Raw genomic sequence first — 72,089 nt, 5'->3', positions numbered from 1 at the left:
ATGAGAGTTCTGGGCAAGCAGTTTTACAGAAAAGCTACATTGGCTGTCATTGGATTGGACACCTACACAAGGTGAGTGCGAGCTCCTGGTTTTATTGCTAGCATTTGCCATTTCAGCCGTACACCAGAGTAAATTTGGTGATCAGAAATGTCGAGAACCTCTTTGCAACTTGTTCGTCTTCCCCTTGCATGATTGGTGTGATAAAGGTTGATGATGTCGTCTGTTTTCCCCTCCGGTGGATGGAAACATTACCACACCCCATTGATTCATGTAAGTATCTACGTTGGAACTCTAAAGGTTTGGGGCTTTTCGTAATACCATGGCAAAAAGGAGGGAACCATTGTTCTATTTTTAGTTCATTTCAAAGGGCGGTGTTCAATCGCACATTGCAAGTGAAAAACTTTGAATTGGTACAGATAACTGCATTTAACTTTGAACTTCTCAAACAATCCTTTTCCATGGAAAAAGTTATTTTCACCATGTTTTGCAGACTGATTTTATTTTGAAGACATCAAGCACATTGATGCTAAAACCACCGCTGGTATCAATTTCCATGCTAATTGTACATATTCATTGCTTTGGTTCTTTACATAGAAAGGTAATTGTTTCCTTAAATCATATAGGGAGAAAGGGCTTTACAGTCCAGTGAAACGACAGCTGAATCCAGAAAACAACAGTGATGAAGATTCAGAGTCATGGGTTAGCAAAGAGCTTGGCTTGACCTGTGCAGATTTGGATGAGGTCTGTGTTGCTTTTCTCTATTAGTTGGTTTCTCAGCGCCTCAAACTTGGTTGATAATTCACTTTGAGGGATAAGGCCAATAATTTGGGCAAAAGGCACAAGTGGGAGAACGAAGAAGGTTCCCATCCTGAAACATCACCTATCCGTGTGCTCCAGAAATGCTGCCTGGCCCGCTGAGTTACTCCAGCACTTTGTCCCTTTCCGCTCTTAGATTTACTGACTGGCTGAATCAACCAGTGCCTTCAAAACAGACCTGGATAAGCCTATGGGGAACGAGACTGACAAGATCGGTCTGGTAAAAGTGACGCAGGCTCATTTGGTTGAACGGCCTCCAGTTTGTGCCTTAACAATTCTAAGGGGTAGATTTATATTCTGCAGTAAGAAAGATTGCAGATGCAAAATACTGGAGTAACTCAGCGGATCAGGCCACCTCTCTGGAGGAAAGGAATAGGTGTCATATCAGGTCGAGACGCTTCTCATACCTCTAGTCCCCGTCCCCGTCCCCCACCGACTCTCAGTCTGATGGGAAGGGTCTCGACCCGAAACGTCACCTATTCCTTTTCTCCGGAGATGTTGCCTGACCCGCTGAGTAACTCCTACATTTTGCGTCTATCTTTTATATTCTGAAGGCCTTGCTACTTAAATGGATCAGTCCACCTGAAGTAAATAGAGGCGTTTTACATTTGCAAAGCATGTGTAATTTCCCTGTGCATGTTACTTGTAGATAGAATGGGGAAACGCTAGCAGGCTGTACTGTCTTACTCTGGCTCGGGCTCACTTCTTGCTGCTTTGTGTCCAGGTCCAGGTCGCGTTACAACTGCAGACACACACAACAGTTTGGTTCCTGGAGAACTGGCAACAGTTTGCTGATCACATTGCAACTCTTACAAAGGCAATAGCTCGATCCCCATTCAAGTAAGTCAAACTGCAGTGCATACCCATGCAGCAGAAAAATTAACCTTTAAAAATCGATCCAGAAAGGTTTTTTTCCCCTGTCGGGTACAAATTAAAACCTGATAGGGTATTTTTTTTTAGCAAATGACTGCTACAACTCATTTTCATTTATGGGGTGATTTATGGGGTAAGGTTTATCTCCAAAGCCATGGATTGGTTAGATAGCCATCAATTCACTGTTTCAGAGTTGGCTCTAGTGGTTTTATTTTTTTAGAAGGCCTTACTACAATGACATCACGTGTCTTTAGTGGAATCTTTAGTCTGACTGCAATACTCTAAGGGAGGAAATGTACACACACCAGTCTTACACATGCAACGTAAACCCTTGTTTGGTTTATATCGATACATTAATCCTGATTTACTTCCATAACATTCTGCAGTTGATTGGGTAAAATATTCCCCCTGACAACCGTTAATGCAACAACGCAACCAATTCAGTTTTCCTACATGACAGGATTGGTGGGATTTCATCTTGCATGTGTTCAGCTGAGTGAACCATTGTCTTCCATGGTCACAATACATTGTGTTCGTGGCTTGACATTATTTCAATTCTTCATACAAGGTACTTACTTATACTATTTATTCGTGGTGCACAGCATTTGACATTGACCTTTGCATGTCTAAGACGGTGGTTAAAGGAATGTGTTTACAAAGCCCCCCCACCCACCCACCCAAAAAGAACCTTCTTTTGACAAGACGTTCTTGTGAAAATAATTCTGTTTAGAAAGCAAAGTGAGAGAATGACCTTCTCCTTCTGCCCTGATGGAACATGGTCCACTGGTGTGAAAGTGGATAAGGATGGAAAGGGGCTCCTGAAATTGTGGAAAAAACAGCTCCAGCAACTCAACAGGATCACCCAGCCAGTGGCCATGGCAATAGCACAAGCCTACCCCACTCCACAGCACCTCCAGCGGGTAATGGCAGCGATCTGTACACATCTGCCATTTGTTCTCATTCACATCTACGCTAACACTTTCCATCCATCTTAATAGACTCCACTATTCATCATTAATAAACCGTGAAACCTTGATTATCTGTAGTCTTTATCACCTGCCACGGTTTCCATGGAGAGTCTCCAGCAAGACTTGTAGCAAAAACATTCAGTTAAAAAAAACAACTGGTTGTTTCTTGGTCATCTGAGTTCTTCCTTCAGCCAGTTTAATAGCTGTTAATTTTCCATGCTTCTCCTGTGTTTAACTTTAGATTAAAAACTAACACGGAATTGGCAGGAAGCAAATACTTTAGAATGTATCATAAAAAAAAGTGAAGTGTTGACATCTGAACATACTAGAGAGTGGATAAGATGAAAAAAGATCAATCATAAAATAGAAATTAAGCAGGGGGTAAGGGGACTTGATTCTATTTGCATTTTAATTGTTTCTCAAGGATTAGTTAACAGTTCAACTATTATCACAATGCATCTCAAGAGTGAAGAGTGTTTAACTGTCATGAGTCCCAGACAGAACAATTAAATTAAGCATAACAGAATATGTAAACATGGTACTCTGTAAATATAATGAGAAAAGGTATATATATATATTTATTTAAAACAATATATATAATATATACACACACACAAATAAACAAACAATAATAGTGCAAAAAGACAAAACCAATGTCCCCAATTCTATGTAATTCAGAGCTTATTTGGAGGTTGTAGTGTTTAATAGTGGGATGGTTGTAGGGAAGAAGCTGTTCTTGAACCAACATGTTAGTTTTCAGGCTCTTGCACCTTCTTCCCGATGGCAGGAGTGAAATGAGTGAGTGGCCATGGTGGTGTGGGATTGATTAGAGAAAGGGATGTGGGCAGCCGTGGCATTTTTCCCTGTAGATATTCCCTCATTCATTTGAGACATTGTCTTTTTAGGGGGTTAATCGAGGTTCTACTGTGTTTGCTTTGCAGACTTCAATAACAATGCTCCAAAAAAGCACTCATCCAAATCTCTTGCCTCTTACTTCAAATGCACAGGAAATTCTGTTTGCCCATTTTCTCTTTGCTGGCTTTTCTAGCTTTGAGTTAAGAAATACCCTGTTTTACAACTTTCATCCTTACTTTAAATCTCCTTAATTTTCTTCCTCTTTACCTCAATTTTCAGATATCTTTATGTAACTCTCATATCAATGCTGCTCTGCTTCTGGGTTCTATCGTCTGTAACCACTTATTTTGAGTGTAGTTTAGTTTATTGTCACGTGTACAGAGGTACAGCAAACAGCTTTTTTGTTTTGTCCTATCTGAGCCGGCAGAGACACTTTACATGGTTACAATCAAGCCGTCCACAGACTACAGCTACAGGAAGGAATAACATTTAGTGCAAGATAAAGTCCAGTAAAGTTCGATTAAATATAGTCCAAGAATCTCCACTGATGGTAGTTCAGGATTGCTCTCTGGTTGGTGATAGGATGGTTCACTTGCATGATAACAAAACTGTCCCAGAATCTGGAGCTATGTTCTCACACATCTGTACTCTTGACTGATGGGAGAAGAGGGAGTGACCAGGATGACTGTCTTTGATTATGCTGCTGGCCTTGCCGAGGCAGCGTGAAGTGCAGATGGAGTCAATGGAAGGGAGGTTGGTTTGCATGATGGTCTAGGCTGCATCCACAATTCTCTGCAATTTCTTGCAGTCTTGGGTGTAGCTATTACCAATCCATGCTATGAAGCATCCCAATAACTTCCTTGGTAGCTTTGTCTTCAGCTACCTATGTCTGAAGATTAGGAATTCCCTTCTATTTCTTTAACTTCACTTTCCTCAATGACTTTGCTTATAAAATGTCTTTTAATTTCTCCTTACATACCTCATTTTAATTTAATTTTTTTACTGCTACTGTGAAATGTTTTAGGATGTTTTGTGATAGTGAAGATGTGTAAATGGAATTAGCGGTTCAGTTTTACAATACAAGCATTTTAATACCTTGTTTTACTTTGTCAGTGCATCAGATGTAGTGGGAGAAGATGACCCATTAGCACAGAAAGGAACCCCTTTACTGCAGGGAGGGGGGAAGGGAGGGGAGGGGAGGAAGACATACCTTTCCTGCCATTCAACCCACTGAATCTGTACAAGTTCTCGGAGGGAAATACCAACTGAATCCCACTCCCTATTTTCTTCTCTCATTATTTCTTGTAAGGGATACCGTGTATAACAATTTACTGCAATGATAAACAAAATATCCCAATCTTGCTCATTACATTTATGAAAATGCCTTATGCTCTGCCCAACCAAAAGTGATCTCTCAAAACCTATCTCACAACTTTCAATTTGATCCTTAAACTGCTCCAGGAGTAAGATTTTTGGAGAAAAAGAATAGGTGACATTTCAGGTCGGAACCTATCTGAAGTTCTGAATCACATATTTTTATGCAGCTTTCCCTCAATGTATGTTGTGTACACAGTCTCACCCATTCTAAATGTCAAACTGATCAAAGGAAATCTGCTCTTTGCTTCATTTTTCAAAGCAATACAAAACACAAAACATAAACAGGAAATTATCAAATAAATCATTAATTCATATCGCCAGTAGCTTGAACTCTTAGTCCCCAAACCTATCGAATGCTCGAGGTCCATGATAAAGTACACAATCAGAGAACGTCAAAGAAATGAAACAGAAAAATCAGAACCAATTTCAGGGTAAAGGCTACTGGAAAATTCACCCAACCTCCTATAAAGAGTTAGAGTTCCACATCCTCACACCACTGATCTCAAGCCACTTTCTTCAAAAACCTACTTGCTTTTTTTTGTTGTTATAATTATAGCCATAATTGGGAACTTACGGCATTGTCTTTGAAATACTTCCAGTGAATCTGTTCCGACTGAAAATTTGTTCCAAATCTTTATTGATCCTTTTTAGCACACTTTAAAGAATATTTACTTGCATTGAGAATAATTAGGATTCGCTCATTTGTTTGGTGGCATCTAATTTTAGTTCACACATTGAATGTTTCCAATTAAAAAATGAGCAAGGCCATTTATCTAGTCACATTCTTGGCTGTTTCAATGCTCAAGTCAAACACGTCTAGAATAAGGAGAAACAGTGGTGTTAAACGAAAAGCAAATATTTGAAGATAGCAAAGTCAAAGTCAAAGTCAGTGGACAGGTAACATTCCATCACATTTAGCTGCATCCATTAACTCATTAGATAGCTAGTCACCCATTATTTTAGTCTTGCTGTTTCTTAATTCCACTCGCCCACCCCACTTTGCTTGCCTCTCTCTTGCATCCCTTTCCTCTGTATGCAATAGAATAACAGTCCCCCTGTTTCTTCCCCTAAGCATCTAAACTGTTTGTTTTACGATCACTTCTGTGACCCATCATTTTCAATCGTAGCGTGTGAATAAAGCTGTAAAGCAGCTATTACTGCTGGCCAAAAAGCAAAAATTCACAGCCGTGCCTTAACATTGTGCATTTTAAGGCTTATAGACATTGTACCACAGAGTGGGAGAAGCAGAATCTGCTATCAGAGGTGAAAGTAGAAGCTGGAGGAAAACGTGTGGATCGGCGCGTTGGACCAGACATATCGCGCAGGTTGTATATTTTCATGACTTCAGAAAATGCTGACATAGTCTTGGATAAAAGTGGGTAAATAGATCAGATGAAAACTTGCTACATTTTACCATTTGCCTTTATGATTTAAAAAAACCCAACACACATGAACAAAGTTTGGCTGTATTTGAAACATAGCTCAGTTGGAGGTGCTGTTACAGTTTGTGTGAGCTCGGAACTGTGTTATTAAACCAGAATTAGTTTTAATGCACTATTTCTTGTAATGGGTTAACAAATATGAGCAGGATATCAACACTAGCCCAGTTTTTAAAACAATCAAGGTTTTCCTGCTCATTTTATATTCCAAACACAAATGCCCACATGCGAGATTATATCATGGAAAGAAAATACTTTGCATTTTAAAGTAAGTTACAACTCTCGAATAATATAGTAAACCCTCGTTATAACTGACCATGGGGAGGGCAGGGTGGTGTCCGTTACTGACGATTGTCCGCTATAACAGAGTAAAGGATTACCGAGTAATAGAGTATCATTGCACAAGTAGTAGAAACAAAAAACTGCAGATGCTGGTCAATAGACAAAAGGACACAAAGCGCTGGAATAACTCAGCAGGTCAGGCAGCATCTCTAGAGAACATGGATAGGTGATGTTTCAGGTCGAGACCCTTGTTCAGACTCTCTCTCTCAGTCTGGAACTGGGCCTGGAATCCAGGTGAGCTGGCGGCCAAGGGAGAGGCGAGGATCAGCGACGAGTGGGCTGCCGGAGTGCAGGTGAGGGTCGGCAGCGACAGTCGTGGCCTGGGAGCGGCCGAGGAAGCCAAGTGGGCCGGCAGTAGGTCCATAAATGTAAGGGCGTCAGTAGGTCCAGCCTGGGCAGGGCCGTCTTTACAGCATTATGGGCCCCGGGCAAAGCAGTGTACTGGGGCCCCTACGACAACTCTCCTCCTCCTACCCCGTCGCCCCCACCGTTACTCTCCCCCACTCCCCTTTCCCTACCAGCCCCCCGTCGTGCCGGCGAAAAGCACTTACCGAAAAGCACTTAGCGATGGACTTAGGGTGCTACATTGTTGCGAAAAGCACTTACAGATCGCTGTGAGAAGCACTTAGGGATGGAAAAGCAAAGCACTTAGGGAGCCAATTGTTGCGAAACAGATCGCTGTGAGAAGCACTTAGGGATGGAAAATGTTGCGAAAAAAACACTTAGGGACCAAAAATGTTGCGAAAAAAGCACTTATTGAACCTACATTTTTAAAGTAGTATTTATTTATTGCAAGTCACTTAACATACACAGATCAGCATGGGGCCCCTATGCTCGTGGGGCCCCAGGCAAGTGCCCATCAGGCCCATGCGTTAAGACGGCCCTGGGCCTGGGAAGCGGCGGGGAGGCAGTGCGGGCCGGGTTTGGCTCTGCAGTCCAGCCTGGCTGTGAAGGTTGGTGGGACTGGTCTGGAAGCAGCTGGGGTGGGGGCGAGGTTCGGCGCCAGCTTTGGTGGTCCTGGCCTCAGAGACCAGGTGAATGTCGGCACTGCATCTCCCAATGCCGCTGCAGGTCTTGGGTCTTGCAGCAGTCAGGCGCGCGGCGCAATCCTGCAATGGGCTCCGATCTGAAACGTCACCTATCCATATTCTCCAGAGATGCCTGGCCCGCTGAATGACTCCAGCACTTTGTGTCCTTCATCACTGCACTTGTGCAATTGCCCGTCAATTTCAATGCCCTCCAGCAGTGTAACCAGCAACCCGTGTTCTTGAAGAGACAGCGGTGTCTGATTACTGTGGAGACGAGCCGACCACAGAAACTGAAACCCATTATGAAGAGGTCTGCAATAACAAGGGTTTACTGTATTTTCACAACGTTTAGGTTCAGCAGAATGTGATAAGGATACATGAAATGCCAATTAAATGATTCGAAAAGTCAAACTTTATGGTAGTTAAATAGAATACCATAGAAACACTGATCAAAAGATTCTTTAATAGGAAATGAGCAGAATGGTGAGATGATGCAGCCAAGCGGTGCAGTTTGATCGAATGGGCAGAACATCGTCTATAAATTAGTCGGCGCACATTGAAGGTTGAGATTGTCGAGGTAAATTATTCCAGGCTCACAATATCAATGTTCCTTAGATCAGTGTCTTGGTCCAGCCATCTTCAGCTGCTCATCTTTTCCATCATAGGGTCGGAAGTGGGGACATTCACCAATGCTTACACGCTGTTCATTTTTATTTGCAACTCTTCACCTTCAGCCACTGACGCATTTCCAGATTATGTGCAGTTTAAACATAGAAAATAGGTGCAGGAGGAAGCCATTTGGCCCTTTGAGCCATTCATCGTGATCATGGATGATTATCCACAATCAGTAACCTGTGCCTGCCTTCTCCCCATATCCCGAATCCGCAAGCCCTTAGACCTCTATCTAACTCAGTTAACTGAGGTAACATTCAGCTATGGGATTAATAATGGCAAGTAGCATTCACATTCGGCAATGACTACCTCCAACAAGAGTCTACCCACTTACTCTTGACATTCAATGCCACAAAGAGTGCCAAGTTCCCCTAACATTTGAAGCAATGGGGGAGGGAAGGGGGGTCATCATAAAGTCATTTGAATAAGCTAAACTGAATAAGGATGTGCTGGCATTGGAGAGGGTCCAGAGGTGGTTTATGAGAATGATTCTGGTGATGGTTGGCTTGACATATGGTGGATAGTTGATGGCTCTGGGCAAATACTTGGAGTTTAGAAGGAGGGGGAAGATAACACTGAAACTTACCAAATAGTGAAAAGCCTGGATAGAGCGGATGTTACCACTGGTGGGAGTCGAGGAGCAGAGGGCACAACCTCAGAATAGAAAGGACATACCTTTAGAAAGGAGAACAGGAGGAATTTCTTTAGCCAGACAGTGGTGAATCTGTGGAATTCATTGCCACAGGTAGCTGTGGAGGCCATTGGGTATTTTTGAAGTGGAGATTGACAAGTTCTTGATTAGTAAGGGCATCAAAGGCTACAGGGAGAAGGCAGGAGAATGGGGTTGAGAGGGAAAGATAGATGAGCCATGATTGAATGGCAGAGTATACTCGATGGGCTGAAATGCCCAATTCTGCTCCTATGACTTATGAATAAGTAATATGGCTACCAGGGCATGTCAGAAGCTGGTATAGAAAGAGTCTGAAAGGTTGATGAAAACCAGGTGACCTAGGTATAAATACCATGGCTATGAGGCTGGGTATCCTACAGAAGCAATTCACCTTGTGACACCACAAAGCCTTCCTATGGAGCACAAGTCAGTAGGGTGACATCATTTTGCCATCTGTCTAGAGGAGTGCAACAACAGAAACACAATCATCTCCACACCATCCACAACACAGCAATCTGGAATGTCAGTAGCCAACTCCAACACCCCAAACATTCATTTTTTCCACATTTAACACCAAATACACTCCAGTCACTCGCCCAGGCTACTGCCAAATGTACAACCTTTACCTTTGCAGGCAAAAGGTTTCAGGTGTGTGGAAAATTCCTGAGAGATCAAAGTCACATACAATCCCAACATGGGAGACATCACTGTTCCTTTAAGTCTGGAACTCACTCCCTGTAGTGCCATGGAAGTACCCTTACTAGGATTGCATCAGTTCAGGGCAACAGCTCACTAACCTGAACATGAGACACAGCCAGGTTAACCTTGCTAATCCATCATGCAAAGTATATATTCAGTAGCTGATTATCAACAAATAGGACCTATGAGCAAAACACAGAGTGCTGGAGTAACTCAGCGAATCAGGCAGCATTTGTGGAGGGAATGGATTGGCAAAGTTTCAGATCGGGACCCTTCTTCAGATTGATTATGGCGGTGGGGGGGGGGGGGGGGGGGAGCTGGAAAAGAGGGGTGGGGCAGGATTAAGCCTGGGAAGTATTAGATGGATTTGCTTTGCAGATGAGATTTATGCTTACGAAACATGTAAGGAATCATTAGGTGGCATCTTTGAATTTTTTCAAGTCATAGTACACAAGGAATTTGCTGTATTACCACTCAATAGAGCACATGGTAGGGGAAAGCTAATGAACTATCAATTGTATGTCACTAGCAGGTAGCAAAAATATCAAAGAATCATCACAAAGTTAATAACTGGAGGTCATGAGAGATACATGGACAATACTTTTCAGTTAAAACACTTTAATCCTCCATGGAAATTATACGACACCATGTTAAAAACTTAAACTAAGCACTTCTGTGAAAAACCCTCAAAGGTAATTGACAAATGTGTATTTTTAAACAGAATTTTAATCTCGTAGTCCACTGGTTCAGACGGAGTGAAAAATCACTTCAATTGCAATGGTGCAGTGTCCACAGTTTGCACATTCAAGTCTGAAAAACTAGATAGCACGAATTGTTGGGCCAGAGGAAGTAGTGCAAGTAACAAGAGGCACAGAGAGGTTTAACAAATTCAGCCAATTTTAAAAATCAGTGAGCACTGAGATTAAGTGTTGGGTTTTGTTTTGAGTTTAAAATATGAATATTAATTTATATAATACAAGTTAATATTATTAAATTATGAGTCTGCTTACAATGTAATGACATGAATATTAAAATACCAGCATGTTTGACACATTTATCCTTCAAATGATTTAAAATTGTAAATACTCTTATATGGTCACCATCGAGTGTTGGTACATTAACCTGCTTAATGAGAGCTTGCAGTAAAGACATCACTGCTCCAGTTAGGGACAGATGATTTTGTTACCTCTCATCACCCCAGGAATATCACCCGCAAAAGTGAATGGTATTCTGGAGCCGAGGCAATAATAAATGCATGAAGTGGATAAAATGATAGTTGAAAAATCTATTGTGTAGTCGACAATATTACCATGGCTTCCATTGTCCTCAGATTTACAGATAAACAGGAAATAAAGTAAAAGTTTAAAAAAGATGAGGAAACTAAATAAACAAATGAATCTGAGAACAACTTGATTGAACACATTTGTCTGTGGAATAACAATTGGGTCAAATGGCCTACTTCTACTCCACTGATTTTATTAACTAAATTGCTGTCCAAATACTTCAGTTAGGCTTGGAAAACCAATTTGGATAAGGATTAAAAAATAAGGATTAAATGTGATGGAGGTGAATCAGCCTGGAATTGTTAGGAAGGAAGAGTTTAATAGTTACCACGATATTCAGCGATGTAATCATTTTCATTCCAACAAAGGAGACTAGATGTCAAAAGACAATTCAGGTTCCAGTTGATTGGTAGTTTGTCCATATTATAGACAAAGATGTGCTAACAATTGTTATAAATTATGGTTTTAAAATTGACCTGCTTACTGTGGGGTGTTAATAGATAGCTACAGGTTATAAATGGACCAGGATCGCATATATACACAGGCAATGTAATGAGAGAAAAATAAACCATTTTAAAGTGTTAAAAGCAGTGGAAAGGGTGTTCCAGAAATTGTTATGGAAGCTAAGAATGATGTTAACACCATACTGATGTTTTAAGTTTAGATTTACCCGGGTTTAAAATTAACTCTGATCCATAACAAACACAGCCACAGTCAATGAATTTGACTTCATTTTTTGTCTGCTCTATCAACTTGACCTGAACATAAGACATAATCTGAAGCAGGCCTGGTTAAGTAGCCAGTCTCAATTCTTGGGATTCATGAAACATTGGAGTCCAGGGAAGGAATGATAATAGCCGAGAAGGTTATAAATAAAATTCAAGTGAAGAATCCAGTTCCATATGATTTAAAGCATGAACTGGAGGGAACGATAAAGACTGAAAGTGGAAACTTCATGAAGTACAACAAATCCCACTGATATTAATTGAACAAATTTACCTTTAAAGATTATTCCAAGAAAAATAGATAGCTTGAAGAAAAGTGAACGATTAAAGAAAAAATGAGGAAAGCCTCATCTTTAAAGGCGCCAGATTTCTTGGAGGGTAAAATGTTCAGGTTTCCTGAATTTCCTTCAGCCTCCATCTATAATTTACTCTGACCTTAACAAATTACAAGAATGGTTTAATACTAAAATTATCACAGACATACCCTAGAACTAGTAGAAGCAAAACGTAAAAAGGTTTGCTAATAGTATAGGAAATTTTGACTGGTGTTAATAAACTGCAATTTAGTGACATGATATCATATTTTAAATATTGTGTGATATTTCTATGAAATGTATCTGTTATTTTATTTAACATTTGACCAGTTAGTATTTGTATGCATAACAATCAAATATGTGTGTGATGAGTCGATGAACTGATTTAGAATAGTCAAGGTGAAATCGAGTTAAAGATATTTCGCAACATGTGCTAGAAGAATGCCCACTGGGGGAAAAAAAAGAGGATTTCTAGCAATTGTAGCAAATCTTATACTTAAGAGTATTTTGTTTGATATTAGTACCAGAAAGAGGTAATGGAAACTTGATAGTGAAATAATACAAATCAAGGAGAATAAAATCAATTTTTGTCTCAGAAAAAAATTTGTAATTTGGGACAATAAAAAGTAACTTATACATTCAACTAAAGATGGACAGATTAGATTACCACTAAATTAGAACTACCAATTCAAGACTAAAGGGCCTGACCCATTTAGGCGATTTTTTAGGCGACTGTCAAAGTCGTAGCAGATTGCCGAATTTTTTTCCCGAAGACAATGACCACGACAATGCCGAGTCAGGTCGAGATTACACCGTCTTCAGAAACATCACGAAATTCCCACGCTGTCAATGCTTCTCTGGCGTCCTAATTTTCACTGAAATCACTGACAAGTCGGTAATTACGAGAGTTTTGAAATATAACATCTTGCCCGGGTTACTTGAAAACCAAGCTTCATGGTAACAAGGCATAAACTGGATTGACTTCCAGTTTACTAATTGCAGTATTAAGAAATTTAATTTTAAAAGTGGTTAAATGGATTTTTGTGTACGGGAGATGCATATCTGGTTTCTGGGTTGCATATCTGGGTTGGAAGCCTACTTTAAATGTAATCGCAGATGGCCATAAACATCACGAAAATTCCCACGCTTACCTGACCGTCAAACTGTCGCCCCCAATCTACCTGTCAAATGTCCTGACGGTAAATAAATTGGTTAAACACAAGTATTTTATGGTATCTTCAAATGACTTTACTTAATTTAATATTATGTGCTTCTAAATGCATCTAAGACAACCTAGCAAACCTGGGGACAGCATGCGACAGCGCAAGCAATAAGCAACGATACCTGGCGACAAGCCAACTGTCACCGAGAAATTTCACTCCGGTTGATTTCTCAGCGTCACGCTGAGATCCACTACGATTCTTGGAAGACTCCTCACGATCATGCCCGCCCGCGACACCCCGGCGACAGCCTAGTCGCTGGCAGTCGCCTTAAAATCGCCTAAGTGGGACAGGCCCTTAAAAGGCATTATTATATACCTTTAATTATTATTCTAACTTGGATTATAAAAAGACCATATTGAGCATTCAGCTTTGATAAAATATTACACACTGGACTTAAAGTTGGAGTATAAATTTTAGGCTAAGCACAAGGAAGAATTGAGTGTCACACAGCAGTACAGATAAAAGTGATGAAAGCACATTACAAACAAGCTTGAGAAGCACAAATCACAGTCTAAGGCATTACACAGAATGCTTTTACATGGTTAACAACTAAAATCCTTCCAAGAGCACAAAATGGTTATCGCTCTGTACTGACAAAAGTTTGTAATCATTGTAAACTTGAAAAATGAGACTAGATTTGTGACAGCTTGACAAAATGTATTATCTTTGTATTATTGGATGTGGTCAAATAAATAGTTATGTGTGATGTGCAATGTGTTGCATCAATTCAAATATTATAAAGGGATCAGGTACAAAACAAGGTTTGAGTTGCCACATAATGCCATGTTTGGCTCATTGCTATGCCAGAATCTCTATGGATATCACAGCCTGACCGTTAAGATAATACCGCAGTAGTTATATTTACAGTGCACATACAGTGGTGCATCTGGTAAAGCTGCTGCCTCACAGCGCCAGAGATCCAGGCTTAATCCTGACCACGGGTGCTGTTTGCATGTTCTCCTGTGACTGGCTGGGTTTCCTTCGGGTGCTCCAGTTTCCTCCCACATCCTAACAACGTGCGGGTTTGTAGGTTAATTGGCATCTGTAAATTGCTCTTATTGTTTCCTGTGTCCTATTGTGGATGCAAAAATAACAGAACTAGTGGGAATAGATGATGGGTGGTTGGCGTGGACTTAGTGGGCCAAAGGGCCTGTTCTCATGCTGTATCTTTCAATCAAGCAATCAAAGATCTCACTTTTAAGCAAGTCATAATTGTAAAACACAAGGACAGTATGCTAAACTGTCAGACGCAGAGGGAGATTATAAAGCTAGGAGACAAAATTACTTAAATTAATTTGTTCAGAAAAAATAGAATATGGCACAACTTCTGAAGCATAGATTTTAACATACATGTCATTTTTCTTGCTAATATCAAAATCCCATCTTTGGACGTTTTTGTCTGGGGATCTTTACCATCCATATAACGTTTACCAGAGGCCAGATATCACATTTGCTCCGGTGACTTGCTGCTCATTTTGAAAAACTTAAAAGTTGACAAAGCACAGCTACAAGAGGCAAAATAAAAAAACTCAGCAGTAATTACATTACAACAGCATTCAAAACTAGGTGTACCACATGGAGAAAGGTTTAAATGCAACTTTGCATTTACTGCTCAAATCTGAAATAAAATAGAAAAAACTATTTGTTGTGCTAAAAATTCCAGTTTGAAATGTGGAATATTAGAATTAGTATTGCACATTGTTTTCACGTGATCAAAAAAGTCCAGGCTTAATTGTTGCTGCCATAATTACACACGCACACAGAAACAATTAAATTACCATTCAAACCATCTTGTACCAGAATGGCAGAACAGACAATTTATCGGGAAACATTACATACTCGTGTTCCTAGCACACACAGAATGGATATTGGAATATGAAGAAAATGTGCATCCTTCCTGATTAGTTTTTACATATTAATGGGGATAAAGTAGAGCAGATTGTGCAATAGGTGTGTTAATTTCCATTTTAGGCTAATAACCAAATAACCCACTAAAGCCAAAGCTTCCATCATCTGCAGTTCCTTGTGTCGAAAAGTGAACGATTAAAGAAAAAATGAGGAAAGCCTCATCTTTAAAGGCGCCAGATTTCTTGGAGGGTAAAATGTTCAGGTTTCCTGAATTTCCTTCAGCCTCCATCTATAATTTACTCTGACCTTAACAAATTACAAGAATGGTTTAATACTAAAATTATCACAGACATACCCTAGAACTAGTAGAAGCAAAACGTAAAAAGGTTTGCTAATAGTATAGGAAATTTTGACTGGTGTTAATAAACTGCAATTTAGTGACATGATATCATATTTTAAATATTGTGTGATATTTCTATGAAATGTATCTGTTATTTTATTTAACATTTGACCAGTTAGTATTTGTATGCATAACAATCAAATATGTGTGTGATGAGTCGATGAACTGATTTAGAATAGTCAAGGTGAAATCGAGTTAAAGATATTTCGCAACATGTGCTAGAAGAATGCCCACTGGGGGAAAAAAAAGAGGATTTCTAGCAATTGTAGCAAATCTTATACTTAAGAGTATTTTGTTTGATATTAGTACCAGAAAGAGGTAATGGAAACTTGATAGTGAAATAATACAAATCAAGGAGAATAAAATCAATTTTTGTCTCAGAAAAAAATTTGTAATTTGGGACAATAAAAAGTAACTTATACATTCAACTAAAGATGGACAGATTAGATTACCACTAAATTAGAACTACCAATTCAAGACTAAAGGGCCTGACCCATTTAGGCGATTTTTTAGGCGACTGTCAAAGTCGTAGCAGATTGCCGAATTTTTTTCCCGAAGACAATGACCACGACAATGCCGAGTCAGGTCGAGATTACACCGTCTTCAGAAACATCACGAAATTCCCACGCTGTCAATGCTTCTCTGGCGTCCTAATTTTCACTGAAATCACTGACAAGTCGGTAATTACGAGAGTTTTGAAATATAACATCTTGCCCGGGTTACTTGAAAACCAAGCTTCATGGTAACAAGGCATAAACTGGATTGACTTCCAGTTTACTAATTGCAGTATTAAGAAATTTAATTTTAAAAGTGGTTAAATGGATTTTTGTGTACGGGAGATGCATATCTGGTTTCTGGGTTGCATATCTGGGTTGGAAGCCTACTTTAAATGTAATCGCAGATGGCCATAAACATCACGAAAATTCCCACGCTTACCTGACCGTCAAACTGTCGCCCCCAATCTACCTGTCAAATGTCCTGACGGTAAATAAATTGGTTAAACACAAGTATTTTATGGTATCTTCAAATGACTTTACTTAATTTAATATTATGTGCTTCTAAATGCATCTAAGACAACCTAGCAAACCTGGGGACAGCATGCGACAGCGCAAGCAATAAGCAACGATACCTGGCGACAAGCCAACTGTCACCGAGAAATTTCACTCCGGTTGATTTCTCAGCGTCACGCTGAGATCCACTACGATTCTTGGAAGACTCCTCACGATCATGCCCGCCCGCGACACCCCGGCGACAGCCTAGTCGCTGGCAGTCGCCTTAAAATCGCCTAAGTGGGACAGGCCCTTAAAAGGCATTATTATATACCTTTAATTATTATTCTAACTTGGATTATAAAAAGACCATATTGAGCATTCAGCTTTGATAAAATATTACACACTGGACTTAAAGTTGGAGTATAAATTTTAGGCTAAGCACAAGGAAGAATTGAGTGTCACACAGCAGTACAGATAAAAGTGATGAAAGCACATTACAAACAAGCTTGAGAAGCACAAATCACAGTCTAAGGCATTACACAGAATGCTTTTACATGGTTAACAACTAAAATCCTTCCAAGAGCACAAAATGGTTATCGCTCTGTACTGACAAAAGTTTGTAATCATTGTAAACTTGAAAAATGAGACTAGATTTGTGACAGCTTGACAAAATGTATTATCTTTGTATTATTGGATGTGGTCAAATAAATAGTTATGTGTGATGTGCAATGTGTTGCATCAATTCAAATATTATAAAGGGATCAGGTACAAAACAAGGTTTGAGTTGCCACATAATGCCATGTTTGGCTCATTGCTATGCCAGAATCTCTATGGATATCACAGCCTGACCGTTAAGATAATACCGCAGTAGTTATATTTACAGTGCACATACAGTGGTGCATCTGGTAAAGCTGCTGCCTCACAGCGCCAGAGATCCAGGCTTAATCCTGACCACGGGTGCTGTTTGCATGTTCTCCTGTGACTGGCTGGGTTTCCTTCGGGTGCTCCAGTTTCCTCCCACATCCTAACAACGTGCGGGTTTGTAGGTTAATTGGCATCTGTAAATTGCTCTTATTGTTTCCTGTGTCCTATTGTGGATGCAAAAATAACAGAACTAGTGGGAATAGATGATGGGTGGTTGGCGTGGACTTAGTGGGCCAAAGGGCCTGTTCTCATGCTGTATCTTTCAATCAAGCAATCAAAGATCTCACTTTTAAGCAAGTCATAATTGTAAAACACAAGGACAGTATGCTAAACTGTCAGACGCAGAGGGAGATTATAAAGCTAGGAGACAAAATTACTTAAATTAATTTGTTCAGAAAAAATAGAATATGGCACAACTTCTGAAGCATAGATTTTAACATACATGTCATTTTTCTTGCTAATATCAAAATCCCATCTTTGGACGTTTTTGTCTGGGGATCTTTACCATCCATATAACGTTTACCAGAGGCCAGATATCACATTTGCTCCGGTGACTTGCTGCTCATTTTGAAAAACTTAAAAGTTGACAAAGCACAGCTACAAGAGGCAAAATAAAAAAACTCAGCAGTAATTACATTACAACAGCATTCAAAACTAGGTGTACCACATGGAGAAAGGTTTAAATGCAACTTTGCATTTACTGCTCAAATCTGAAATAAAATAGAAAAAACTATTTGTTGTGCTAAAAATTCCAGTTTGAAATGTGGAATATTAGAATTAGTATTGCACATTGTTTTCACGTGATCAAAAAAGTCCAGGCTTAATTGTTGCTGCCATAATTACACACGCACACAGAAACAATTAAATTACCATTCAAACCATCTTGTACCAGAATGGCAGAACAGACAATTTATCGGGAAACATTACATACTCGTGTTCCTAGCACACACAGAATGGATATTGGAATATGAAGAAAATGTGCATCCTTCCTGATTAGTTTTTACATATTAATGGGGATAAAGTAGAGCAGATTGTGCAATAGGTGTGTTAATTTCCATTTTAGGCTAATAACCAAATAACCCACTAAAGCCAAAGCTTCCATCATCTGCAGTTCCTTGTGTCTCCAAAGCCAAATGTATAGTGATGTCGGGATATGATTCAAAGGAACAATTCAGAATGCAAGGCCAACCACCCTAAAGGAACTGGAGGTTGCCAGCACTTACTTGCATTATTATATCTTTAGAAACCACTAACTCTTATCAAGTATGTCACACAGTTGACAAGCATTCTGAATGTAAATTTAGCAGAATGAAATACCAACTAACAGAAATCTGCCCAAAGATAGACACAAAATGCTGGAGTAGCTCAGCAGGTCAGGCAGCAACTCTGGAGAAAAGGAATAGGTGACGTTTTGGGTCGTGACCCTTCTTCAGACTGAGCAGCGAGAGAGGGTGTTGCAGAACTTAGAGGGGAGAACTTCTTCAAAATAGGCATACCTTGAGGAGATTTTGCAGTGGAGCAGACAAAATGCGTAGGAAGGAACTGTAGATGCTGGTTTACACTGAAGATATCCCTATTGCCTGTAATAGGAAAAGCTCTTGGGTTTATAAATGTTAAATCTCACATGAAAGCCATTAACATACTTGTTTACTCAATTAATGATTTTAGATTGCTTGGATAGTAGACACATCTATTGCACGCATCAACAAACAACACATTAACAACATAATACAAAAAACAGGTTTAGATCAGATCTAAAATTGACATTGACAACTATTTTCATTAGTCAGACACCTACTAATATAACATTTACAATAGCATCCATTTCACCTCATCCTCTCCTGAAGAGTCAATTTCAGAAGAATACGACTTACTTCAGATCATCTATGTTATAACAAGTGCAAGCCCAAACTACTGTTGTTTGTCCAACAACTTGCTGACAAAAAGACCTGATACTCACCTATTTACATATATTTTAAGCATTACTCCATTATTGCAAATGATAATCAGTGCATTTTTCCCCTTGTCTGACACCAGTTTAACATGATTGACAGAGCATGCTTTGCCCAAGCCAAAAACTAGTAGCACAGAAGCAACTCAACCAAATGATCTGCCTGGTCTACTTGGATAAAGACTCAACCAACGAGGTAGAATTTGCTCAAGTTTTTAAAAAAGAAATAAGATAGACATGCGAGAAATATTTTAGACAAGTTGATCATTTAATATTTTTAAGTGAAAGCACTAAATCCCCTACAAAAAGAGTGCAGATTGAGGAAAACAAAATTATTTGTACACGGGTAACTTTATTGAGAAGAACAGCATCTTAAACCATCATCTTACACTTCTGCCAATCTGAGTTCACAAGTAACATAGTCCTCGTTAGTTTGCTGCAAGGAGTTAGAACAATTGAAAATGAAGTTGTGAGCTTCACTCAGTTTGCGCTCATCACATGTATAGCAGCAATGGTCCATGTGCATACTAAATAAAATTTGAACTGCCATACTATACTATAGGAATCAAACCAGAAGTGTTAAGTCCATCGACATCTTTTCCATTGGCGAGTTTCTGAGTCTGCTGTGGGAGAGCTGTCAGAATTGCTGCCCGAAGAGTTGTTTGTAGCCTCACTGCCACTGCTTTCTTGATTCATGGAGAGGACCCAACCCAACCGATTATGGAGCATGCGCTTCAGACCTGGGGGTAGCGGAAGAACCTCCAATTTGTCAATGTGTTCAGGCACGAGCTGTTGGAGCCGCAGACAGCAAAGATACTGGAGAGAAGTCGGGGAGAAACATGAACGTATCACCTTCATACTACTTCTTGCTGCAGTTGAACAAACCATCGGAAAGAACTTTTTGTTTTGCAGTTTGGTGGCTGCCACTCCTTTATAAAGAAAAAAACCCAATTTATTAATGCCAGCTAAGTGCACATATACTATTATTATACAATATTTAACAATACATCAAATATTTGAGATTATTGAAAGTGCAAGTTGGATTCAAATAGTCATTGAAATGCTCTCAAGATTTTGCCAGGAAGTCTCCAAATTTAAAAAAATGCAAATATTGCCAAATTCATAATTTTCTCCTAAAACCATAAACAATCAGGCAGTTCGTCACATATAAAACTTTGAAAGGATGAAGATTTCCAACTGAATAAAGAAATAATATAAACGATCAAAAAAATCTCAAAATTAAAAAAATCTGCAAGTAAAACTGAACTCCCAAGACCTGAAAAAAACTATCGTCCTTTGCATAATGCATACATTTAGAAAACTGAATTTATTTAAAAAAAATATGGAGAGCTGCACTTTTGGAAGTGTCAAAAATGGTACCACCAATTTATTTTGTTTTCAACATACATTAAATTTTAAAGTGCAGGCGTCAACACTGTTCAGTTGGTTTGTTTTCACATGTGGACCCGATAAGAAGAAGCAATACAAGGGATTTTATGTGAACATTTAAGCTTTTGCAAGTGAACTCCAGTTCATCATATGCAAGGAAAAACTGCAGATGGCTGGTTTAAAATTGAAGGTAGACACAAAAAGCTGGAGTAACTCAGCTGGCAGGCAACATCTCTGGAGAGAAGGAATGGGTGACGTTTCAGGTCAAGACCCTTCTTCAGACTGATGTCATAATTTCATCAGTTCATCAGAGTTATCCAGGCCGCTTGGGTTGTATAATATTACAGAAGAGAAAAAGTACCAAAACCTACCACATTCCTGTTACCTTTGGCGAGTACAGTGTTTAAAAGTATATAATTTAAATCTCTCATGGCAAGTACTCTATTATTTTATATTTTACATTTTTGAATCAAAATTGATGTTTTTGATCAACTTCATTCCTACGGTTTGTAACAATAGGTCAGCATCATAGAGCACTGATAATAACAATAGATAACACCAGTATTTATTAGTCAGTATTTATCAGTCTGAAGGGTCTCGACCTGAAATGTCACCCATTCCTACTCTCCAGAGATGCTGCCTGACCCGCTGAGTTACTCCAGCATTTTGTGTCTACCTTCAATTTAAACCAGCATCTGCAGTTCTTTCCTACACCAGTATTTATTGTTTCATTTAAAATTCAGGCCATGTAAAATTGAGTTACATAAAGCTAGGTCATACCTATGCATTTCCTGTTTTTGAAGAACGTCAAGACACCATGCCAAGTATCCAGATGAATACCTATGATGGAGCCCTGTCCGAATCTTGTTGAGAAGTGACTCTTGGCACCTTTGTGATGTAGAACACCTACAAAACAAATGCACATGTTTTAAAAAAAAGTCCAAGAAGATTAGATATTTTTCAACATAATCAAACACAAGATGGTTAGATAAATATTACATGTAATACTTTGCAATGGTTATTCGCCGCATTTAAAAAATGTGGATTGCCCCATGTTCTTAACTATGCTCAAAATGTGGAGGTTTAAGATTTCCTTTAGTGTGGGATCAATACTAGAAAATTAGGTCCTTTTCTCAAGGATATTTAAGAGCTACCAGAGAATGGGTACATACATATTTTGGGCAGACAATTTATCCTCTAAGTGCAGGATTCCAATTTATTCATTGTAATCTCAAATGCAAATTTTGTCAAAAGAGCAAATTTCACTTTTTTCTCCTGTACTGCCATTATTTTTCCATCATTAGTCTTCTAAATGCATGTTTATTATGCAAAACATTCTTAGAATATAGCTTTATCAGCACTCAGTTGATTCCTTTCACAGTCGGACTCAAGAGTGCGGCTGACAGTGGAAACAATTTGCACAAGAAGATTGCAACAGATTAGTCAAGTGAATGAAAAGCAACAAATGGAATTCAACCTGAAGAAAAGGCACCTGGTTAGGGCAAGCACGTTGAAAGAATACATAGCAAGTCATTTGAAACGGAGACTTATAAAGGGACTGAAAGCAGTAGATGTACATGTAGGCCAATGGATGACTGATGGTTTCAGGCAAGTAACAGGATGCTTTATCAAAAGGGACATGGGAATAAGTGTTGGGAGGTCACTTTGTTACCGAATAAAGCACTATTTTACTTAATTACATTGGCTTTGATTATAATATCACAAACAGAGTTAGTGGTTGCAAGATACATTCGAGGATGTTGGCAAATTTGAAAAGCATTTAGTCTAACCTGGTGTTCATTATTTACAATAATCAAGGCATAAGATGATGTGGCCAATATGATGTGACTAGCGAGGATCTTTTCCCCCACAGATGAGTAATGGTGGCATGGTGGTGCAGCGGTAGAGCTGCTGCCATACAGTACCAGAGACCCGAGTTTGATCCTGTCTACGGATGCTGTCTGTACACAGTTTACATGTTCTCCCTGTGACTGCGTGAGTTTTCTCTGGGTGCTACAGCTTCCACCCACACTCCACAGACGCACAGGTAAGTAGGTTAATTGGCTTTGGAAAAATTATAAATTGTCCCTAGTATGTAGGATAGCGCTAGTGTATAGGGTAGGAAAATAACTGCAGATGCTGGTACAAATCAAAGGTATTTATTCACAAAATGCTGGTGTAACTCAGCAGGTCAGGCAGCACCTCAGGAGAGAAGGAATGGGTGACGTTTCGGGTCAACACCCTTCTTCAGACTAGTGTATAGGGTGATCGCTGGTCAGCGCGGACATGGTGGGCTGAAACACTTGTTTTCACGTCGCCTCTCTAAAGTCTAAAGGGCAGTTAGTGAATCACTAAAGGATAGCCTGAGTGAATCACTACTCATTGATGAGAAATAGCTCCATGCTAATTATCCCATGTTGCCCATCCATAGTTTATATAATCATTAGAAGGAATAGTGCAAATTGATTTTTCTTAATATATTAAAAATATTAATAATAAAAATATTATTAAAAGTGGTAGGTTATGGACAATTCTACCTGAAAGGGTCATCACAATTAAATGACACCTGCTTAAGCACTGGAAGAGCAATAACCTATATGGCTTTGACAGTAGGCACAGGTAAGAGTTAACATGTCAATGAGTCAACGCCAGTGTGTGCTCTAATTCTCCAAAGATACGCCATCTTAAATTTAAAGTGGGTGACTGGTATTCTCCATTTGAAAACTGACAAATAGATCTCCATAATAGTAGGTAGACACAAAATGCTAGAGTAACTCATCTCTGGAGAGAAGGAATGGGTGATGTTTCGGGTCGAGACCCTGCTTCAGACTGATCATAATAGTACCTGTATAGGAGAGACCCCAACTATTTTCATCCTTTCCCAGTAAGCTGCAAAAGGTGTGGCAAAATTTGTCCAGTTTGACATCAGTTGTTCCTATTCCTACCATCTAAATGGTGCACAAAATCGAAAGGTTAGGCAAACTAACAAATATTCAAGTTGCTATGGTTGGAGGTGCATAAATATACTCAAATAATGTAATTGAAAACATTGTCATAGCAATCATAAAAACATATTTTTCCTGCATCTTTCTTTAACAGAAACCATAATTTATTTGATGCAATAACAATTGCAACCAAATTTATTGCAACCAAATATTACAATCTTAACACACTAAAACACAATGTTGCTGCATTTGACAATATTAAAATTTGACCAAACGCTTGATCAGAGGAGGTAGACTTTATCGAACAATTTAGGGTGGAAAAACTAAAATGCAGCTACTTTGAGTCAGGATAGAAGAGGGGAAATTCAGACAAATGACAGACAAGAACAGGGATGAACAGCTGGAAATTCCTTTAAAACTGCTTATGTGCAAAGGCTTAATAAAAACTTAAAGGCAGCCAAAAGATCAAGAGACTAATATTAACATCAATGGAACTTTAGATTAACCTTTTCTTAAATTAACATTTTATTGAATCTCAAAGATCCAAGTTGAGTCACTCAATATCAAAAACATTCAAACTTGATGTTAGTTTTCTACAAATGTTAAATAATAACTTGATATCTCGCACTGCTTAGAATGATATTAAATTATTTGAATAGATTCCAGACTTGGGTTCAAATTACTGGATTGTTTTATTTGACCAAATATGTATTACTGGGCAGCCAAAGCCCTTTCAACACTAATTCAGTGTTAAGTTCAGTTCTGATAAATCTTGGACTGAAGGTAGAATATTATAACCTTCTGATGTTGATAAATTGGCCATGCAATATAGAATTTTTGCTTACAAGTTGAAATTGAAAAATTGAACATTCATTTTGACTATATTATAACTGTCAAGACGGATGCAAATTTTATTACAATTTGATAAAAAATATTTATATACACACACACATACAGTAAACCCTCACAATAACAGGAAAGAGAGAAGAGGATGGTGTATGTTATTGCTGATTGTGAGCTACAACCGAGGGGGGGAAAGTTTAACACAAGGCCGGGAGGAAAGAAACACGACGTAGTGGGTGGGGTTTAAACAAGCAGGAATTCAAAGGCATGGGAGCTGCAGAGCCCGTATGCAGTGTTCCAGGGATGGGTCCGTTACTCACGCTGCCTTCATGCTGCTCGCTCTCTCCGTTCCGGCAACAGGAAGTATGCCACGTGATGCCAACTCATTGGGTAACTGGGGGGGAGCGGTGCAACAGGAGCCCAGTCACTATAGCCAAAATCCGCTATATAGAGGTCCGTTATAGAGAAGCGTTTATACACATGCATACACCTCATCCCATTATAGCCATTTTACTACACCTACCATGTCTGTACCATATACTGGAGAGGTCATTTTTATTTCCCAAAAGTGTTGTCCCTCACTCATTTCCTTGTCTCCACGAACAGCTGCAGTTCCACAACTGTAATCCATGTGGAAATTCACTTCTCTGTTATCACAGCCCAACAGTGTGGCTGAAGACTTGGTTGAATCATCCCACATCCATTCAAAATCTGCAGGGAAGACATGTTTTTGAACTTAGGATAACCAATAAGAGTCATATTTTACAGGAGCTGACATTACGCAGCAAATCAGACCTGTTTGCCTGCATTTGCCTTTGTTAAAATACACACAAAAAGGTTCAGCGAGATCTATTAATGATTTGATTATACTCATGAATAACCTGTTAAAAGCCAAATAGATGTGACGCATGTTGTTCCCCACAGCTAGAAAATAATCGGTTATTTTAGTTTAGGTTAGAGATGCAGCATGGAAAGAGTCCCTTCGGCCCATCGAGTTCACGCCAACCATCAATCACCCGTACACTAGTTCTATGATGTCCCACTTTCGCATTCTACCCACTAGGAGCAATTTACAGAAGCCAATAAACCTGCAAACCTGTACGTCTTTGGAATGAGGGAAGAAACTGGTACAGCTGGAGAAAACACACACGTGGTCACAGGGAGAATGCACAAACTGCATCATGACTGAACCCACGTCTGATGCCATGAGACAGCATTTTCTACTGCTGTGCCATTTAGGGTGGCGCAGATAAAAGAACAACATTTAAGTTACCACCCAATTCTTTATTTACTTTCTTTTGATTTAGATATGAAAAACGACAGTGGCTATATGACAATTATTGCAGGAGTAACTCAGCGGGTCAGGCAGCACCTCTGGAGAACATGAATAGGTGACGTTTTGGGTCAGGACCCTTCTTCAGACCTGCTGAGTTACTCCAGCACCATGCTGCCTGACCCGCTGAGTTTCTCCAGCACTTTCTGCCATTTTGTGCAAACCAGCATTTTCAATTTATTCACAAAATGCTGGAGTAACTCAGCAGGTCAGGCAGCATCTCAGGAAAGAAGGAATGGGTGACGTTTCGGGTTGAGACCCTTCTTCAGACTGAAGATTTTCAATTTCTTGTTTCTACAATTTAGCTTGTAAATTATTGCAGGTTCTTCAGTTTGAGTGCAATTAAGGTATAAGAAGATTATACAGATCTTATAAATGGCTAATAAAGTGAACAGAGCACAAAATAACACCAGCTTGCAGAGCAAAAAGACATGGTTTCAAGGTCAGTTTATTGTCACATGCGTGAAATTCGATTTACCATACAGCCATACTAAAAAAGGCAACAGAACACACAACGACAAAAAAGTTAACATAAACATCCACCACAGCGGATTCCCTACATTCCTCACTGTAATGGAAGGCAATAAAGTCCAATCTTCTTCTTTATTCTCCTGTGGTCGGGGCAGTCGAACCATCCACAGTCTGGGCGATTGAACCCCATGTCAGGGCGATCGAAGCCCCTGCGGCTTGGAGCTCCCGGTTGGTCTCTAACCAGGGACCATGAGCTCCACGATGTTAAGTCCGCAGGGCTCCCACGGTTGGAGCTCCATAGTTGATCCCCGCCAGGGATCGCGAGCTCCACGATGGTAAGTCCCGGAGGTTCCCGCGGTTAGAACTCCTGAAGTCGGTCTCCAGCAAAGGCCGCCAACTCCTCGATGTTAGGCTGCAGTGCGGACGGATACGAAGCCGTTAAAAAAACCAAAAGAAAAAACCCCCCAAAAAAACACAACTCCATTGATGCAAGAGATTTTAAAAAAGTTGCCGCAACCACCACCCCCACATAAAACAAGCTAAAGAACACTAAAACATACATTTAACACATACAAACAAACAAGAAGGAAGGGACAGACAGACTGTTGGCGAGGCAGCCACATTGCTGGCGCCACCCGGTGGAAGATCCAAACCAGCATCAGAGTCCTTTTAAAACTTTATGATATGATATGATAATGTCTGCAGTGTAACCTTTCAAAAGAATATCATCATTAGCCAAAGACAAATTCAGGTTATTTGTTATCAGCTTTATTATTAACAATAGCAAAATGAAATTTAAAGTGTATCCTAGGGTTTATGTTTATTAATGTCGCGTGTACTGAGGTGCAGTGAAAAGCTTTGCATGCTATCCAAGTAAATCAGATGATACTATACAAAAATATAACCAAGCCAAAATCAAGTACAATTGATAGAGTGAAGTAAAAAATAGAGTCTGATGGAACAACACATCTCTCTCTGCAGGTATCTTCTGTTGTGAATAGTTCTTGGGGATGGAAGCATGTGGTATCCTGGGAGGACCTGTAGTGCAAAGAATCTGCTAGTCGAGCACCGAAAACCCTGAAGTGCTGGATTGTCAGATTTTGCTATGCAGCTTAAGTAATCTGCAATCCAACAAAAGAGTAGACAGCAACTGAAACTTACATTCATCTTTTTCTCCACATTGACAATCTTTCATACGATGAAAACTGCGCATGCTCCCACAGTATCTGGTGTCATTTTGGCTTACACAGTCACAGTACGATTCCCCTGTCACCGGTAATGCTGTTGGTATTGATGGTGGCAAGTGCAATTCTGGCTCAGAATCAGAATCACTATGCTTTAAGAGATGAAAATAAAAATCCACTTTAAACAACATTGTAAAACAAAATGAACTGTTCACCTGCAAAAACAACAAAAGCCCAGCATCAAAGGAGTAGAATCAAGAGGGTAACTGAAAAATCATTTTTTGACCAAGAATATACATTTTGAAAAATACAACAGCCCAGGCTTCTCAGTGTTGTTCTACAATACAGAAATGAACAACTTGTATATTACTGCGATGATCATCTCTTGTGCATTTGCTGCGCATTAATCTACAGACTGATCTTGTCTAAACTAATGTTCAAAAGATGGGCACAAAAGAAAAAAGGTATAAAAATATTAAATATAGATTGAATGAAATAATTTAAACTATGCTTTTCATTGCTCCAGTTGACAAATAACACACCTCTTAATTACACCCATTACAGAAATATCTAAAATTTGCAAAGGGCAAAAATTATATTTTAATTGTATGTGTTGCACTGTGATTAAATATTCTAACCAAATTTGGTACCATAAAACCAAAATTAGCTTAGAGATTAAAATGATGATATTTAATACTAAACTATTTCCGGTCAAGGTACACATGTCATTTTAGTTTCTTCTGAACCAGAATACTATGCTTTCTTTCTCCCCATCGATTGCTTGTTGTGTTGAGAATCTCCAGCATTTTGCTGCTATTTCAGATTTCCAACATCTGCTGTACACTGATGGGAAATGGGGAACAAGATTGTATTTTATTGACCTACCTGACCATCTGAGTCATAGCCAGGGTTAGGACCTGCCAAACCATTGGGCAATACCACTGCCACAGCATCAGCTTCTCGAACACCACTGTACACATATCTCCAGGCACGATTATTTCTGGTACTCCGTGACATGTTTTCCTAAAATCTGCTCTGTCATGAGAAGTGTACAATAGATTAGCCAAGTGCTGGACAGTTTTTATGCATTTCAAAAAAAGATTTTTTTTTAAAGTCAAGGTAAACAACCATCCAATTGTGGTCACAAGATGCTGGAAAAACTCAGCAGGTCAGACAGCATCTCTGGAGAATATGGATAGGCGACTTTTCAGATCGGGACTATTCAGACTGATTGTAAGGGGGGTACCCGAAATGTCACCTGTCTATGTTTGCCAAAAATGCTGCCTGACCCGCTGAGTTACTTCAGTACTTTGTGTCCCTTTTTGTAAACCAGCAAGTGCAGTTTCTTGTTTCTAAAACCATCCAATTGTGCTGCTTTGATGAAATACTTTCCGTGGCCACTGTACACGGAGCAGACGTTAGGGTACAATTACATCTCAAAGTCTGAAGAATTGTCAAATGAAGTATTTGGTTACTTATATGCCAGATTTCAGTTGCATTGGACATTAAATCATCTTTTCTGTTTTTAATCGTAAACCTTTCCCACTTGATTCAAGGCAGGAGAGTGAGGCTCAAGTGTCTGTTGGAACCAAGTTTATTTTTACACAAAGTGCTGTAGGAACTCAAGAGTGCAAGGCAGCATCCCTGGAGGACATGGATAGGTGACGCTTCAGGGCGGGACCATTCTTCAGACTAATGGGATAGAGAAAGCTGGAAAATAGGTGGGGGTGGGACAAAGCATGGCAAATGATGGGTGGAAACAGGTGAGGTTTTTTTAGATTGACAGATGGGTAGGCAAAGACTGGAGATGAAAGGGAGACAAAAGGGTGATTATGGGCTGTTTCAACATCAGTCTTGGCAGCACTCAATATTTATAGTCTTTAGTGAGCATCGAAATGAAAGCATCCTTTGTTCAGCAAACAAATATACATTTTATTTATATATTATTAAATATTATTTCTTGTCCATAACACAGGCAGTGATACATTTTTAGTGACCAACACTGCATTCTCACTTTTAATATTCTGCATATTTTTCTAATACTGAAAAATTGAGTCATACACAATACATGCAATTGATAATATTTAATTTTTTATAGTTTAATTGGTGAACGAAAGGTGCCGACTCACTTCAGAAAGAAGGTTGAGGGCTCAAATATGATTCCCGAAAAGCATTAAAATAACTAGGGACACCATTCAGTGCAATACTACGCTTACAGCAAGTTCCACTGATGTGTTACCTTTCGGATCAGACATTGGCATCTTTTACATTCGCCCAAAAAGATTCAGAGGATTAGAATGTAGAATGAGAGATTTATTCCTACCCTGGGTCAGAAATACATTGCCACATTAACTGTCTCTGGATCTAGATTATGACGTTCTTACCGCACAACACAGTGGAAGCAAAAGCACCAGAAAAACTACAGGTTAAGGTTCCAACACCAATCTCCACATCTAAAAGATTTAGTGTTGAGCAAAGAAAAAGCCTTATCCTAACAACCTTATCCTATCAATGAATGAAGTCCCAGCCAATATTTATTCATTCCACAACCACTATTTAAGCTTAGTTTTCTCTGGGTGCTGTTGCTTATAAACTGGCTACTGCATTTTTTTTACCTCATGGCCATGGTATCACATCAAAAAGTACTTCTCTGACCAAATAATTTGGGATGACACAAGGTGGTAAAATATATCACGCAAATAAGATTTTCTTCCTGCCTGCAATATACATATTTTAATTTATGTTTTATCTTTCATTGACTTAGAAGTTTAATGATTTTACTGCATTTTATTGAATTGGAATACAAAGATGAATAAATGATGCATTATTAATCTGATGTGCAATGCTATAAAGTGAGGAGTTTATCTTGATTGTTAAATTAATGACATTTGTTCCAAATAGTACTGAATGGTAAAACACATGCATATTAAACTAATCGGTGTATTCATATTGCAAGAATATAGACAGCCGCTAAGTGCCATCATATTACTACAAACAGTAAATCTGCCTTGAAGAGTGGGAAGCTAAATGTCTAGGCACATGTGACTGTAAATTCTATTCTTAATGAGCAAATATGGTAAATGTTTAAGGCTGCAATAATCAAGTCCTTGCTGAATAATATTAAAAAATTAACAAAACAGAAGTCAGACTTCGGTGCGATCAAATATTAAAAACCAAAACATAGTATGGAAATTTGTGTTTAGAACATAGAACAGTACAGCACAGGAGGAGGCTCTTTGACCCACAATATCTGTGCCAAACACTATATCAAATTAAACTGTGTAGGAAAGAACTGCAGATGCTGGTTTGAACCGAAGATAGACACAAAAAGCTGTTCTAACCAAGTGGGACAGGCAGCATCTCTGGAGATTAAACCACTCTCCTCTGCCTCCACTTGATCCATATCCCTCTATACCCTACGATAACACCTTTCCACCATTACATGGGTAGACCAATTCAGAAACCAAACTACCAAATTACTGTCCATCCCAATGCATCTTAATCTTCTGGATTGGCTTACCACGAGGGACTTCATCAAATGCCTTACTAAAATCCACATGTACAACATTCACTGCCCATCAATCACTCTCTTCTCCTCCTGAAAATCCACAATTAAGTCAGTAAGGCAAGGCTTGCCTTGGACAAAGCCATGCTGGCTGATCATAATTATCCTATTTTCTCCAAAATGCAAGTAAATCCCATCTCGCTCTCCATAGCCTCCCTGTCGCTGTCACGAGGTTTACCAGCCTATAATTTCCCATATTATCTCTACATCCCTTAAACAAATAAATATTGGTTATTGTTCAGGACCTCACCTGTGGCTAGAGGTTACAAAGATCTTTTTAGTGCCCCCTCACTCTCCTTTATTGCCTCTCTCAAAACCTGGGATAGATCCCATTAGGGTCAGATCCCAAAACAAGGTCAAAGCATTTCACCAAGTAATAGCAAATAGTTTAAAACATTGTTTAGATTTTGAATAAAAGTTAAATGAAAGAACAAAATACTAGCCTTCTTATGTAACAACTTGCCTTCATAATGCATTGCATATCTTATTTGTGTCTTTAAGATCGTATGACAAGATCATCCTTTCATGGTATTTCAATGATAAATAAAACTATGTAAACAAGCTGATATCAGTACATCAAAAGATTAAGGTTAACAATATCCACCAATGTATCCTGACATTAAAATTGACATCTTGAGTATCCAGTTAACTGATGCCACTAAGCCTTAAACCGCATGTAACGGTATGTTTAAAGTTACTACCTACTTGTGTTTTGGGGATGAAGTTTAGATTTGGGAGGAACATGAAACAAGACAGGGATAAGCCAAGACATTATGGGCCAGTTAGTCCTCAATTGCTACTGGAACTTCTAGAATTCCTTTCCAAGTCCAAAGAAGTGTCCCGACACAAAACGTCATCTATCCATGTTTTCTAGAGATGCTGCCAGACCTGCTTAATTACTCCTTTTAGAATTTAATATAGAATGAAAATATTAAATAAATGCTGGGTTGCAAGTTTAAACATTCGAGTTTGAGTTTAGTTTACTGTCACTTGTACCAAGGTAGAGTGAATAGCTTTTGCTGCGTGCTAACCAGTCAGCGGAAAGACAATACGATTACAATTGAGCCATCCACAGTGTACAGATACATTGAGGGAAATAAAGGACAGACACTCTGGCCATAATCTTCCTTACATCTGCAGATTCAGTGGTAGTGTTTCAGGACTGGAAATCTGGCAAAAACATAAGAGTTTAGGGATGAACTTTTAACTACATATCAGCAAGTTTGCCTATAGTGGTGGGAAAAGCTCTTGAACCAATAGTCAGGGACAGAATTAAAGGTCACTTTAACCATGTGTGGATTCATTGGAGATGCCAGCATAGATATGTCAATGGAACATTTATTCATGCAAGGGATGTGGGAGTTGCAGGCTGAGCTGGCTTTTCATTGTATATCCCTAATTGCCCCCGAGAAAGTGGTGGCGAGCTGCCTTTTTGAACCATTGCAGTCCTTCAGCTGTGAGTATACCCAATTGCTGTTGAGGAGGGAGCTCCAAGGCAAAATTTACCTAGTGACAAATGAATTTAGTGTATCCTGTAGATGATACAAATTGTTATGACTAAGCATCAGCAGTCAGGTGAGCGAATGGTTGTGGACAGAGTGCCTTTTTCAAGCAGCTTCCATGTTCTGTATATTGTCAAGCTTCTTGTGTTGTTGAGGCTGAACTCATCCAGGCAATTGGAGAGTATACAATACAATATCCTTTATTGTCATTGTACAAGTACAACGAGATTTTGATTGTCGCTTCCATATCGATGCTATCAAATCACATATTTCATCTCACTTTAATTTTATTTTTAATGCAGTTACAATGAGTTAATGAGAGAAATGCAGATTGTGTATGGACTTCCAAAAGGCATTTTGATAAAGGCGACACAAAATGAAGTTGACTTCAAGATCTAATGTGTTGGAATAAAAGGATTAAACACATAGGTCAAATACATGGAATATTAGGATTGTATCATCAGACTAGATAGAAATTCAGTATAGTTACCCTGGGACTCAGAACACAAGAAATAGTAGGCATTTTGCCCCTCACACCTGTTCCATCATTCAACAAAATCAAAGCTGATGTTTAACTCGCCACTACTTTTGCCTTATCTGCAAATCTCTTGGTTCTATCCATATCTAAAAACTTGTTTTGAAAATACTCAGCAACTGAGACTTTGCAGCCCCCGCGGGGAAATTTTTCCCAAGATTCACCACCCACTGGGTGAAGAAATTTTTTCACAGTTCAGAATTCAGACTCATAATTTGTGAAAGTGACCTTGGATCTTGATGACCTTCCCTTGGGAAACATTGCCCCTACATCTATCCTGTAAAACATCTGTGCACATTTGACAGTTTTATTAAAATGTCCAATTCTTGGGAAGCAACGAAGACCATTCCATCTGCTCTCTCAACACATGACAAACCCACCCTTCCAGCAATCCCAGGAATTAATCTGTGTAGGAAAATAACTGCAGATGCTGGTACAAATCGAAGGTATCACAAAATAATCAGTCTGAAGAAGGGTCTCAACCCGAAACATCACCCATTCCTTCTCTCCAAGATGCTGCCTGACCTGCTGAGTTACTCCAACATTTTGTGATACCAGGAATTAATCTGATGTATTTCACTGTAAGCAAGTATACACTTAGTTTAGATAGGTAGATTATTCAGTATTCCAAATGTGGTCTTACCAGATCTCTTAAAGTTTGAGTAAGAAGACTCTACTTCTGTACTCGCATCTTCTTGAAATAAGGGCAATACACTGTTTAGACTTCCTAAAAACGTTCTGTATCTAAACGTTCATGGGTAGTCTGAAGAAGGGTCCCAATCAGAGTCGTCATCCATCTTTTTTTCTCCAGAGATGCTTGCCTGACCTGCTGAGTTACTCCAGAACTTTGTATCCTTCTTTGGTACAAACCAGCATATACAGATCCTTTCCACACGTTACCCTTCAGTGTCTTGTGTACAGCAAAACTTTTCAAACACTCACCATTTAAAAATACTTGCATATCTATTTTGTCCTTCCAAAATGACTGACCTTAATATTCCAAATCATAACCTCTCCCATTCCTTTAAGCCATCTACATGCCTTGAAGCTGCTCTGCATTTCCTTCACAGCCCACACTGCCATTAGTTTTGTACCAACAACAATGTTGGATATATTACATTTGACCTCTGCATCGCAATCACTGAAACACATTGTGAACAGATGAGGGCCCAGCATCAAGCCCTGCAACACCCTATTAATCACAGCCAATCTAAAAATATCACATTAGTCCAAATGTCCTTTAACTAATCCTCAACCCACAATTTATAGAACACCATGACAATGTGCAGTCTGACCCATTACCTGTAGCAACTTGTTGAAGATCTAACTTTTTAAAGGCCCACAAGTCCAAATACCCCATATTAACATCCAATCATTTAATTATTGTCATGGTAACTTCTACAATTTTAATAGATTGCAGCAATTTCCCACTACAGGTGCCAGGCCCACAGAAGAAATACAAGGCCCTTTGCGACTGTTCTGAAATTCATTACAGTGAGATGTCTAATACAATAGTCAAATATTCAATAATACAGGCAGGCCAAGTACAAGCTGAGAAGAGGAATCAGAGCTGCCAAGGAAAGGTACTCTGAGAAGTTGAGGAGCAAGTTCTCAGCTAATGACTCTTCTTCAGTGTGAAAGGGTTTGCAAGAAATCATCCCCCCCCCCCCCCATAGACAGAAACATAACCCTAGTACCCCCTCCCTCCCTCCAATCACCACTTCACACCTATTTACAGCCTGACTCCAGCCTGCAAAAACTGGACCCTTCCCCACCTACTCCTCCCCAATCACTACTTCACACCCACTTACAGACCCTCATCCACTAACCCCCCCCCCCCCCCCCCGCCCAACATCAGTCTGGCCACTTCTCCATCACGAACAATAGCAATTGAGGAGGTGGAAAAACTATTAAGGAGACAGAAAAGCCGAAATCTCCAGGACCAGACAATGTTTCCTCCGCTACCCTCAAGCTCTGTCCTGAACAACTGACACCAGTCTGGACAGACATTTTCAATCGGTCCCTGCAAACCTGCACTGTCCCTGTCTGCTTCAAAGTCTGCACTATTGTTCCTGTACCCAAAAAGCCAAGGATTACTGGTCTTAATGACTACAGGCCTGTCGCACTGACCTCTGTAATCATGTCCCTTGAAAGACTTGTGCTAGCCCACCTGAAAAATATCACAAACCCCCTGCTGGACCCCCTGTAGTTTGTATACCGGGCAAATAGATCAGTGGATGATGCAGCCAACCTAGGCCTGCACTTCATCCTCCAGCACCTAGACCACCAGGGGACCTATGCAAGGATTTTGTTTGTGGATTTTAGCTCTGCATGCAACACCATTGTGCCAGAGCTAATACACTCCAAACTCTGTGCCTGAACCCCCCTGTCAGTGGATCATCAACTTCCTGACAGACAGGAAGCAGCGTGTGGGGCCGGGAAAGCACATCTCAGACCCGCTGACCATCAGAATAGGAGCACCGCAAGGCTGCGTACTCTCCCCTCTCCTTTACTCTCTCTACACCAAAGACTGCACCTCTACTGACTCCTCTGACACGCTTCTCAAGTTGGAGGACGACACAACCCTGATTGTACTGATCCAGGATGGGGAGGAACAAGTAGTATAAGAAGATAACTGCAGATGGGGAGGAATCTGCCTAGACAGGAAGTGGATTTATTCAATTCAATAATGTTCAAACCAGCATTTTGTTCTTATTGCTTGTGACTAGGCATGTTGGCTTTTTGTGTACAAGAACGTAGGTTCCTTTGAACATCATCCAAACATTACCCACAATCTCACCATTTAGCAATATATTCCACCTTCCATTCTATGCACCAAATTTTTCCACATTATATTCCATTGGTATGATTTATAGCTTCCCATTTTCTTTATCTCTCCTCAATTAGTGGTCTCCTTTGATGTTAATAATTTGTACTCGAGTATACAGGGCTCAAATTTACAGATGAAATATGAATGCATAATGAAATATGATGCAATAAATTGCACGGTGGTTAGTAATAAATAAGTGGCAGATGAAATTGGAATAGAGGAAGCTGCAAGGAAATTTGATGGAGAATAAAGTCATGATGGGTCAGAAGAGTTTCATTTTAGTGATATAACTTCATAATAAAGGGAATAATAAAAGTTCAAAAGCCAAATAAAAATCATATCTTGATGAGAAGACCATGTTTGCCAGCAGTTACTTAAATGTTACAGGACAATGAAATACAAGAAAATTCTGAAATACACTTTCAATCTGATCTGTTTTATTTGAACCATTATCATCAACTTCACAAACATTGGCAAAAATAGGGATGCTGCTCATCTGAAACAAAAAAAGAGTGAGGGCCATCTTCATCAACTATTGCCGTGCCCTCGTCACCTAGTACGGATGGGACAAGCCCTCGGTACATTACGAAGACACACAAAACATGAAATGTGCAGCTATTGTAATTTAAAGTAAGAAGGGAGACCGGTGGTTTTTGACCATAGTTATTTAGAGACTAAAAGAAAGACAACACCCTCGTGCAAATTGGGTCACCGATGCCTCCACAAACACGCGATAGAAAGGCAAGGTATCCATTATTGCAATTACGTTGCGCAGTTCATTATGCATTTGTTTACTGGCGACTGGGCCTTGTAAACAAAAACTCAGCAAAGGATCCACCCATCTCTCTCTCCCCCAAATTAAATGGTGGGCAGTGCATTCATCTCTAGTTGACCAGGAGGGCGAATCCCGGTGACTGCAGCTTGTATGAAGCTGCGGTGGGTTGTGGAGTGGAAGAGGGGGACGGGGACGTTGTGACAAACAGCTGGCTGGCCGCAGGAAAGGAGGACGAGCGGGCGTGAGAGGGACAGCCGGGCGAGGGGAGAAGGAGGGGTCGTGAGAGAAGGTGAAGTGGAAACGCGGGGTGGGGAGTGGTGAGAGGGAGGCGATGTGTGGGGACTGGGGGAAACATCCTGGGGTGGGATGGGTGGGGGAAGAGGCGATGGGTGGGGACAGGGGGCAACACGCAAGGGAGCAAATGGGGAGGGGGGGGTGTAGAGCGATGGGTGGGGAGTGGGAGAAGCACCCGGGGGTGCGGAGTTGAGGGGGGGAGGAGGTCCGCAGGCCCAAAGGAAAGCAGCGTCATCACCACAAACCTCCCCCCCCCGCTGCCGCCCGTGACCGACTCACCCGCCTGGGTCAAGGAGGTGAACTTTCGCCGCCTTGCGAATGTGGACTGAATATAGCAGCCGTCACCGCCGCTGGGTGAGGTGGGGTGGGGTTGGGTCGGGGCCACCGTGTTTGTTTATTGTGCATCGAGTGAAGCTTCTCAGCCCAACTTGAACGCCCGCCCCGGTCACGCGCCCAGCCGCCTTCCGATACGTCCGCCAGGGCCCGACGTCACAGCACCCCGCCCCCTGAGTGGACGGCGGGTGTGTCAATCACTCACGGACCCTCCCCGGCGCCGACGGCCGTCCAGTTGGTTTTGACGCCGGCGCCGTGACGTAGCGGGCCCGCGCGCGCACGTGACATGGACAGACCCCCCCCAGTTGCGTTGAGGGTGAAGCGTGAACGTGTACGTCATCGCGTGATGACGTCCGCGCGTGATGACGTCCGCGGACTGTCTGGGCCGCGCACGCCGTGACGTAGGAGTCCGACGTTCCCGTCGTCGTGCGGAGCGAGCGGGCGACATGGAGATGGCGGAAGGTAAAGAGAAACCGCTTCCCTTCGGCCCGGCGTCGTGAGGGGAAGGGGGAGGAGATCAAGGTCCAGGGTCAGGGGGAGAGACGTGTAGGAAGGGACTGCAGATGCTGGTTTACACCGAAGATAGACACAAAATGGTGGAGTAACTCAGCGGGACAGGCAACGAAACTTTACCTTCTCTCCAGAGTCGCTGCCTGACCCGCAGAGTTACTCCAGCACTCGGTGTCTATCTGCAGAGGAGAGACTGCAGGTCACTGGCAGGGACAAAAGGAGACGTATTGCGTTTCATCATAGTTGTCTACAGGCTAAGAGGGGGATAGTGGTTGGGGGTGGAACTACATTTGGGCATCTTGGTCATCATGGATGAGTTGGGCCGAAGGGCCTGTTTCCCTACTGCGTGCCCCCTTGCAGGCTTTTTGCTCTGCAATCTTGGTTATGTCAGGGGTTATATGAGGCGAAGGCAGGAGAATGGAGTTGTGAAGGAAAGATAGATCAGCCATGATTGAATGGCGGAGTAGTCTCGAGGGGCCGAATGGCCTAATTCTGCTCCTATAACATGAATTTATGAGGAGGTGGATGAAGACCCATGTGCACACATACACATGACGTGATGGTCATATTTATTTGCGTGATTATACTTGTTGCACGGTGTTATATGTGAATGTGAATATGTGAATATACAGGTAGTCAAAATGGGAACTCAATCTTTTTGACCAATTTTACATTGGTTGATGTAAAACAAATCTCACATTGATAATCTAAAAATAGTGAGATCTATAAGATTAGTAGTTCAGGTTAAGCAAGGGCAGTGGATGAATAGGGAAAGTGTAGAAAAGAGGAAATTTAGCTGGAGGGACCTTTGGTGCATGGAGGAGGGTCATGTAAGTTTCCTTATAGGGGCTGTTTATGATATGCTACCATCACCACAGAACCTCAAACTGGGTCGGTGGACACCCGACATGTCCCTGTGTTCAGAGGTGGCAACATTGAGGCATATTTTGTCATGATGTAAGACTAGTCTTTCTCGGGGTCGGTATACGTGGCGGCATAACCAGGTCTTGAAGTGTATGGCTGCAGCAATTGAGAGGAGAAGAGCACAAGTGAATTCTGTAGTCATCAGGACTGAGAGTGTAGCTATTCATTTTGTCTGTGCGGAAGACAAAGGTGGAGGAGGTTAGGCCAGCCAAGGGGAGCCAATGATTGGGAGATGCAGGTAGAATTGGGAGGAAAGCTTGTTGTTCCACAGACAGGAAATAATTGGTAATCCGTTAGTCAGCGGATAGTGTATTTTATAGAATTGACGGTGCCTTGGGAGAACTTAGTGGATGTGGCTTATGAAAGGAAAAAGCTGGGATATGTAGATTTGGCAGCAGAAGTTGAGCAGCAGGATGGACAGCAAGAGTATGTCCTGTAGAGGTGGGTTGTAGAGGTTTCATAGCGTGATCGACCATATCGCTGTTTGGACAGCTAGGCCTAGGAATTTGCGGACATAGTTCACGTTAGGCTGTAAAGGAGACGTCAGAGGCAGTAACAAAAAGCAGTAGGTAGATTTGGTGGAGAAGAAATAGTGTCATTTGGGGGCAGAAGGGAAATGTATAACTTGTGGTACGTGTGTTTCTTTGTAAGTGTCTTCTGTGTAAGTTTATTTTATTTAGTAGATACTGGTAGCATAGGTGGTGAGAGCAGGTATTGAGGGGGGTGATACTGGGGCGCCAGAACTAACCATTGAACCTTCCCGAAGTGTTGTGGGGCTAACTCAACAAAACACCAGTGAGTGGAGGTGCCCACTTGATAACCCTAATGATATACTTGCATCTACACTATCATTTTTTATGTGCTTAACATGTAGAGACCTTATTATTGCATAAGGAGTTAGTAATTGTCATTGTGTATAAGCAGTTTAAATACTACTTTGGCTTTTGTTTTTTTGGTTGAGCGCTTATAGCACAAATACTTTGTATTTTATTTGTAATCATAAGACTTCAGCACTAAAAACTGTACATGTTTGAAGAAGGGACTTGACCTGAAACATCACCCATTCCTTCTCTCCAGAGATGCTGCCTGTCCCGCTGAGTGACTCCAGCATTTTGTGTCTATCTTTGGTGTGTAACCAGCATCTACAGTTTATTTCCTACACAGACCTAGTAGCTATGTAATACAAGACAGTGTCACCCTTCACTATTTCTATGGATTACTGCTGAATGTAAAATTGTGTATGCATTGGACTAAGCAAAGTAAAATGCGATATGTACGCTGTAGTGTGGGAATTTCTGGCCAGTTAAGCGTGCAACATAAGCCCGTGCCCTGATAGTGGAACTGAGTGTACTTGAGGCCATAGTACAATATAGCTTGAACTTTGTCTCTCCCCCTCCCAAATACAATTCCAATTCCTTTTGTGCGGCCTCAAAATTAGTTGCATTTCTTTCAAGATTAGTTGCATTTCTTCTCCTGAACAATTGAAAGCTTAATTTAGAAAACTTGAAGGGTATCTCACTTTCTTTTTAACAAGAGATGCTGTTGTAGTGGCCTGGCGGAGGCCAGAGAAAAGGCAAGACGCCAGGCAGTGTTTAGTTAGATTCTTTTATTAGGCTGTGAGCTCCTGCCCACAGCGTAGTTCTCCTAGGGATAAGATACGCCTTCCCTTGGCCTGGCTTTTAACCCCTTTCGCCTGTCCGTCACGTAACGAGGGGGCTGACCCAAGGAGTGGCCTGATCCGCCACAGGACCCCCCCCAAGAACCGTCTAAGCTACACTGTTGTCCTATAAAATCACCATGAAAATTTAATTCAGTGCGATTTAGTTCAGATGTTGACATGGTCAGTGAGGGTACATCACTGAAGAAGGGTCTGTCCCGCTGAGTTACTCCAGCTTTTTGTGCCTATCTTTAGTTTAAACCAGCATCTGCAGTTCCTTCCTATACATTTCTGCTGCTTGACTGGCTGTTCTTCCAGTGTTTTTGTTTCAGATTCTAGCATCCATAGATTTAGTGTAGTTTAGAGATACAGCGCACAAAAAGGCCCTTCGGTCTACCAATTCCATGCCAACCAGCGATTCCCACTCATTAGCACTATCTTTAGTCCTGTTGAGGCTGGATTGCTCCAGAAGATCAATATCTTATGTACATGAGGTTCTACGCAACCTATTTGAATGAATATATTGGGATATAGATCTATGTAAGTTCTCACTGAGAAGAGGGAGATTCCTTAGTTAAAGTGTGGCACGGTGCACAATTCCAGAAATATGCTTGGGGTTAAATGTTCGTAAGACGCTGCAATTATTGCAGACAGTTTGTCCTACAAACTGGACTGTCTTGATCTGTTCAGGTTTCTGCACTCTTCAAGGACTTTACTTTTTTTTGCAAAGATAATCTGGCATCTGTTGATCATATTCTGCTGGTTCTATCGGGCAAAGGAGGAGTAGGAAAAAGCACCATCACAACAGAATTAGCCCTGGCATTGAGGAATGCAGGGAAGAAGGTAAGGAGGAAAAACAACATGTTCATTTGTTTGTGTTCTCCCCCGCTTCCCCCCTCCCCCCCTTTCTCCTTCCTCCCCCTCTTCTGTCTCCCCCTTCTCCATATCTCATCCCTCACCCATTCTATCTTGATCTTAAAATGTAATGTATTTTTGCTTCATAGTTCTGACAAAGAATGCAGTTACTTTAATTTTCTTACATTTAAAGAATGCTTGTCGATGCCTTTTAAGATTTACAATGTAGAGCGTTTTTATAGAGCTATGAACTCATAATACCACAAGTCTTAAGTTGACAGACTCCTTCACCCCAAGTGCGTGAAGGAGAGATATCGGAGGTCCTTCCTTCCCGCTGCTGTGAGACTGCACAACCAGCGCTATTCCCAGCAGACCAGTCAACAGTAACAGTAAAGGAATAACACAGTAAATGATGACAATAGACAATAGACAATAGGTGCAGGAGTAGGCCATTCAGCCCTTCGAGCCAGCACCGCCATTCAATGCGATCATGGCTGATCACTATCAATCAGTACCCCGTTCCTGCCTTCTCCCCATACCCCCTCACTCCGCTATCCTTAAGAGCTCTATCCAGCTCTCTCTTGAAAGCATCCAACGAACTGGCCTCCACTGCCTTCTGAGGCAGAGAATTCCACACCTTCACCACCCTCTGACTGAAAAAGTTCTTCCTCATCTCCGTTCTAAATGGCCTACCCCTTATTCTCAAACTGTGGCCCCTTGTTCTGGACTCCCCCAACATTGGGAACATGTTATCTGCCTCTAATGTGTCCAATCCCCTAATTATCTTATATGTTTCAATAAGATCCCCCCTCATCCTTCTAAATTCCAGTGTGACAGTTTATCCTTATCTTTATTTTTATTTATAATAATTGTCTCTTGCTGTCCACTTTGCTGAGATAACACTGCAAATTTCCCCAGTGTGGGACAAATAAAGGAATATATTATTATTATTATTATTATCAGTTGTTTAAGTGCCGGCAAAAGGTAACTTTCAAAAATCTCTTTACTGGATCGCACACATTCCAAAGTTTTTTTTTTTAGGAGAAATAGTTCCTATTGGCAGATGGTTCTAGAACAGGTTTAAAATTTAGAGCAAAAGATAACAAGGGAGAATATGAGGGGAAAAAAGGGGGAGGGGAGAAAGGGGTGGGGGTGGGGGTGGGGGTGGGAGTGTGAGAAGAACACAAAGTCTTATAATTGATGGAAACAGAATGGAGGGAATAGGGTTGTTCTGCTAAGATTCAGTGTCGACTCGATAGGCTGAATGGCCTATGCCATGAAAGTTCTATTTTGCTCAGCTTTTGAATATATTCAATCAAATATAAATAGTTGAATGCTAAGGGAATTAGAGGATATTGGGCTATCTGGGAAGGTGAAGTTGAGGTAGAAGGCTAATCCGTACCTAAGACAGACACAAAGTGCTGGAGTAACTCAGCGGGCCAGGTAGCATCTCTGGAGAAAAAGGATGGGTGACGTTTTGGGTCGGGATCCTTCTTCAGACCCAAATTACCCAGAGGTAATCTGTACCTTATTGAATGGTGGAATATGCTTAAATAATGTGAATAGTCCTCCCCTCCTCTTTTTATTCTTTATTCTATAGCCAGTTGGCAGGCTACTGGTTCTCAAAACTATCTTTGTGATGCTCCTGAGCAATCTGCCAGTGTATATGCAAGACTACTGCACATCTCATGACCAGTCTGATTGAAACAAGGACCACTTCCAACTTCGAACCATAGCTAAAATCAAACCTTTCCTCCAATTCGACGACACAGAAAAAATCATTCACGCTTTCATTTCCTCCCACCTAGACTACTGCAACTCCCTATACACTGGGATCAGCCAATCTTCCCTGTCCCGCCTGCAACTGGTCCAAAACGCCGCAGCGAGACTCCTGACGGGTACCCGTAAAAGGGACCACATCACCCCGATTCTGGCCTCTCTCCACTGGCTCCCTGTACGGTACAGAATCAACTTCAAGCTCCTCCTATTCACGTATAAAGCCCTAAATGGACATTCCCCCCCCTACATCAAAAATCTTCTAACCCCCCTCTCTAACTCCAGGTCCCTCAGGTCGGCCGACTTGGGGCTACTCACTATCCCGCGGTCTAGGCTTAAGCTCAGGGGTGACCGCGCTTTTGCGGTTGCAGCTCCTAGACTGTGGAACAGCATCCCTCTCCCCATCAGAACTGCCCCCTCCATCGACTCCTTTAAGTCCAGGCTCAAAACCTATTTCTACTCCCTAGCGTTTGAGGCTCATTGAGGAGGCGCTGTGAACTGTTTGCGTGCTACTGTATGTTTCATTTTTTTCCTTAGTACCTAATCAGATGTACAGCACTTTGGTCAACGTGGGTTGTTTTTAAATGTGCTATACAAATAAAATTGACTTGACTTGACTTGACTTGACACTGTTGGAGAACAGGGCATTTAAGGCTATTCTTTGTGCCAGGATTCCACTGTGTGACTGGATAGTTTTCTGACATGAAATACTTCCCAATGACTGAAGCCAAGTCATTAAAAAAAATGTTGGTAGATTAGATCTAATTATTTATATGTTTCCATTTTCAAATACTTGTAAAATTTGCTCTCTTTTCTTTCACTCTGTCGTCTGTGGTGGGAGGAGGGAGGCATAACCGCCATCTTTTTATTCTGAGCCAGATCTGAATCAGAAACAGTTTTTAACCGTGTTGTCTCAGAAATCTCGCATAAACTTACAACCTGAAATCTTTAGTTTAATTAATCTGTGCTTCCAAGTTCTCTCAGTTTCTCATTTAAATTTTGTTGATTGTTGTTTTATTGTAGGTTGGAATTCTAGACATTGATCTATGTGGTCCCAGCATACCGCGGATGCTGAATGTTCTCCATAGTGCCGTGCACCAATGTGATGCTGGATGGGTACCGGTTTACGTAGACACCGATAAAACGATATGCTTGATGTCAATAGGCTTTCTCTTGGAGAGTCCAGATGATGCTGTGATTTGGAGAGGGCCAAAGAAAACAGGTGATCTCGTGTTACTTTGCAACATAACAGAACAATCTTGGACAGATGCCCAGTAATCAATGATTACTTAGAAGTGATTTATGCCTGTTTGGAACTTTCCCTCAGCACGTTGAAACTGCCAGACCAGCCACACAGCTGGTAGAGCCACTGCCTCACAGCGCCAGAGACCCAACTTCAATCCTAACCTTGGGTGCTCTCTGTGTGGAGCTTGCATGTTTTTTCTGTGACCGTTTGGGTTTCCTCCAGGTGCTCCGGTTGCCCACACATCCCATTGCCCCTTGTGTGTAGGTGAGTGGTAGAAACTGGAGGGAATTGATGACAAACCTAGCAATTATAGACCTATTAGTTTGACGTCTGTGGTGGGAAAATTAATGGAAAAGATACTTAGGGACAATATATATAATTATTTGGATAATCAAGGCATGATTAGAAACAGTCAACATGGATTTGTGCCTGGAAGGTCATGTTTGACTAATCTTCTTGAATTTTTTGAAGAGGTTACCAGGGAAATTGATAACGGCAAGGCTGTGGATGTTGTCTATATGGACTTCAGTAAGGCATTTGACAAGGTTCCACATGGAAGGTTGATTAAGAAGGTTAAATCGTTGGGTATTAATAGTGAGGTTGCAAGATGGATTCAACAATGGCTGAATGGGAGATACCAGAGGGTAACGGTTGACAATTGTATGTCAGGTTGGAGGCCAGTGTCTAGTGGAGTGCCCCAAGGATCTGTGTTGGGTCCACTGTTGTTTGTCATTTACATTAATGATCTGGATGATGGTGTGGCAAATTGGATTAGTAAATATGCAGATGATACTAAGATAGGTGGTGTAGTTAGTAATGAAGTAGAGTTTCAAAGTCTACAGAGAGACTTGGGCCTTTTGGAAGGGTGGGCTGAAAGATGGCAGATGGAGTTTAATGCTGATAAGTGTGAGGTGCTGCATTTTGGTAGGACAAATCAAAATAGGACGTACAGGGTAAATGGTAGGGAATTGAGGAATGCAGTGGAACAGAGGGATCTGGGAATAACTGTGCATTGTTCCCTGAAGGTGGAATCTCATGTGGATAGGGTGGTGAAGAAGGCGTTTGGTATGCTTGCCTTTATAAATCAGAGCATCGAGTATAGAAGTTGGGATGTAATGTTGAAATTGTACAGGGCATTGGTGAGGCCGAACCTGGAGTATGGTGTGCAGTTCTGGTTGCCAAATTATAGGAAGGATGTCGACAAAATGGAGAGGGTACAGAGGAGATTTACTAGAATGTTGCCTGGGTTTCAGCACTTAGGCTACAGAGAGAGGTTGAACAGGTTGGGTCTTTATTCTTTGGAGCGTAGAAGGTTGAGGGGGGACTTGATAGAGGTTTTTAAAATTATGAGAGGGACGGACAGAGTTGACGTGGGTAGGCTTTTCCCTTTGAGAGTGGGGAAGATTCCAACAAGGGGACATAGCTTCAGAATTGAGGGACAAAGGTTTAGGGGTAACATGAGGGGGAACTTCTTTACTCAGAGGGTTGTGGCTGTATGGAATGGGCTTCCGGTGGAAGTGGTGGAGGCTGGCTCGATTTTATTATTTAAGAGTAAATTGGATAGGTATATGGATAGGAGGGGATTGGAGGGTTATGGTCTGAGTGCAGGTAGATGAGACTAGGTCAGGGAGAATGGTCGGCGTGGACTGGTAGGGCCGGACAGGCCTGTTTCCATGCTGTAGTTGTTATATGTTATATGTTATATGTTATAAAGTTGTATTAGATTAGTGTACGATTAGAGTAATGGGGTGATTGATGGTCAGCGTGGACTAGGTTGGCCAAATGGGCCTGTTTCCATGCTGTATATATCTATGACTATGACCTTTTTGATCAGTACCCCATTAATTTTGATGAGACATTAACCTTTGGTCATACCAGGCAGTAATATAGGACCACCACCGATTTTCCGGCAACTGGCGGTCTGGCCTCCGCTTTAATCCGGACAGATCCCCCCCCCAGAAGTCCCCCTGAAAATGTGGCTCTTAGACCGGATAAGGCAGCCCATCTCGACCTTATCGGGACTTTTGCGCCAAACGGCAGGTTGAATTTGCCCCCTTCAGTCAGGGCTCTGGAACCCTGGCCTCACCAGAGCCGGCAGATCTGTTCCATAGCTGCCTTTGTGGGCCTCTGCGGGTCCGGTAAAACAGATAATCCCGAAAGGCTCTGGAACCAAGGGTGCCAGAAAATCGGTGGTGGACCTGTGTCATGAAATGACTGGAATAGAATTCAATCGAGGATCTCAATGCTTGGAATGGTTGCTTCTTTGAAGCTCAAAGCTTCTCTTCAAACTGACATTTCCATTATTGGATGTTTAAATGAATGATCTGCAGTTGCACTTCAAATGAAGCACTTAAGAATATTTGGTCTGTAATAAAGGATTAATTCATAACTTTACTTTTCTGACCGAGAGCCAGCAATTCATAAATGCTTGCCAGCTCCAAGATTGTGTTCAAGAGCTAGTAATCCTTTATAGATCTTGTGTTCTGTACAGACATAAACACATTGGCCAAGTTTAATGAGTTGTAGCTCAGTAACGCAATACATCATGAATAGTTTGCTATTGTGATCTTGTTACAAAATCGCAACATGTTGAAATTTATTATGAGAAATGCAGAGAAATATTGAAATTCTGTAGACACGAGTGACTGCAGACGCTGAAGTCTGGAGCAAAACACAAACTGCTGGGGGAACTTTATTGATCTGATTGATACACCTCATGTGCCTCAGTGGTAGGGTGTGTAGTGTGTGATTTCCTCTCTCAGCTCCTGTGACCTACGTTCGATTCTGACCTCTGCTGCCAGCTGTGTAGAATTTGGACGATTTCTCTTTGACTTCAAGGATGTTGTTCAGGTGCTCTGGTTTTCTCCCACATCATGAAGGGCAACACAGTGGTGCAGTTGGTAGAACTGCTGCCTCACAGCACCATAGTCCCGGGTTCCATCCTGACCTTGTGTGCTGTCTGTGTGGAGTTTGCACGTTGTCCCAATGACCGTGCGAGTTTGCAGATTAGTTAAACTATGTAAATTGCCTCTGAAGTGTAGGGAATTGAGCAGAAAGTTGGATAAGATAGAACTATGTTGATCAATGTTCAGCCTGGACATGATGAGCCAAGGGGCCTGTTTCTATGCTATATCTTTAAACCGTAAAACTTTAAACAAAGATGTGAGAGTTGTTAATTGGCCACTGTAAATGGCTCCTCGAGTATGTGGGTGGCAGGAGAATGGGTGGTGTTAATGAGAAGGTTACAAGGAAATATTTGGAAATGGGATTACTTCGAAATAATTGGGAAATGGGATTACTCTTGAGAGCTGATGGGCGAATGGTCTCCTGTATTGTAAGGGAATGTGAAATGATTGGAAGATTAACGCTGGATAGCAGATAAGACGAATTGAGCTGCTTTGAATGTCCTCTGAATGTATAAATAACTGATTGTTCCATTTAGCTCTTATCAAGCAATTTATTTCGGATGTGGCATGGGGAGAACTTGACTATCTGATTGTAGACACTCCTCCTGGAACCTCTGATGAACATATCTCGGTGGTGGAAGCCCTTCGCCAGCATAAACCTGATGGAGCTATCTTGGTTACGACACCTCAGGTGAATTTATTAAGGGACTTAACCATTCTCTTTCATAAGCTGTTTTTCCCTCTTTGAGCTAGATTAGGATCAGGTTAGTCAGGCTCAAACCCGACTCTTTATTCTGGGATTTTCCCCATGTTTTTCTCTGGCGCTGTAAGGCAGCAACTCTACCACTGCCGCCCCAGATAAACCAAAAAGCCTGCATTTTAGTCCCAATTTATTTTTCCACTGTAGTGCGAATAACATGGAAATATAGCATTTTCTAGTTTGAAGCTAAATGCTTGGTTCAGAAATATCCTCATTTCTTCTTTATTCTGGGGTTTTCCCATAGTTTTTTCTCTAATTCGTGCAATTAAGCCTGTATTGTATACTTAAGTAACATAATACATGTGGAGTTTCATCTTTATCAGTGATTATGACATTGAGGAATTTGGGGCTTTTCTGGGTATCACTGTAAACGGGCGTATTTGTTAAATGGGATTCACCGGGCACTTAGCACATCCTTGGTTCCAGATTTTGCTGAAACTGCCCTCTAGTGTCACCAATGATTATTGTAACAATTCCACAAAGCTGGCACTGTTTAAAAAAAAAGGCACCATGTGCTGGAGTAGCACAGCACGTCAGGCAGCATCACTGGAGAACATGGATTGGTGACTCGAAATGTCACCTATCCATATTTTATCCTATTTAAAACTAAAGTATTGGATTTACTACCTTTCATTTGATAAAATCAGTTCCACTCATGTCTGATCTTGCAATTCAACCTATTCAGAGCAAGCATTCAATTTCTGTTTTTCATTTCTTTCCAGTAACTGTTTTTGTACAAAGTGAAGTTATTTTACCCAGTATTGAAAGGTTCATTCCCTTCAATTTACCCATCGTCAGAGAGCGAGGGGGGCTGGCAGGGGTGGGGCCACCGAGAACGATAGGAGACACGATGGGGGGATGCAGTGAATGATGGAGGACCTAACGGGGGTGGGGGGGGGGGGGGTGGTAGGATTGTCACATGCGGCGTATGGTAGCAGATAGTTCTCAGCGGCAAACTTTTGTAACTTTGTCAGTGCCAAAACATGGCGACGCGTGTGCTGTCTAGGTGAGGTCCACTACATGATTTTACCGGGTTGTACGCAAAACAAAGCATTTCACTGTACCCTAGGTACATGTGACAGTAAAGTATCATTGATGTGGAATATCATTTCTATCTCCTCCATTAAGAGTTGTGACATTTGACATTGAGACCAAGTCTCCCAATTCAACTTTGCTTCTATTCCTAATTTTTATGAATTCAAAATTGGTGCTGCTAAAATGACCCCAGAAATGAATCTACCTTTTTCTGCCCCTTCAAACTAATGCACATTTTTTATTCCATGCTTCTGTGCCCCTTTGTTGTTATCATTTTAGTACATATCTCATAGTTTGCTAATTCTAACCTAACATGTACTCCTCAGGCATTATTTCTCAGCTTTAAATATGCTGCATTAGACTCTCCGTGACACATACTTTTGCACCATAGTTTCATTCCGTAGTTTGTTTCTTCACTGACTCCTAAAGCAATGAAATCTCTGTCACCTCCTACTAAAAACTGGAGACTTCCAATTGGAAAGATTGGTGCCAACTAATCAGGACCTGTTTTTTTAAAAACTTCTAGCTCATTTGGTGAGGAAAAAAACATTCCGTTCATCCTGCATTGTGATTCAATAACCAGCGATAAATCTGTATTTATCACGTGGACCATTCATATCTGATCCTTGATGATGAATATTGACCAAAAAGATTGTTTTATTTTATGTGAAAAACTTTATGTTACCATCTTCAGCAGTTTCTAAGTGTTTCTGTTTCATTTACAGGGAGTGTCCATAGGAGATGTAAGAAGGGAACTGACATTCTGCAAGAAAACTGGGTTACCTGTCATAGGAATAATTGAAAACATGAGTGGCTTTGTCTGCCCAAACTGTTCTGTGAGTATGAGCTCAGATTGGAACTGTGGGTTTATTATACCATATTGATCAAGTTTTGTGATCTTGTATGTTGAATAATGGTAATGACCTGAAGCAGCAAGGAACAAACAAAGCTGACCACAAGGAGTTGACAAATTCTGCATTGTGGATTTCTCTCTGCTAATATTCTTAACTGCCAGTCTTTGCTTTAACAGAATCTTTGGTATCCTGCAGCAGTGCTGCCATCAAGCTGGTTGAACAACCATTTTGTCATGTTACAGTAATTTTCTTAGACTGAAAGAAAGCAAAATTTTCTTTTACTACTGTAATATTTTAAACATTTTACAGAATGCAAAATAAAGACCAAAACAAAAAGGGTTCAAGTGGTAGCTGAAATATCACATACTATTTGAAAAAAAAAACATTAAAAAATTTGTTACCTTCTAATATGTTCATGAAGGAACTCCAACCCATAAACATTATGTTTTAGGACCAAAGTTTGTCTGTCACACACTAATAATGGCCTTGAACAACTTTTTAAAAATTGGTTAAAGCTCGTGCAATAAATGGTTACAGTTTGAAGATGCCTTCCATCAAGAGTAGTTTGTTTAAGCCAGAAAGCCTCTTCCTTTCAATTGTTTATCCTTAACTGCTTTAGGGATGAAGGAATACAATGACTGCCTGGGAAGAATGTTGAGTTAATGACACCATTTTGTGGTTAGGTTATGAAACGTGTAGAAATCCCCAATATTCTCTACATCACGATGCAGAGGTGGCATATGTCGATAGTTTTATTGCTCTTTCATGGCTTGTAAAGGGACATTGTTTAGCTGCTTCAGATTCTTGACTGAATAACTGATTCTTTTTCAGGAATGCACTAATGTATTTTCCAAAGGAGGTGGAGAAGCACTTGCTGAGCAGTCTGGGGTCCCCTTTCTAGGTGAGCCTCCAAACGTGAATTTAGTATCTAATCTTTCGTCTATTAATCTCCTCCAATTATCTTGATAATATGTATGTTAAAATATATTTCTTTGCAAATAAGATCCATTTTAGAATTTTGCAATTAAATCATGTCAGAAGTTCTATTGATTTAAGGAATAACATTGAGAGAGATACATTTTGTAATTGATAAGATTTTCTGTCTTTTTTTCTTATTTCATTTGGCCCATCTCTGCTCTCTCTCAGAGCAACCCGGTCAGTCCTATTCCCATGCTTATTTCCCCTGTAACCTATTCTCTTCTGCATACTCAGCAACTGAACCCCTGCCCTCCCAAACATGGTCACAGGGAGAATCCAAGGTCAAGATTGAACCAAAGGTAGACAACAAAATGCTGGAGTAATTCAGCGGTGACAGGCAACATCTCTGGAGAGAAGGAATGGGTGGGTGACATTTCAGGTTGAGACCCTTCTTCAGACTGAAGAAGGGTCTCTCACGAAACGTCACTTATTCCTTCTCTCCAGAGATGCTGCCTGACCCGCTGAGTTACTCCAGCATTTTGTGTCTACCTTCGATTTAAACCAGCATCTGCAGTTCTTTCCTACACATTGCTGGAGTTCTGTGACTTGAGATCCATGTGCCATACCTGTTTAATAGTTATAGGGTCATAAAGTCAAACTGCAGGAAAACATGGCCATTTGGCCAAACTTGTTCCATTTAAACATGTCCCATTTGCTCACATTTGACCCATTAGAATAAAATGACATACCTTTAGAAAGGAGATGAGGATTTTCTTTATCCAAAGGGTGGTGAATCTGTGGATTTCATTGCCACTAATGGCTATGGAGGCCTAGTCATTGGGTATTTTAAAAGTGGAGATTGGCAAGTTCTTGATTAGTAAGGTTGTCAAAGGTTACGGGAAGAAGACAGGAGAATGGAGTTGAGAGGGAAAGATAGATCAGCCACGATGGAATGGTGGAATAGACTCGATGGGCCAAATGGCCTAATTCTGCACCTATGATTAATGAATTTATGAACATATTTTTTTAAACCTTTTCTATCCATGTACCTGTCCAAATGACTTTTAAAGTTGTTATTGTACTTGCCTCAAACACTATCTTTGGTAGCTTTTTCCCACCACCCTCTGCATGAGAAAGTTTCTTCTGGAGGTCTCACCTTAAACCTCTGCTCTCATGTTCTGGACACCCCTACCCTGGGGAAAGAATGTGGTTGTTCACTTTATCTGTGCCTTTCATGGTTTCGTACACCCCTTTCGTCATCCCTCAGCCTCCTTCGGTCCAGTGAAAAAAGTCCAAGCCCATCCAGCCCCTCCTTATAACTCAAGCCCTGGAGACCTGGTGACATCCCGATTCATTTTTAATGCTCAATGACATCCTTCCTGCAGCAGGGTGGCAAAACTGCATAATACTCCAAACCTAGGTGTGTTCTACAACTGTAACATGATGTTCCAACTCCTGTACTCAATAGCTTAACCAATGAAGGCAAGTGTGCCAAACACCATCTTCCCTACCCTGTCTATCTATACCATTACTTCCTGGGAACTGTGTGTCTATACCTCTAGGACTCTCTGCCTTGCCACCCTCTCCAGGATCCTACGATTTACTGTTTAAATTCTGCCCTTGTTTGACTTAACATTCGGACAGGTACATGGATAGGAAAGGGTTATGAGGGATATGAGGCAAATGCAGGCAGGTGGGGACTAGTGCCGATGGGGCTCCTTGGTCGGCATGGCAAGCTGGGCCGAAGGAGCCTGTTTCCGTGCTGTATGACTCTAAGACTAATCCCTTGCAATGATCTGTTTCACTGCAAGGATCACTCTTATGCTCTAAATTTCCAGATCTAAGTTGCACCATGAGCTCCAATCACGTAAATGGGAGTACAGAACAGAATGTTATCTAATTATTAGAACATAGAACAGTACAGCTCGAGAACAGGCCCTTCGGCCCACTATGTTTATGTATTATGTATGATGCCAAGGCCAACTATTATCTGCCCGCACATAATCCATATCCGTCTGTTTCCTGCATATCCATATGCCTATTCAAAAGTCTCTTGAACCACTATCACATCTGCCTCAATCACCACCCCAAGCAGCACGTTACAGGCACACACCATGGTCGGTGTGTTTAAAAACAAATTGTACTGCCTTTAAATTTATCACCATGAAGCTATTCGTATTTGAATTTTCTGTCCGAGGTAAAAGGTTCTGACTGCCTCCATAATTTTATATACTTTTATCAGGTCTCCCTGCAATCTCCAGCGTTCCAGAGATAGCAATCCAATGTTCTGTCAGGACTCGGCGGGTCAGACTGCATCTTGCAGTCTCGTGTGTTTCTGTTGCTTTTCCTTTTTCACTCCAGCAACCATTTAGTAGTTTCAGCCAGAATAGGACTGAGACCGCAGAGATGAGAGAAATTGCAGGGAAATGCAAAGCATTTAATGGAAATCGACATAACAAAAAATCTAGGGACATAATCACATGAAGACAGAGTGAGTTCAGATTTGTGCGGGCAGCTCTCTGGATGATCATTGATTCTCATTAGCCTGTTTATTAAATATGAACATTCCACTTATGTATTTCTTATGAAATTTTTTTTTTCTTCTCTTTTGATAAATTGCTAAATGATGCGGTTCTTCAGAGTTTTCATTTTGACAAAGTGAAAAGAAAAGCTGGGCAGTTTTGCAATGCTACTGTTTGATATTTATATGAATTAATGTGTATATATTTTTACTAAAAATAGATAATTTTTTCTTTAACCGTAAGATTATAATTGGATATGAACACCTGTGTGCTTGGATACATTTTTTTTCTTTGCCATGTTTCTTTAGAAAGGGAAATTTCTCACAACCCATATTCAAACCTATTAATTTTCCATTTAATTTTGAAGTCGGAGAGTCTATGCCCGCTCCTCATTTGCAGCTATGCTCATGGTCACTAGCAATGTCTGTATGTGTTGCTTTATAGAAGAAATTGATTTTGATTTAATGTAGGTGATACTTATTCTTAAAATATCAACATATATATTTTCTTCTTCTCAGGGTGTGTTCCTCTCGATCCACAACTGACACATAGTCTGGAAGATGGTAGAGATTTTATCCAAGCCTTTCCAAAGAGTGCAGCCTTTGATGCCATTAATAAAATAATGGCGAAGATTTTAAACAATGAAAATGAATTTTCTGCACACAACACATGAATGGATACTCAAGGAACTGTAGATGCTGGTTTACTAAAAAAAAAAGACACAAAGTGCTGGAGTAACCCAGCAGATTAGGCAGCATCTCTGGAGATCATGAATAGGCGGCGTTTTGGGTCAGTGGAATCTGAAGAAGGGTCCCAATCTGAAACGTCACCCATCCATGTTCTCCATATATACCGCCTGACCCGCTGAGTTACTCCAGCACTTTGTGTCTTTATATAAACCTAGAAACAGGAATCTGTCATTTAAGCTTTCGAGCATGTTCCACAGTTCAGTGAAACTATTGCTGACTTGAGAGCTAACTTCTTTACCCAAAATCTCGTGATAATAATGTGGTGTATCAAAATCTGTCACTCTGCATTTAAAATTAATAATTGACTCGGCAACAGTTGGCATTTGTGGAGGAGGATTTTGTACCTCCATAATATTTGGAGTGGAGAACTATATCTTAACACTCGAAAGAACTGCCTTAATTTTCTACTATATCCCTGACTCTTAAGTCACCAGAAATAGTTTTTGTCTGTCAATTCCCCTATAATATCTAGAAAACCTCAATCATCTTTTCTCATCATTCTTAACTTCCAGGGAATACAATCATTCCTCACTTACTAGCAATAAATAGCAAATATTGTTCTTTGTAAAATTTGTATTGGCCAACACGAATGGAAGATTGGAGAGCAGAAGCATTTGGATTCCCTGGGATGTAACATTCCTGGGATGTAGTAATATGATGATGAATATTTATTCCAGAAATGGAAATATGTTTTATAAATACTGGAACAAAAATATCTTTGTAATGCTCACTGAAAATGTATAATAAAAAATAAATGCTGTGCACCCAGTTAATTTTATGAATGCGCTTGAAAATCTGTAACTTGAGCTTTGTGGTAAAGACTCCAAGACATTCTGTTCTAGGTGCTAACGTAAGTGCACTAGGCTTAGCTGTGCTGCCCTAAGAAAGGCTAAATCTGGGAGTTATCTGCTTGAACAGAATTGGCCTGATATTTTTACCACCCAGTGTATCGTGTAGAACGGTGATTCAACTAGCAATTTGAACTCTTTCAAAATTGCATTTTTAAATCGATAATAACATCAGGCATTAAAGTTATATGGCAATTGATTTCTAATTACAGGCACTCTCTGACTTATGTAATAGGTGACTTAACGTAAACTCTCACTTACATAAGCAATTCTTTAAGCCCACTGCTTTATTTCCAAGTTGCGCGTCTTGATGGTCTTGGTAGCAGCACGCTACTGCACATGCGGCTGTTTCCGCATGCCAGTCTTGTGGATGCTCGTATGTAGTCTGCATTGGAGCTTTTCCAGTGGTCTCTGTGTCGGAGCTGCCCCCCCCATGATCTCCAAGTCGGAGCTCCCCCCCATGGTCTGTGGTCTCCACGTCGGAGCTCCCCCCCGTGGTCTGTGGTCTCCACGTCGGAGCTCCCACTGTGGTCTCACTGGGACTGTACAGTACGAATAGTAAATTTAAGCGTGCGCTGTACCACTCCCATTCCTACTTACGTAACATCTGACTTGCGCAAGGGTCCGTGAGACGTAGGTCGAGGAGCATCTGTAATAGGCTTTCAAGTTAGATTTAATATCACTTTCTATATTCAAAGTTTTCCTTGACTGAAGCATATGTAAAAATAGCATGTAACCTGGTAGACTACCTTGCACATATCTCTTATATAAAAAATGTCACGCATAGCCTAGTTATTTACTGTGGTGAGGCTTTTTGTGACAGTAGAATCTAGTTTATATGCTATAATTGGGGAAACTAAAATTCAGTGTTTCTGAAGCGAAGGTTTTTAAATAGACAAGAAAGCATCACGAACAATGAAAATGTATTGATGTGTGCAGTATCATCAGTATCATATGTGCATTACTGAAGTAACATAAATAGGTAAAGGCGTTTTGGCTGCATTTCAGTTGAGATGTGTTGACTATGCTTATTGCTTATGGTCAGATTCGGGCTAATAGTGGTAGGAAATGCTCTTGCAGGTGATAATAATTTTCATTTACTGGTGACGTGAGTCCATCCTTAATTCCCTTGACTTGAATGATTTGATATCCTTTATAAAGGGTAACTATGAGTCGACAACATAGATGAACAGGTTTGGAGTCATGCATCAGGCAAATCAGATAAGAACCAGGAGACGACATTCCGTAAAGGTTGTTAATGAACAAAATGGATTGTAATGACAATCTGGTAATTTGGTGGGCATACAAGCTTTCATATTCAATCCTCAATCAGTCTGAAGAAGGGTCTTGACCCAAAACGTCACCCATTCCTTCTCCAGAAATGCTGCCTGTCCCGTTGGAGTTACGCCAGCATTTGGTGTCTATCTTTGGTTTAAACCAGCATCTGCAGTTCCTTCCTGCACACCTCAATCAGTTCAGTTTAGTTTATTACGTGTACCAAGGTACAATGAAAAGCTTTTGTTGCGTGCTAACCAGTCAGCAGAAAGACAATATATGATTACAATCGAGCCATTTACAGTGCATTGGAGAAGCAAAAAGAAAGAATGAAAATTGAGCAATAAAAGAGATATCTCGAATTAAACAGGAAATGATGGAAATGCTCAGCAGATTGGGGAGCTTCTATAGAAGGACTGGAGGTGACATAACAAATGAACAATTTTTCATTGAGGCCAAGTATTAAGCTGCGAGGGGAAAAAGGAAATTCTGCAATTAGGTGGAAGGCAAGATTTTTTTCTTTGAATTCCAATGTAAATTTCCATTGAAGCTAGATTGCAACCAAAAAAATAAAAACGATATGTATTATTAGTTTTCTGCAGAATATGGGTCTTGAATAGGTTAAATTACCCCTTATTATATCCCTTCCTTGAACCCTGGATGATCTTGCAGTGGTTTATTCCCTCTGCCTCCCCTTCCACCTTCCCCATTCCTTCATCCAACTTCACAATTTGCAACTTTTCTATCCTTGAGCTTCACAATTCGCAACTCTTTATTCCTTTTGGTTCACACCTGTTTTTTTCCATCTCTGGCCTTTCTTCAAGAATCTGCCTATCAACCCACCCCCTTCCCCTCGCCTGTGTTCTCCTATTACTGACCCTCCTCTCTTCCAACTTTATTTACTGAGCCCTCTGCAATCTGTCAGAGAAAGCGTCTCGACCCGAAAACGCCATCTATCTGTTCTCCAGAGATGTTGTCTGACCCACTGAGTTACTCTGGCACTTTGTGTCTTTCTTTGGTAAGCCAGCATGTGCTGTTCCTTATTATTAACTTATCCCTTGATTTGTTTTGTTGCAGTGAATTAATGTTAAAGATCCATGGATGTATTGGTGTCTTTTTCAATATGTTCAAACATTACTCCATAATCTGATTTCTGAGACCTCTCTGTTAAGGGTGTGATTGCAAATGATCTGGAACTTCCAAAAGATGACAAATGGAAAAATTAGGCAAAAAAGATAAGTGGTTGGGGGAATTTAGATTTTAATTAAATTCTGAGCTTTATTCGGTTTCAAAATTGAAGCAAAGACCGATGCAATCAGCACGAACCTTTGTCAAAAAGCAAAGATCTAATACATATTTTTAACACATACACATGAAAGATAACAATTCTGTTAAAATTTTTCACAAAACCCCACTTAATAAATAATTTAGCTATCTAAATTTGTGATGCGGCTGAAATTTGCTTTTAGATTTAGTGGAAGTACAGGCTTAAAACTGTTCTGAGCTTTTAAAAACTAAATAATACGTAATTTCCTTTGTGTGTGTCACTAAGAGGTGTGCTTAGTTTTGGAGTAACTTAAGTATCACCGGTGATTCTGACGTTCTGATTTACACCTTCATCGGAATGTCGTAGATTACTTCCAAGGATGGATCTTTTCTTTCTTTGCTCAATACTTCTCTTTTAGTCACCTCCCATCCTACCACTGACCAACTCTTTTGACTGTTATTCACAAAATGCTGGAGTAACTCAGCAGGTCAGGCAGCATCTCAGGAGAGAAGGATTGGGTGACGTTTCGGGTCGAGACCCTTCTTCAGATTTTCTTACACTACCTGTTGTTTAAATACCTTCGATTAATACCTTCGATTTGTCCCAGCATCTGCAGTTATTTTCTTACACAACTCTTTTGACTTTCTCGGCATCTTAAAATTCATTTAGTTAACTTTTTCCAGTGTTAATAAAAGGCAAAATCCTGCAGTGTTGCCTCCATGATTCTAGAAAAATGTTCCCTGACCTGCATAGTACATCCAACACTTCCTCTTATTATTTAAGGTTTCCAGTATTTCACAGTATTTTGATCTAGTAACGCATTTTGATGCATAATTAGAACAATTTAGCAATTTTTCTGAGAACTTAGAACAACTCCAAAGACGTACAGGTTTGTAGGTTAATTGACTGGGTAAATGTAAAAATTGTCCCTAGTGTGTGTAGGATAGTGTTAATGTGCGGGGATCGCTGGGCGGCGCGGACTCGGTGGGCCGAAGGGCCTGTTTCCGTGCTGTATCTCTAAAAAAAAAATCTAAAACGCAGGAACCACAATTTCCATGCTGAACATGATGCAAAATTGAACTAATCTCTCCTGCCTGCATGTGATCAACATCCCTCCATTCCCTGTATATCCATATACATATCCAAAAGCCTCTTAAATGCCACTATTGTCTCTGTCTCCACCACCACCACCTGGCAGTACTTTCCAGGAACCCACCACTCTGTGTTTTAATAAAAACCTGTCCTGCACATCTCCTTTAAACTTTGCCACGCTCATCGTAAAGCCATGCCTTCTCGTCCTTGACATTTCCACCCTGGCGGAAAAAGGTTCTGATTATCTATGTATGCCCCTCATAATTTTATATGGTTATATCAAGTCTTCCCTCAGCCTCTGATGTTGCAGAATAAAACAGTGCAAGTCTGTCCAATCTCTCTTTATAGCTGATACCCTTGAATCCAGGCAGCATTCGGGGAAGCCTCTTCTGCACCCTCTCCAAAGCCTCCACATCCTTCCTGTAGGGGGCAACCATAATTGCACACAATAGAGCCATAGAGCTATACAGCATGGTAACAGCCCCAACAATACTCCAAATGTGCCTAGCAAAGTTATATAATCATATAAAGCTGGAACGTGACTTCCTGACTCTTGTACTCAATGCCCTGATCTTTGACAGCAAGTATGCCATGCGCCTTCTTTACCACTTTATCTACTTGTGTTGCCACATTCGGGGAGTTGTGCACTTAGACCCCAAAATCCCTTTGTTTATCAATGCAGTTAAGGGTCTTGCCTTGAACTTGAGTCATAGAGTGATACAGTGCGGAAACAGGCTCTTCAGCCCAACTTGCCCACACTGGCCAACATGTCCCACCTGCCTGCGTTTGGTCCATATCCCTCCAAACCTATCCTATCCTGTACACTTTCCCCTAAAGTGCAATACTTCACACTTGCTCAGATTAAACTCCATCTGCCAGTTCTCCCATTTTGTAGCTGATCTATTTCCTGCTCTATACTTAACAATCGTCCACAACTCTAAACTTTCTAAACTAAACCCATCTTCATTTACGGCTAGGCCATTTAGATATATTTAACAAACAGCGGCGATCCCAGCACAGATCCTTGCGGGACACTTCTTGCATTCCTACTGACACATCCACCAGTTCCAATTCCGTTTCTGGTTCACCTACCAAGTAAAATCATTTCTCTGATCACTGTGTGAAAACTATGTAGCGCTTTTAATCCTTTTATTTTGCTTAATGTTCAGTCAGTGCATTTACTGTTATTTTAGCTCAGCCAGCTAAACATTATTTGCAGAAACAATCATAATAAGCTTATTCGCACGTTCACTGAGCCCACTTTTTAAAAAGGGAGGGAGAGAGAAAACGGGGAGAAAACGGGGAATTATAGACCAGTTAGCCTAACATCGGTAGTGGGGAAAATGCTGGAGTCAGTTATTAAAGATGTGATAGCATTACATTTGGAAAGTGGTGAAATCATCGGACAAAGTCAGCATGGATTTACCAAAGGCAAATCATGTCTGACGAATCTTATAGAATTTTTCGAGGATGTAACTAGTAGAGTGGATAAGGGAGAACCAGTCGATGTGTTATATCTGGACTTTCAGAAGGCCTTCAACAAGGTCCCAGATAGGAGATTGGTGTACAAACTTAAAGCACACAGTATTGAGGGTTCAGTGTTGAGGTGGATAGAAAATTGGTTGGCGGACAGGAAGCAAAGAGTAGGAATAAAAGGGTCCTTTTCGGAATGGCAGGCAGTGACTAGTGGGGTACCGCAAGGCTCAGTGCTGGGACCCCAGTTATTTACAGTGTATATTAATGATTTGGACGAGGGAATTGAATGCAACATCTCTAAGTTTGCGGATGACACGAAGCTGGGTGGCAGTGTTAGCTGCGAGGAGGATGCTAGGAGGCTGCAGAGTGACTTGGATAGATTAGGCGAGTGGGCAAATGCATGGCAGATGCAATATAATGTGGATAAATGTGAGGTTATCCACTTTGGCGGCAAGAACGGGAAAGCAGAGTATTACCTGAATGATGACCGATTGGGAGAAGGGGAGATGCAACGTGACCTGGGTGTCATGGTGCACCAGTCATTGAAAGCAAGCATGCAGGTGCAGCAGGCAGTGAAGAAAGCGAATGGTATGTTGGCATTCATAGCAAGAGGATTTGAGTTTAGGAGCAGGGAGGTTCTGCTGCAGTTGTACAGGGCCTTGGTGAGACCGCACCTGGAGTATTGTGTGCAGTTTTGGTCTCCTAACCTGAGGAAAGACGTTCTTGCCTTAGAGGGAGTACAGAGAAGGTTCACCAGATTGATCCCTGGGATGGCGGGACTTACATATGAGGAAAGACTGGATAGACTGGGCTTGTACTCGCTGGAATTTAGAAGACTGAGGGGGGATCTTATAGAAACATATAAAATTCTTAAGGGGTTGGAGAGGCTAGATGCGGGAAGATTGTTCCCAATGTTGGGGGAGTCCAGAACCAGGGGTCACAGCTTAAGGATAAGGGGGAAGTCTTTTAGGACCGAGATGAGAAAACATTTCTTCACACAGAGAGTGGTGAGTCTGTGGAATTCTCTGCCACAGAAGGTAGTTGAGGCCAGTTCATTGGCTATATTTAAGAGGGAGTTAGATGTGGCCCTTTTTGCTAAAGGGATCAGGGGGTATGGAGAGAAGGCAGGTACAGGCTACTGAGCTGAATGATCAGCCATGATCATATTGAATGGCGGTGCAGGCTCGAAGGGCCGAATGGCCTACTCCTGCACCTATTTTCTATGTTTCTATGTTTCTATGTTTCTAAAAGAAATATTGTCATGATAATAAATTGCACTGGGCAGAATTGTCTGGCATGTATTCTTTAACTAATATTTTATTTACTGTTGTTGTAGTAGTATATAGTATGTGCTTGTGAGAGATACAGTAATCATGATATAGCTATTTGAATAATATGTGTAATAATTGTGGGCAGGCTCACATGTTGCACTTGATGTTAGCAGTTAACGAAATAGTCCTCACTGATGTCTCTCAGATCTGTACTAGCAATAGCTTGTGGGCTTGCACATGAGATGTTATTGTAAGTATACACCGTTGTATGACTTTCATCTTTTTCTATTGTTGATTCAAAGTACCGGGGTACCACATAGGGGTTCTCCAGACAGTAATCTCTGAGAAGCTTCAGCAAGCAGTCGCAATGCCACTTGTTACCATCCAGTAGCAACTGTTCCAGTACTGATGACTGTTTCAGAAATTGGTCTGGGAAATTCCTTAGAGAATTGCCCTTGAGGTTCAGGTATTTTAACCTGGTCAGTGGCTTAAAAGTATGATTGTAGAAAAACTCGATGAAGTTTTCTGATAAGTCAAGCCAGGAGAGTTGTTGGAGGGGCTGGAAGGTGATGTTGGGAATGTGTGCAAGTTTATTGCACTTCAACAGAAGGTATTCCAGCTTTGATATTCCTGTAAACGCATGGGGAGAGAGCTGTATGAGTTTATTGTACCTGAAATCCAGTTCCAAAAGCTCTCGTAAATCACTCAGGCTCCGGTTATCAATAACTGAAATATGATTCTTTTGCAAGAAGAGTCTTCGAAGGCTGATCAATCCAGAAAATGTGTTTGGTTGAATTCTAGTGATTGCATTATTTTCTAAATGCAAGCTATGAAGATTAGGAAGACCTTTAAAGGTATATTCTGGTAAGTTCCTTAGAGAGTTGCTAGATAGATTCAGGACAGCTACATCGCAAAGACCAATAAAAGCCCCTGGTTTAATCTCCTGTATCTGGTTGTTATTCACAGTGAGGATCTCCAAATGTACTAAGCCATCAAATATATTTTCAGGAAGGCTTTTGATCTTGTTGTAGCCAAATTGGAGTTCCTGTAGAAACTGGAGTTCTTTGAATGTCCTGTGCTTTAAACCTGTGATGGAATTGTTGAGCATTCGAAGCACATGGAGGTTAAGGAGCCCGGAGAATGTTTCTTCGTGTAATATGGCAATGCGATTGTGGGACAGGTCCAACCACCTGAGAGATTTCATCCCCATGAAAGCTCTGGGCACGATGGTGCTGATTTGATTGTAGCTCAAATAAAGTTTCTGGAGCTTTTGCAACTTCACAAAGATGTTCCTCTTTATGATCCTCAACAAGTTTCCAGACAGGTCAAGTTCCTTCAGTTCTGTCAAGCTGCTAAAGAGCTGTGGCTGCAGGTAAATTAACCTATTTCCGGCCAAAATAAGCTCCTTTAACTTGGACAAACTGTGAAAGCTTGCCGTGGGCAGCACTGCAAGATTATTCCAACCCAGATTCAGGTACCAGAGATGGGTGAGGACAGAAAATAATGTTTCCTCGATTTTGACAAAATTGTTGTTGTTCAGACTAAGTGAGCCAAGAAACGGAGTGTGAAGGAATACATTTGGTGCCAGATATTTCAGTTTGTTTCTTTCTAAATGGAGGTGAACTAGATGGTTCAGGCCATAGAAGGCATGTGGTTCAATGGTGAAGATATGGCCTTTCTCCAGGTTCAGGAAGTCCAGATTTGACATATTTCTGAACACATGGGATGGAAGAACTGTGAAGTTGTTGCAATCAAACCAAATGGTTTTGGCGTTAATCGGCACATCTTTGGGAATGCTGGTAAGATTATAAGAACTGCAATAGACATTCAATTCTTCAGTGTAATCATCAAAAATGCAGGTGCACATTCGAGGACATGAGACATTTTCGTTAAATGTTTGCCCCTCTGGTAGTAAATCTGATTTTGTTCCCAACGGTGAAATGAATCTCAGACAAACAATAACCAAGACAAAGCAGGTTTCTGAAAAACAAAAAAATCCGTTAAGAAAATATAAAATGTTTGGTTTTAGAAAATAATATATATGGTGTTGGATAATGTTATATTCTCATCCAAAGATAGACACAAAGTGCAGGTGTCAATCAGCGGGTCAGGCAACATCTCTGGAGGTAAAGGATCGGTGACTTTTCGGGTCGGGACCCTTCTTCAGACTGAAAGTAGGGCGTGGGGGGGGGGGGGGGGGGTGGGGGTGGTGAAGGGGTCAAGAGCTGGAGGTGAGAAAAGATCAGGACCAGCCACACAGATCAGTGCGGCACGGTGGCACAGCGGTAGAGTTGCTGCCTTACAGCACTTGCAGCGCCGGAGACTCGGGTTCGATCCCGACTACTGGTGCTATCTGTATGGAGTTTGTACGATCTCCCCATGACCGCATGGGTTTTCTCCGAGATCTTCGGTTTCCTCCCACACTCTAAAGACGTACAGGTTCGCAGGTTGGTGTATGTGTAAAATTGTCCGTAGTGTGTAGGAGAGCGTTAATCATATCATATCATATCATATATATACAGCGGGAAACAGGCCTTTTCGGCCCACCAAGTCCGTGCCGCCCAGCGATCCCCGTACATTAACACTATACTACACCCACTAGGGACAGTTTTTACATTTACCCAGCCAATTAACCTACATACCTGTACGTCTTTGGAGTGTGGGAGGAAACCGAAGATCTCGGAGAAAACCCACGCAGGTCACGGGGAGAACGTACAAACTCCTTACAGTGCAGCACCCGTAGTCAGGATCGAACCTGAGTCTCCGGCGCTGCATTCGCTGTAAAGCAGCAACTCTACCGCTGCGCTACCGTGCGGTAATATGCGGGGATCGCAGGTCGGCGCGGACTCGGTGGGCTGAAGGGACTGTTCCCACGCTGTATCTCTAAACTAAACTAAACAAATGACCTCAGGCAGGGTGATGCCCTGGTGGGCCGATTGTTGGTCAGGGGTGTGATCTCAAGAGGGATACAACATGGAGAGCTGAGGAACTGGTTAAATGACTGGGGGGGGCGAGGGGAGAGGGCAGGGTAGAAGTTACTTAAAATTTGCAAATTCAACGTTCATACCACTGAGTTGTAAGCTACCCAAGAGAAATATGAGATGCTGTTCCTCCAATTTGCATGTGGCCTCACTCTGACAGTGGAGGAGGCCCAGGACAGAAAGGTCAGAATGGGAATGGGAAGGGGAGTTGAAATGGTTGGCTTCCAAGAAATCCCATAAGCCTCAGTGAACTGAGCGTACAACAGTGAACTGGGCGGCACGGTAGCGCAGCGGTAGAGTTGTTGCTTTACAGCGAATGCAGCGCCGGAGACTCAGGTTCGATCCTGACTACGGGTGCTGCACTGTAAGGAGTTTGTACATTCTCCCCGTGACCTGCGTGGGTTTTCTCCGAGATCTTCGGTTTCCTCCCACACTCCAAAGACGTACAGGTATGTAGGTTAATTGGCTGGGTAAATGTAAAAATTGTCCCTAGTGGGTGTAGGATAGTGTTAATGTGCGGGGATCGCTGGGCGGCACGGACTTGGAGGGCCGAAAAGGCCTGTTTCCGGCTGTATATATATGATGATGATATGATGAACTTCTTATATTCTCATTCCCTTTGGTTGAAATAAGACAAATAATTAACTTCTACATTAGATATTAATAAAGAATAACTATTCACCAGTTGTATGATGAACTATTCAACTAATTCGATGGAACAGAAGGAACTGCAAATGCTGGTTAACAAAAAAAGATACAAAGTGCTGGGTTAACTCAACAGGTCAGGCAGCATCTCTGGTGAACATAGATAGGTGGCGTTTTAGGTCAGGACCCTTCTTCGGACACAAGAAGGGTTTCTTCTCAGTCTGAAGAAGGGTTCCGACCCGAACCGTCACCTATTCATGTTCTCCAGAGATGCTGTCTGACCTGCTGAGTTACAATGAACTTCTAATTGAGGGCAGAAGAAATTAACTGGGGCAGGAGTACTCTCTATGGTACAGCTAAGATACAATAGAGTGCAATGTGTCCTGTCGTTTTAACACCATGTTGTCTTGCGACACATCCTGAAGCAATAAGGTGAATTCAGAGATAGGTAGTTTAGTTTAGTTTAATGTCACTTGTACAGTACGGTGAAAAGCTTTTGTTGTGTGCTAACCATGGAACAAAAGCTTTTCACTGTAAGCTTCAGTACATGTGACAACTAACTAAACTAACTAAACTACCTATCTCTGAATTCACCTTAGGTAAGGTATGATCCCACTGGAGATACTTTTTCCCATCAAAATGCTTCCTGCATGTCCAAACAATTAACTGCCATCAGGCAGTTGTAATAACATTTCTGTTTGAAAATAATTTGACTTCGAAGACAGAGCTTATTTATAACACTATTGAAAATCACAGCATTTTTAATTGGTTTAGTTTAGAGATACAGTGTGGAAACAGGCCCTTCGGCCCACCGAGTCAGCACCGACCAGCGATCACCCCGTACACTAGCCCTATCCTACACACAAAGGATAATTTACAGAAGCCAATTAACGTACAAAACTGCATGTCTTTCAATGTGAGAGGAAACTGGAGCGCCCGGAGAAGATCCACACGATTACAGGGAGAACACTGTACAGACAGAACCTGTAGTCCGGATCGAACCCAGGTCTCTGGCGCTGCAAGGCAGCAACTCTCCCACTGCGCCACTCTGCTGCCCGAAGAATAGGCTTAGTCTTCATTTTTCTGGTGTTCGAGATACAGCATGGAAACAGGCCCTTAAGCCCACAGAATCCACAGTTATTTTAATTTTTCAGTTCCCATTGATATTTTTTTAAATCAAAAGATCTTACTGGATTTATTAAATCCACTTTTAAGATTAAAATCTTCTTATCAGAGCCATTGTGATCCTTAAAAAATGGTAATAAAAATGAATGGTACACGGATTTAATCCTTGAGCTCCCATTGAAACGGTTTGGGTGGATGTTAAATTGATTGATTGAAAGATTCAGGCCCTTCGGCGCACCAAGTCTGTGCTGACCATTGATCACCTGTTCACATTAGTTCTATGTTAACCCAATTTTGCAACCATTCTAGGGGCAATTGTACAGAGGCCACTCAACCTACAAACCTGTAGAACTTTGAAATGCAGGAGGAAACCGGAGCACGAAAGGAAACCCATTCGGTCACAGGGAGAATTTTCAAAACTTCACACAGAGGGCAGCCGAGGTCAAGATTGAGCCCAGGTTTCTGGCGCTATGAGACAGCAGCTCCACCAGCTGTGCCAGCCACAAGATCTCATGATCTTGGGCATTAGTATCAAGGACTATCGTTTGAAGGGTAAGGCATTAACAGGCTATTCATCTCATTGCAGTCCTGTGAGATTTTGTCGTCATAGAATGGCTTCAACATTTACATGTTCATGGGGTGATATTGTGAAAGGTGCAGTTTCATGTGTTAGAAGCTCACTGATTGCCACAACTAGATAAATTATGCGTTTTATGATTTCAAATGCACAATCGATGTGGTGGCATGGTGGCGCAGCGGTACAGTTGCTGCCTTGCAGCGGCAGAGACTTGGGTTCGATCCTGACAATGGGTGCTTGTCTATATGGAGTTTGCATATTCTCCCGTGAGCGTGTAGGTTTTCTCCGGGTGCTCTGGTTTCCTCCCACACTCCAAGGTTTGCAGGTTAATTTTCTTGGTATAATTGTAAAACGTCTCTAGCGTGTGTAGGATAGTGTTAGTGCGCAGGGGTCGCAGATTAACACAGACTCAGTGGACCGAAGGGCCTGTTTCCGCGTTGTATCTCTAAACTAAACTAAATCAAACATATTTGCTGAGTCTATGCAGAAAGTAAAAGTGTGTAAACTACTCTTAAAGCTTCCTTAAAAGTGTGTGAAATGTTCCAAAACATTTTCAAAGCATTGCAGCAGGGTATTTTAAAAATCCTGTTTGTAATTACAGTTATTATAAAGGTGGATTTTTTCAGATAAATCGCAAAGCATCAGCTCCAAAGTAAATGGTGGGACTCCTGTAGGAATTATTCATTCAAATTGGTTTCCAGATTCTAAATAAAAATCTCTGAAGTGACTCTTAACTGCGAATAGAACAGCATTTTTTCCTAAGAGTTTTTTTCCCCCCTCTTTCCTTTTAGACATTTGAGATCTTCACAAGGCAGTGCCTCAGTGGGATTTTTATCCTTGACAAATACTGTGAAACACTGGATAGAAGGGGGAAAAACAATGAACTCTCCACAAAATGTGTACAATAAAGTAATGCTCTGCGATTGCTCTATGACCGTGAAAACAAGTAACTTAGTTCAGTTTAGAGATATCATATCATATCATATATATACAGCGCGGAAACAGGCCTTTTCGGCCCACCAAGTCCGCGCCGCCCAGCGATCCCCGCACACTAACACTATTAACACTATCCATCACACACTAGGGACAATTTTTACATTTACCCAGTCAATTAACCTACATACCTGTACGTCTTTGGATAGAGTGTGGAAACAGGCCCTTTGGTCCACCGAGTCCACGCCGTCCAGGGATCCCCACACAGTAACGCTTGTTCTACACACGCTAGGGACAATTTACAATTATACCAAGCCAATTAACTTACAAACCTGTACATCTCTGGTGTGTGGGAGGAAACCGGAGCACCTGGAGAAAACCCCACCGTCACAGGGTGAACGTACAGACTTCGTATAGATAGCACCTGTAGTCAGGATTGAACCCAGGTCTCTGGCGCTGTGAGGCAGTAACTCTACCGCTGCGCCACCGTGCAGCCCTGAGTGATTGCAATTGAATAGCCTCTTCCTTATTTTCCACTCCAGCCACCTCCCCCACCCTTCAACCAAAATAAGCATCTTACCCACAGGTCTGCACATTTTGTTACGAAGCCTTTTCTACTGTATATTTTCTGAATCGTCTCTTGTCCTGATGGGATATTGGTGGTGGAAAATAGAAATTATTCTACACAACTTCGGTTTCATGGGATATCTTCTGACCTCTGGTTGGTCAGCATGGCATTCCAAATGTCCCATTCTTTCCTTAATACATCATTTTTCTACCTCCCCCACGGATCAGTGGACTGTGTTGATGACCAAATGGCAAAGAGCCAAAATCGGGTCAGCAGTAAAATAAACATCTGACACACACAGTAAGGACAGAATCAATAGTGTTGACCTAGAGCATCCACATGTGGCAATATTTAGCTACTTTGCAGCCATGCAGCCTCCTGCCAATGCAATGTTCTTATCTAGGTCAGGTACATTCAGTTTATTAAAACGACAAGACCGGTCTGGCTTGCACACAATAATTTATTTTGCAACCTTTCCGTTTTCTCTCCAATTATCACCAAAAAGTGAATGTTGTGAAAAAATTGTAATAACGGCAATGGTGATAATACCTGATGTGATTTTTATTTTTAAATTTGTTTTGACTCTTTAGACTTTAGTTTTGACTTTGAGATGCAGTGCCTTTTGGCCCATTAAGCTCAGGCCAAGCGGGTGATTACACTACCACTATCCTACACACTAGGGCCATTTTAGAGATTTTTTAACGAAGCCAATTACGTTTTTGGAGTGTGGGAGGAAACCGGAGCACCCAGAGAAAGCCCACATGGTCACAGGGAGAACCTACAATCTCCATACCGACAGCTCCCGTGGTCGGGATCGAACCCGGGTCTCTGGCGCTGTAAGACAGCAAATCTTCCACTTCACCATTGTGCCACACTAAATTTATGGGTTTTGAGTGTCATTCGCAAGGTTGGAATCTAATATCGCTCCCTGATCGCCCTTGAGAAGGTTGGCAATGACCTGTTTCCCATGAAGATGCTCTCAAAGTGATGTTCTCCACGCTTTGCGTCAACTCTTTTCAAGATAATGGAGAAACAAGGAAACAAGGAGATGCTGATTTGAAAAACAGACAAAAAGTGTCTGGAGTAACTCAGCAGGCCAGGCAGCGTCTCTGGGAGAACATGGATAGGTGATGTTTTGGGTCAAGACCCTTCTTCAGTTTTTGGTAAGGCGATATCAAATTTAGTTATGTTGAAGTGTTATCTAGTGAGTAATTTTCAGAGGCAATTTAGCCATCTTTAGATGTGAATAATAACGTTAATAAATGAGTGGCAGCTCGTTCCATACATCCACCACACTTTGTGTCAAAAAAGGTTTCCCCTCAGGTTCCTATTAAATCTTTCCCCTCTCACCAAAACCTATGCCCTCTGATTCTAGATTCCCCTACTCCGGGTAAGAGACTGTGCTATTACCATATCTATATATCCTCTGGTTTTTCATATGAACATAAACGTTCCAGAGACATTATTTCAAAGTAGGACAGACGCATTAATGCCAGTCAACGTGTTGTCACACAGCTGTTGTCACTAAAACAAAATGATCTGCTCTTTACTCTGGTGCTATTTTGTGGAACCAGTTAAACCCAAACTGGCCCGGAATGACGGGACTATCATATGTTGAAAGACTGGAGGACTAGGCTTGTATACACTGGAATTTAGAAGGATGAGAGGAGATCTTATCGAAACGTATAAGATTATTAAGGGGTTGGACACGTTAGAGGCAGGAAACATGTTCCCAATGTTGGGGGAGTCCAGAACAAGGGGCCACAGTTTAAGAATAAGGGGTAGGCCATTTAGAACGGAGATGAGGAAAACCTTTTTCAGTCAGAGAGCTGTGAATCTGTGGAATTCTCTGCCTCAGAAGGCAGTGGAGGCCAATTCTCTGAATGCATTCAAGAGAGAGCTGGATAGAGCTCTTAAGGATAGCGGAGTCAGGGGGTATGGGGAGAAGGCAGGAACGGGGTACTGATTGTGGATGATCAGCCATGATCACATTGAATGGGGGTGCTGGCTTGAAGGGCCGAATGGCCTCCTCCTGCACCTATTGTCTATCGTCTATTGTTCTGAAAGTCACAGGATTGAAGAAACATGTGCCGTATACTAACACGTTTATTTTACATTGATTCTTTTGTGTAACACCTGGTCATTTTACGAATGCAGGCACAGCCATTTCAACCAAATATAGACAAAAAAAAACTGGAGTGACCCAGCGGGGCAGACAGCATCTCTGGAGAAAAGGAATAGGTGACCTTTTGGGTCGAGACCCTTCTTCAATTCTTTCCTACACATTCTGTCTGGCAGTTCTTTCCTACGCCCTGCCAATTCAACCCGTACATCTGTGCTTGGGTTAACCATCTATATTAGCAGAAACTCCAGCCCTGATAATATTCTTGTGATAATGTGATAAAGTTCAGTCAATGTTAGCAAAGCGCCCCGCTAATGGTCAAGGTTACTAATGTCAAAGAAATGCTGGAAAGATCATTGTGATAACACAGTCCATGAACAACTTGCACAATGATTCTTAAGTTCTCTCTTTCATTTTACACCTGATTTCTGCCTCTCTTCTTGGTTGGCACGTGCCAGACGAAAAATTGTATATGTTTTTTTCATGTACAAACCAATAAGGTGAGTGCAATGCTTGTAAATGGAATATGGGTTTAGCTCAAAGCTGTTATAATGTTTTTAGCACATCTCTAATTTACTTTCAAGGTTGCAGTTTCAAAAGGAGTGCTTGATTAACTTAGAATGGGAATTTCTTTTCACTGCTTTAAAACGTTCCGGTTAAGTTTCTTTTTTTAGTTTAGAGATACAGCGTGGAATCAGGCCCCCAGGCCCACCAAGTCCACACCGGCCAGCGATCCCTGCACATTAACACTGTCCTACACACTAGGGCCAACTTTTACATTTATACCAAGCGAATCAACCTACAAACCTGTATGTCTTTGGAGTGTGGGAGGTAACCGAAGTTCTCAGAGAAAACCCACGGGAGAACGTATAAACTCCGTACAGACAATCACCCGTAGCCAGGATCGAACCCCGGTCTCTGGTGCTATGAGCTCTAAGGCAGCAACTCTGCGCTGCGCCACCATGCCGCCCATTTTTCTGCCAAAATGCAAGGAGGCTAACAGCATAAACGCTGTTGTAACATCTAATGGAGGTGGATGCACAGTGGATACAAGTGTGAAACTCCTAAATTTGCACTTTGAATCCACCAACTCTAATTTTTACAACCCAGCGGTATGAATATTGATTAATCTAAGTTCATGTCCCCGCATTCCCTTTCTCTCCGTCCCTCCCCCACCCTAGTCGTCTTGCTAGTTCCACTGTTCGTATACCTTCATTATCACCTCTTCTGCAGCCAACAATGGAACATTGTGGGCTCCACCTTTCCTGGGTCATTGGTGCTGGCTCTGATTTTTTCCAGTACCATTTCATATCTCCAGGTTTCCGAAGGGTCTCGACCCAAAACTTCACCCATTCCTTCTCTTCAAGGGTGCTCCCTGACCCCCCTGAGTTACTCCATCATTTTGGGTCGATCTTCGGTGTAAACCAGCATCTGCAGTTCCTTCCTACACAAACTTTAATTTGTATTTCATTACATTAGTAACTTCACTCTGATTGATTATCGACAACAAGAGAGCGGCCCTGAGCTGCCATCTACCTCATTGGAGACCCTTGAACTATCTTTAATTGGACTTTACTGGATTTTATCTTGCACTGAACGTTATTCCCTGTATCATGTATTAGTACACTGTGGGTGGCTAGATTGTAATCATGTATTGTCTTTCTGCTGACTGGTTAGCATGCAACAATAGCTTTTCACTGTACCTCGGTACACATGACAATAAACTAAACTAGTTCTATTTGTACGGGCAGGTACAATTATTTGGATTGTTCACTTGTATCTCTGGTACTCTTTTTTTC

At 41.2% G+C, this 72,089-nt stretch overlaps 4 protein-coding genes across 5 annotated transcripts in view; 2 read left to right on the top strand and 2 right to left on the bottom strand.

Moving 5' to 3' along the window:
* The window catches only part of eme2 (essential meiotic structure-specific endonuclease subunit 2), a 17,950-nt gene extending 7,919 nt beyond the window's left edge, over positions 1-10,031 (top strand). The window contains exons 4-8 of the mRNA XM_078418174.1: positions 1-71; positions 624-741; positions 1,541-1,656; positions 2,420-2,609; positions 6,102-10,031. The exon at positions 1-71 is cut by the window's left edge and continues 54 nt beyond it. Coding sequence (XP_078274300.1) covers positions 1-71; positions 624-741; positions 1,541-1,656; positions 2,420-2,609; positions 6,102-6,272 — 666 coding nt within the window. The 3' untranslated portion in view covers positions 6,273-10,031. The remainder of the gene's footprint in view (positions 72-623; positions 742-1,540; positions 1,657-2,419; positions 2,610-6,101) is intronic.
* A 9,628-nt stretch (positions 10,032-19,659) lies between these two features.
* LOC144603786 (SPRY domain-containing SOCS box protein 3-like) lies at positions 19,660-37,515 on the bottom strand. Of its 2 annotated transcripts, none has more exons than XM_078417487.1 (7): positions 37,345-37,515; positions 28,450-28,599; positions 27,542-27,716; positions 25,100-25,287; positions 23,634-23,736; positions 21,569-21,694; positions 19,660-20,328 (listed from the first exon to the last, which is right to left on the bottom strand). In XM_078417487.1, the coding sequence occupies exons 2-7, from the start codon at positions 28,579-28,581 to the stop codon at positions 19,979-19,981; spliced, it is 1,074 nt and encodes a 357-aa protein (XP_078273613.1). In that variant the 5' UTR covers positions 28,582-28,599; positions 37,345-37,515; the 3' UTR covers positions 19,660-19,978. The 2 variants fall into 2 exon arrangements, with proteins under 2 accessions (XP_078273613.1, XP_078273614.1); XM_078417488.1 differs by having other exon boundaries at positions 28,450-28,594.
* A 245-nt stretch (positions 37,516-37,760) lies between these two features.
* Positions 37,761-54,896, top strand: nubp2 (nucleotide binding protein 2 (MinD homolog, E. coli)). Its single transcript, XM_078418173.1, has 7 exons — positions 37,761-37,860; positions 41,220-41,332; positions 44,144-44,342; positions 47,809-47,963; positions 49,793-49,903; positions 50,753-50,822; positions 53,880-54,896. Exons 1-7 carry the CDS (start codon positions 37,761-37,763, stop codon positions 54,032-54,034), a joined length of 903 nt encoding a protein of 300 aa, XP_078274299.1. The 3' UTR covers positions 54,035-54,896.
* Positions 54,897-60,838: 5,942 nt separating this feature from the next.
* igfals (insulin-like growth factor binding protein, acid labile subunit) lies at positions 60,839-68,387 on the bottom strand. The gene is made up of 2 exons (XM_078418172.1): positions 68,181-68,387; positions 60,839-63,319 (listed from the first exon to the last, which is right to left on the bottom strand). Exons 1-2 carry the CDS (start codon positions 68,194-68,196, stop codon positions 61,506-61,508), a joined length of 1,830 nt encoding a protein of 609 aa, XP_078274298.1. The 5' UTR covers positions 68,197-68,387; the 3' UTR covers positions 60,839-61,505.
* Between the last annotated feature and the right edge of the window lie 3,702 nt (positions 68,388-72,089).

Source organism: Rhinoraja longicauda, chromosome 21 (assembly GCF_053455715.1).
Source record: "Rhinoraja longicauda isolate Sanriku21f chromosome 21, sRhiLon1.1, whole genome shotgun sequence".
NCBI classification, from domain to species: domain Eukaryota; kingdom Metazoa; phylum Chordata; class Chondrichthyes; order Rajiformes; family Arhynchobatidae; genus Rhinoraja; species Rhinoraja longicauda.
The sequence above is the reverse complement of the archived record's forward strand: the minus strand, read 5'-3'. Positions and strand labels throughout refer to the sequence as shown.

Excerpts from the sequence above, each read along its gene's own strand:
- LOC144603786 (XM_078417487.1), bottom strand. The coding sequence starts at position 28,581 with ATGTCACGGAGTACCAGAAATAATCGTGCCTGGAGATATGTGTACAGT. Across the intron at positions 25,288-27,541 it reads ATGTGGAGAAAAAGATGAAT|ATTTTGAATGGATGTGGGAT; the intron begins GTAAGTTTCAGT and ends TCTTCCCTGCAG. Across the intron at positions 21,695-23,633 it reads TTGGGGTCTCTCCTATACAG|GTGTTCTACATCACAAAGGT; the intron begins GTACTATTATGA and ends TTTGTTTTGTAG.
- nubp2 (XM_078418173.1), top strand. The coding sequence starts at position 37,761 with ATGACGTCCGCGGACTGTCTGGGCCGCGCACGCCGTGACGTAGGAGTC. Across the intron at positions 41,333-44,143 it reads TGAGGAATGCAGGGAAGAAG|GTTGGAATTCTAGACATTGA; the intron begins GTAAGGAGGAAA and ends GTTTTATTGTAG. Across the intron at positions 47,964-49,792 it reads TCTTGGTTACGACACCTCAG|GGAGTGTCCATAGGAGATGT; the intron begins GTGAATTTATTA and ends TTTCATTTACAG.